Source organism: Scyliorhinus canicula, chromosome 15 (genome assembly GCF_902713615.1).
Source record: "Scyliorhinus canicula chromosome 15, sScyCan1.1, whole genome shotgun sequence".
NCBI lineage: Eukaryota > Metazoa > Chordata > Chondrichthyes > Carcharhiniformes > Scyliorhinidae > Scyliorhinus > Scyliorhinus canicula.
In genome coordinates this window covers 135,576,942-135,639,058 of record NC_052160.1, presented here as the reverse complement: position 1 = coordinate 135,639,058, position 62,117 = coordinate 135,576,942, and the positions used below count along the sequence as shown (strand labels likewise).

General features: G+C 45.5%; 2 protein-coding genes across 2 annotated transcripts in view; both read right to left on the bottom strand.

Annotated features, from left to right (window-relative positions):
• Positions 1-20,111: 20,111 nt before the first annotated feature.
• On the bottom strand, positions 20,112-41,255 carry LOC119979133 (protein phosphatase 1 regulatory subunit 15B). The gene is made up of 2 exons (XM_038821153.1): positions 39,644-41,255; positions 20,112-23,786 (listed from the first exon to the last, which is right to left on the bottom strand). The coding sequence occupies exons 1-2, from the start codon at positions 40,889-40,891 to the stop codon at positions 23,595-23,597; spliced, it is 1,440 nt and encodes a 479-aa protein (XP_038677081.1). The 5' UTR covers positions 40,892-41,255; the 3' UTR covers positions 20,112-23,594.
• A 10,692-nt stretch (positions 41,256-51,947) lies between these two features.
• pik3c2b (phosphatidylinositol-4-phosphate 3-kinase, catalytic subunit type 2 beta) overlaps positions 51,948-62,117 on the bottom strand; it is a 195,552-nt gene continuing 185,382 nt past the window's right edge. Inside the window, exons 30-33 of the mRNA XM_038819586.1 lie at positions 60,056-60,137; positions 57,788-57,894; positions 56,448-56,573; positions 51,948-55,295 (exon numbers count right to left, since the gene is read on the bottom strand). Of these exons, the coding sequence (XP_038675514.1) occupies positions 55,101-55,295; positions 56,448-56,573; positions 57,788-57,894; positions 60,056-60,137 (510 nt within the window). The 3' untranslated portion in view covers positions 51,948-55,100. The remainder of the gene's footprint in view (positions 55,296-56,447; positions 56,574-57,787; positions 57,895-60,055; positions 60,138-62,117) is intronic.

Here is a 62,117-nt window from a genome sequence, read left to right as displayed (position 1 = left end):
ACTTAGGGAGCAGTGATCATAATATGGTAGAATTCAGTCTGCAATTTGAAAGAAAGAAGGTAGAATCAGATGTAAAGGTTTTACAGTTAAATAAAGGTAATTACAGGCGCATGAGGGAGGAACTGACGAAAATCGACTGGAAGCAGAGCCTAGTGGGAAAGACAGTAGAACAGCAATGGCAGGAGTTTCTGGGAGTAATTGAGGACACAGTGCAGAGGTTCATCCCAAAGAAAAGAAAGGTTATCAGAGGGAGGATTAGGCAGCCATGGCTGACAAAGGAAGTCAGGGAATGCATCAAGGCAAAAGAGAGAGCCTATAATGTGGCAAAGAGTAGTGGGAAGTCAGAAGATTGGGAAGGCTACAAAAACAAACAGAGGATAACAAAGAGAGAAATAAGGAAGGAGAGGATCAAATATGAAGGTAGGCTAGCCAGTAACATTAGGAATGATAGTAAAAGTTTCTTTAAATACATTAAAAACAAACGGGAGGCAAAAGTAGACATTGGGCCGCTCCAAAATGACGCTGGTAATCTAGTGATGGGAGACAAGGAAATAGCTGAGGAACTTAATAAGTACTTTGCGTCAGTCTTCACAGTAGAAGACATGAGTAATATCCCAACAATTCAGGAAAGTCAGGGGGCAGAGTTGAATATGGTTGCCATCACAAAGGAGAAGGTGCTAGAGAAACTAAAAGGTCTGAAAATTGATAAATCTCCGGGCCCAGATGGGCTACATCCTAGAGTTCTAAAGGAGATAGCTGAAGAAATAGTGGAGGCGTTAGTTATGATCTTTCAAAAGTCACTGGAATCAGGGAAAGTCCCAGAGGATTGGAAAATCGCTGTTGTAACCCCCCTGTTCAAGAAGGGAACAAGAAAAAAGATGGAAAATTATAGGTCAATTAGACTAACCTCGGTTGTTGGCAAAATTCTAGAATCCATCGTTAAGGATGAGATTTCTAAATTCTTGGAAGTGCAGGGTCGGATTAGGACAAGTCAGCATGGATTTAGTAAGGGGAGGTCGTGCCTGACAAACCTGTTAGAGTTCTTTGAAGAGATAACAAATAGGTTAGACCAAGGAGAGCCAATGGATGTTATCTATCTTGACTTCCAAAAGGCCTTTGACAAGGTGCCTCACGGGAGACTGCTGAGTAAAATAAGGGCCCATGGTATTCGAGGCAAGGTACTAACATGGATTGACGATTGGCTGTCAGACAGAAGGCAGAGAGTTGGGATAAAAGGTTCTTTTTCGGAATGGCAACCGGTGACAAGTGGTGTCCCGCAGGGTTCAGTGTTGGGGCCACAGCTGTTCTCTTTATATATTAACGATCTAGATGACGGGACTGGGGGCATTCTGGCCAAGTTTGCCGATGATACAAAGATAGGTGGAGGGGCAGGTAGTATTGAGGAGGTGGGGAGGCTGCAGAAAGATTTAGACAGTTTAGGAGAATGGTCCAAGAAGTGGCTGATGAAATTCAACGTGGGCAAGTGCGAGGTCTTGCACTTTGGAAAAAAGAATAGAGGCATGGACTATTTTCTAAACGGTGACAAAATTCATAATGCTAAAGTGCAAAGGGACTTGGGAGTCCTAGTCCAGGATTCTCTAAAGGTAAACTTGCAGGTTGAGTCCGTAATTAAGAAAGCAAATGTAATGTTGTCATTTATCTCAAGAGGCTTGGAATATAAAAGCAGGGATGTACTTCTGAGGCTTTATAAAGCACTAGTTAGGCCCCATTTAGAATATTGTGAGCAATTTTGGGCCCCATACCTCAGGAAGGACATACTGGCACTGGAGCCGGTCCAGCGGAGATTCACACGGATGATCCCAGGAATGGTAGGCCTAACATACGATGAACGTCTGAGGATCGTGGGATTATATTCATTGGAGTTTAGGAGGTTGAGGGGAGATCTAATAGAAACGTACAAGATAATGAATGGCTTGGATAGGATGGACGTAGGGAAGTTGTTTCCATTAGCAGGGGAGACTAGGACGCGGGGGCACAGCCTTAGAATAAAAGGGAGTCACTTTAGAACAGAGATGAGGAGAAATTTCTTCAGCCAGAGAGTGGTAGGTCTGTGGAATTCATTGCCACAGAGGGCGGTGGAGGCCGGGACATTGAGTGTCTTTAATACAGAAATTGATAAATTCTTGATTTCTCGAGGAATTAAGGGCTATGGGGAGAGAGCGGGTAAATGGAGTTGAAATCAACCATGATTGAATGGTGGAGTGGACTCGATGGGCCGAATGGCCTTACTTCCACTCCTATGTCTTATGGTCTTATGGAGTCGAGAGCCAATCTTTACTTAGTCTAGCATTTATTTGCAGAGTGAAACATTACAAGCATACACCTCCCAACTCAACCACACCACAGTTTCAGTGTCTCTTTAGTGAAACCCCAATTAATGTCCTCCAATTGTTTAAGTGTTGGTCAGGACACCGGGGCGATCTCTCCAAAATAGAGCTATCGGATCTTTTGTGTTCACCTGAGATGGCAAACAACGACTCCATTTAATGTCTCATCTGAAACACAGCAGCTCCGGCAGTGCAGCACTCCCTCACTACTATACTTGGGAGTGCGAGCCGAGGCATTGTGTTCAATTCTTTGGAGTATTTTTGAACCCACAACATTCTGTCTCACAAAGCCACATCTAGCAGTAGGAATCTATTATCAAGAAAGGATGCAGTGCCTGGGATACAGGACTCAAAATGGAGATCCTATATTCCAAGAGAAGGGTTTGTTCTGCTTATTTATTTAGCAAACCATCGCTTTCCTGGCTCAATGAAAATGCGGAGCTCTGCTGGAGGACCCTCGGCCTGGTTGGAGAAGACCATCTACCCTTTTCTTTTGCTGTTTTGTTTATTTTTTTCTTTTCTCAGTGGATGGGATGCGTCCATTTTGAATCAGAAGGTGATGGACTCAAGATAGGCTCCAGAGACTTCAGCATTAAATCCAGACCGACACTGAGAGTGCGGTGCTGAGGGAGGGCTGCACCATCGGAGATGCCATATCTTATTAAACCAACGTCATGTCTGCTCCCTCAAGTGGCTTTGCAACTTCCCATTGGACTTTCTGACGAGAGGCAGGTGAGTTCAACCGAGATTTATCCGTCAACCGACATTTCTGATGGTGGTCTGCCCATTTATCTCATCACTGTTTATGGAGCACGGTGGCCTAGTGGTTAGCACAACCGCCTCACGGCGCTGAGGTCCCAGGTTCGATCCCGGCTCTGGGTCACTGTCCGTGTGGAGTTTGCACATTCTCCCCGTGTCTGCGTGGGTTTCGCCCCCACAATCCAAAAATGTGCAGAGTAGGTGGATTGGCCACGCTAAATTGCCCCCTTAATTGGAAAAAATAATTGGGTAATCTAAATTTAAAAAAAAAAAAAAAAAAAAAAAAAAAAAAAAAAAAAAAAAAAAAAAAAAAAAAAAAATCACTGTTTATGGGACCTCATTGTCCAGAAATTGTCATCTTCATTTCTCTTCATTGCGACGGGCACTACACTTCACAATGGCTTCATTTACTGTCAAGCTCTGATGTTGTGAAAAGCAGTTCTTTCTTTCCTACCAATTTACTCTGCCTACTTCAATAGGGACAATCTATGGGTACAGTTGGAATTTGTTGGCAGATTTGTACCTGTGGATGTGCCTACAGCAGATGGATTACAGCAGTTCAAGAAGACAGCTCCCCCTCACCTTCTCAAAGACAATTAGAAATGGGCAATAAATGTGACCTAGTCAATGACACCCATATCACGTGAATGAATGAAACAAAAGCAACAGGGTGTTGTGGTAATATCATAGAACTAGTAATCGGGCCCAGGCTCTGAGGACATGGGTTCAAATCCCCCCATGACAACTGGTGGGATTTAAATTCCATTCATAAAATCTGGAATTGAAAGCTAGTCTCAGTAATGTAAGTTAAGGTTAAGTCGCCATAGTCCCTGACGGTCATAGACTCCTTTCCCCTTTGAGGGGGAGAGCTGACTGGTGGCGATTCAACCTGAGGATCACCACACCTCAGGCGAGGGGAAAGGTTGAGAAGGCGAGGCCTTCTAGAATAACCTCATCCGGTCCGAATCGAACCAGCTCTGTGTGGCCTCGCTCTGTATCACGAACCAGCTGTCCAGCCAACTGAGCTAAAGTGGTGGCTCCTTTACGTGGTGATTATGAAACTATCATTGATTATCATAAAAGCCCATCAGATTTACTAATGTGCTTTAGGGAAGGAAATCTGCCATCCTTATCTGGTCTGGCCTACTTGTGATTCCAGGTTCACAGTTGGGTGGTTAACTCGTAAATGGCCTAGCAAGCCAATCCGTTTGGGCTACTGGGAATGGGCAACAAATGTTGGCTTTATCAGCGACACCTACATTTCACGAAATAGTGCATATTTTAAAATCCTATAGGTAAGCAGGATGCAAGGAGAATAAAGAAAATACAAAGAGAAAATGAGCTTTAGAGAAGCCAGGAGACACTTTAACATTTGGACATCTTTTGTTATCTATGGGACTAATACCTTTGACTAGGTTTATGCTTCCAGTACGTGACCTTGGGTGTCTTGTGACTGACAACGCCACACCTAAGCTTTGTCCAACGTTTGCAGCTTTGCTCGGTGACCACTCAGCTCTATTTCTATGTTCATCCATTTGCCTGGACTTGCTCTCCAAACCAGCAATCGACATCAGAAAAAAGTAAATGGAATTGTGCCTTCCAAACAAGTTTAACGGTCAATTTTGGAACCATTCCATTAGAAGCTCTTGCGGTATTGCGATACCGTATTTATATGAACAGACAGTCAATTTGAATACTGAAATATATTTATTTGTAAAGTTACCAACATGAATGCAATGAGGTTTCAACAAGGAAGATGCTAGCTCATCTACTCATGCGATCATCCATAATATTGTTCGACAATTAAACATGGTGAAATGTTGATAAAATTTGGAAAAGAATTTTAAGCCAGCAATTTGGTTTATAATTTTGGTGGTTTGTAATTAGCCTGGGGCAGGTCAATCAAAACCTTCTTGACTGAGAATGATCGTTTTTCATTGGGTAAAGTGTCAAGGGTTAATGAAGGCAGATTAATGAAATTGAGATACAGATCAGCCATGTCCTAATTGAATTGTCAAAGAGGCTTGAGGGGAAGAATGACTCAAGTTCCTTTTGATGCCCGGAGACTACTTCAGGGTGTCTTCTGTATTCACCTACCTGTTCCCACAGCCCAACCTCCGACACTCTCAGAGTGGAGAAATCCTCCCCACCCTCCAGAGAAATGTTTCTGCCCTTTGTGTCTATCTGTACGAACCAGTTGAGCTATCCATTGAGAACATTTTTTCCTTCTTTGCAGAATTGTTTGAGGACATGGCTGTAAAATCTCCCCCATCGTTGACACACTGGGTAATTAAAAGCAACGTAATCCTTTAATTAAGGGGCAGTTCCTCACAATAGCAAGGAATAAATTCCAGAATTAATTACCTTTGGCGTTGAGGCAAAGTTGGAAGTGAACTACAGTCAAGTCCCAATGTGGGTGTTCTCAACAATGCAACATTCCATTAAAATGAGTCTGCCGGTAACATTTGCAGAGGAGCAAGGAGATGAATATATGGCCATGTAGCCCAGGTGTAGTACAACATTACAGAGTGCCTGCAAGTTACTTGTCTTCAAATGAACTTGAGTGAACTTCAAATGAACTCTTGACTGAATTATACTTCCAATCCCAATGGGAGCAAAAATATCACTATCATTTCCAACACAATGCCAAAGCTCTTAAAATAAGACAGGCCCTACGGCGCTGAGGACCTGGGTTTGAATCCCGGCCTTGGGTCACTGCTCCTTAATTGGAAAAAAAAATTGGACACTCTAAAATTTATTTAAAAAACAAAAGAAAATAAGAGCAGGCAACAAAGGAACAGGAAGTGGTCATTCAGCTGTCACGATGTTAGTCACATCCCTGTGACCAAGTTAACAAGTGATGGTTTACCACAATCACGGGTTATAAATGTAATCGTGCCCCCCATGTGCGCGCGGTAGCACAGTGGTTAGCACTGCTGCTTCACAGGGCCCGGAACCTGGGTTTGATTCCCCGCTTGGGTCACTATCTGTGCGGAGTCTGCACGTTCTCCCCGTGTCTGCGTGAGTTTCCTCCGGGTGCTCCATACCTTTGTATCAATCAAAAGTGAATTCTGCAGGATTGGAAGGTCCTGGAGTTTCACTTGTGTTACCTTCCTTGGGGGGCTAGAATGGGCTGCACAGCACTTCATGGGCTTGGCAATCCCATCACAAAATCTCTCCACACTTGGTTACGATGCCCCTCGGAGTCTAACGCTTAGATCAAGCCGTTGATCACCTGCCCTGATATCCCTTTATGTGGCTGAGTGTGGAATTTTGTTGATAATACACGTGTGAAACACCTCGGGGCACTTGACGTTACAGGCGCTACACAAATGCAAGTTGCTGTTGCTGACAATCAGCTCTTTAAAAAGGTCGGGAACTGAATCTCTGATGAATCCTCCAAGAGGACACAGGCACTGGAGTTCTTTCAAAGTTTAAACACGTCAAAAGAATTCTGACGTTTCTTTGATGGATTAGTCCAGTTTAACTGACAGGACAGGGCTGGGCTGGGAGGGGGGGGGGGTCATGGATTTCGAACAATCTCAGAGTAAAGAATTGGCTAGAATTTTGTCAAGCACCCTTCAGCACACCAATCAGAAACTGTTTCTCTGTCTCTCGTTTGCTGCTGATCAGTTCACTAGTCGGTTTGCGGGCCATGGTCGCATAGTGGTTAGCACAGTTGCTTCACAGCTCCAGGGTCCAGGTTTGATTCCCGGCTTGGGTCACTGTCTGTGCGGAGTCTGCACGTTCTCCCCGTGCCTGCGTGGATTTCCTCCGGGTGCTCCAGTTTCCTCCCACAGTCCAAAGATGTGCAGGTTAGGTAGATTGGCCATGCTAAATTGCCCTTAGTGTCCAAAATTGCCCTTAGTGTTGGCTGGGGTTACTGGGTTATGGGGATAGGGTGGAGGTGTGGGCTTGGGTGGGGTGCCGGTGCAGACTTGATGGGCCTAATGGCCTCCTTCTGCACTGTAAATTCTATGATTCTCGGACATAGCTTGCATCGTATACTTGGAGACTTAATACTTTTAAAAGATAACATTTGATCCCGGTGATCTCTTAGATAGGAATGAATTGTGTAAGGGGGTCAGAGAAAAATGATTGGAACTGGGGTTATTCAGTTTTTGTTTAGCCTCTCCCAAGAGTTTATGCGATTGTGGCAGGGGAAGAAGAGAGGCAGGGACATGTTTAGTCCCGAGTACTCAAGCTCCAGCCATCATGCTGTCAGCGAGTCTTCTCCTGCCTACCCACCAACTTCATTTTTACCTACACCAGCAATTAAGCACCTTTGGTAAAGGGATCAGAACAAGGTACGCTAAAATGGTCTCCCTCCCTCTGTAGTTGCCAAACAAGCAAAATACACAACAACATAGAAAAATGGATATTACAAATTACAGCATTGGACAAAAACAGAACCAACTATACAAAACACATCCGGGAAAGGACCACCTTTCCCCCGGCAATGAGAACTAACCCTGTCCCCCCCACCCTCCCAAACAGCTTACAATGTTCTTGAGCTTCTGTAGATGTAGAAATTCCATAAGGTCATCCAACCAGGTGGAGGCACTGAGCGTAGCAGCAGATCTCTATCCCAGCAGAACCCGCCTCTGGGCTATCCCAGCAGAACCCGCCTCTGGGCTGTCCCAGCAGAATCCGCCTCTGGGCTATCCCAGCAGAACCCGCCTCTGGGCTATCCCAGCAGAACCCACCTCTGGGCTATCCCAGCAGAACCCACCTCTGGGCTATCCCAGCAGAACCCGCCTCTGGGTTATCCCAGCAGAACCCACCTCTGGGCTATCAGCGATTATGCAATGCCTTTCAGGTAATGGTGCTTTACAGGAACATTGTATGAAACAAAGTCTGACATCCAGCCACATGAGGAGATTATAGGGCAGATAACCAACCATTTGGTCAAAGAGACAGATTTTAAGGAATGTCTGAAAGAAGGAAAGTGAGATGGAGGCAGGGAGGGAACTGCAGAGCTTGGGGGCCGAGGCAACTGATGCAGGGAAGATGTTACCAATGATGGGTGTGTCCAGAACCAGGGGTCACAGCCTGAGGATTCAGGATAAACCATTTCGGACAGAGATGAGGAGACATTACTTCACCCAAAGAGTGGTGAGCCTGTGGAATTCATTACCACAGGAAGTAGTTGATGCTAAAACATTGAATATATTCAAGAGGCGGCTAGATATAGCACTTGGGGCAAATGGGCTCAAAGGCCATGGAGAGAAAGCAGGATTCGGCTATTGAGTTGGATGATCAGCCATGATGGTGATGAATGGTGGAGCAGGCTCGAAGGGCCTAAAGGCCTCCTCCTGCTCCTATCTTCCATGTATCTACGTAAGGCTCGGCCACCTGCAGTGGAGAGATTATTATTGGGGAGCACAAATGGGCAGAATGAGGAGTGCAGATATCTCGGAGGGATGTGAGGCTGGAGGATGGGAGAGGGGATGATGGAGGGATCTGTTGCTCTTTTATCTTTATTAATAAGAACAACAAGACGCGAGTACGTTCCGTATTTTGGACAAATGACCACAAAAGCAGTATATTAGTTCAATTATTGTTTATTATTAAACATAGGCTTGGTTCTATGGGTAATAATCTACACGCGGCTACACATTAAACTATACCAAACAACTTAAATGACCTTTACTTAACTTTCAAGTGACCGGCTCTGTGCAGGTTAGACAAGGTCTTTGTCGGAATCCCCACGTGTGGCGGCTGGAAGTCATCAGGTACGTCTCGGCTGCGGCTGGTCCTTCAGGTAGTGATCGTGGGTCTTTGAACTTGGCTGGTCGATGTGCTGCAGTTGATGAGGCAGAGGCCGGTCCCAAAAGAGACCGAATACTGGTTGTGCAGTTCTTCTTATCCTCTGATCTTTCGCGCTCTTTTGGGAGGTCCCAACTAGGATCCAATGGGTTTCGATCACCCTAATCGATTCTGGACAATTAGTGGCGGGTTCTTCAATGGCTGGGCGGGTCCTAGCTGCTATTGTCCAAGACACGTATGCACTCCCAGCTTCTTCCCCACTGTCACCAGACTCCTAAATGACCCTCTTATGGACTGACCTCATTAACACTACACCCTGTATGCTTCAACCGATGCCAATGCTTATGTAGTTACATTGTATATCTTGTGTTGCCCTATTATGCATTCTCATGTATTTTCTTGAATTTTGTTTAATTCCCTTTTCTTCCATGTACTGAATGATCTGTTGAGCTGCTTGCAGAAAAATACTTTTCACTGTACCTCGGTACACGTGACAATAAACAAATCCAATCCAATCCAAATAAGATAAATAGGCGCCCCCGAGTCTGTTACTGCTGCTATGTTTCAATCTGTGTCTCATTGTCCTGGGGAAATCGGTGATTGACCTTTAGCAGGTGTGAGTTTCTGTACAGGCCTGGTTTTCCTCTGCACAATACACAGGGGCTGTGTATCGTCTGTGTCCCAACCTGACCACAATTCCCATTATCCTTCACGGGCGGCCATTTTAGATGGACACAGATCTGAAAACAAAGGTGAGAATTTTAAAGCCAAGATGTTGAAAGTCAAGAGAACCAAATTAGGTCACTGCAAGCACAGGTGTGATGGGGGAATGGGATTTTCTGCCAGTTAGGACATGGGCCGCAGACATTTGGATGACTTCAAGTTTATGGATGGTAGAATGTGGAGACCAGATGAAACATTCCTGAAGGGCTTTTCCAGGAGAGAGTACTTGCGTTAGAATTCATATATCTTAGCAGTAAGGGACAGAACACTTGAACCGACTCTTTGTACACTAATAAGTTGTTTGTTTAAATGTGAGACACAGTACACCTCCCAGCCAACACAATTTCTATCTGTTCCTATAGAGGGCAGGTAACAAAGGTCAAAGGGCAGCCTGCGGATCACCCACTCTTGCTCAGTTCTCGCCACTCAGCTTGGGGTTCGCCAGAGATTCAAACACCTTCCTGCAGGTGTTTTCTTACACATGATGAAAGGGGGAAGAGAGAGTGGCAAGGGGGTCAATAAAGGAGAGGTGCAAAACAAAACATGCTGAATTGGGACGAGGCAAAGACATCAGGACGCAGCGCCTTCAATCCTTTTACATCGTGGGAAATGGTGAAGGGTCGGTGATGGTGTAGTGATATTGTCACTGGGCTAGTAATCCAGAGGCCCAGGGTGATGCTCTCTGCACCAGGGCAGATGGCGAGATATAAATTCAACAGAAATCTGGAATTAGAACTCTAACGATGACCGCAAACAACTGTCGATTGTCCGAAAAGAAATCCCCGTCTGGTTCACTCATGGCCTTTAGGGAAGGAAATCTGCCGCCCTCACCTGGTCTGGCCTACATGTAACTCCAAGCCCGCAGCAATGTGGCTGACTCTTAACTGCTCTCTGAAATGGACGAACAAATCACTCAGTTAAAGGGCAATTAGGGGTGGGCAATAAATGCTGGCCCAGCAACGCCCACATCCCATGCAAGAATAAAAAAAATAACTAAAGCCATTCAGTGCAGGAATGATCGATGAAGCGCGCACTTTCTATTAGCCAGCACGCAGAATACGCCAAAGCAGGCATGACCCCTAGATAACCTGGCAGATGGAATTGTTCCGGTCTGTTGACACTGCAGCCTTTAGATTTTGTTCAGAGTGATTTCACATCAGTGCTGTCCTGTAGCTGAAATCCAGAAGGAGTAGAGAGATGTTAGCGTGTTTGCCGTAGTGATGCACAGTAACGTGATTTAGCAAAGTGAAATCATTCAAAAGCATTCGTGGAGAATCCCAATGGCCAATGGACGGAATACTTCCTGTCATTCTCAGCTGGCTACTGAAGATTTGTTTAAAAAGCCTCTGCGGGGCATTCTCAGCAACGTTCCTCTGGGAGAACAATCCACTGATGGGTGACAGCAGTCTCGACCTTCCACTCTCACCGGTTGGCAAGAGGCTGAAGTGAAAGTGACCCGGAGATTCTAATATGGAGCATTATAACTTCAGTTGTTTTCCCAACTTTTATTTTATATTTTCCATCTTCCTGCCATCTCACCAAATACGGTTTAGAAAAAAAAAATTACATTCACATAGCACCTTTCACAGCCTTGAGACCCAGAAGGCTGGGTCCCAGGCTGGCACGGTAGCACAGTGGTTAGCACCACAACTCCAGGGTCCGTGGTTCGATTCCCGGCTTGGGTGACTGTCTTTGCAGAGTCTGCACGTTCTCCCCGTGTCTGCTTGGGTTTCCTCCGGATGCTCCGGATTCCTCCCTGTGTAGGTTAGGGTGATTGGCCATGAAGGGTTGGCACACACTCGATGGGCTAAATGGTCCCCTTCTACACTGTAAATTCTATGTAAGTGATTTACAGTCAATTAAAGTACTGTTGTAATAAACACAGTCGCCAACTTGTGCAAAGCACCAACAGAAATGTGATAATCATCAGACAAATTGGTTTGGCTATGTTAGTTCAGGGGGGAGACACCGGGACAGAACTCTCTTACTCCTCTTGAAAATCCTACCACTGGATCATTCACCACCATCTAGACAGGGCTTTGGTCTTAAGCCTCATCTGAAAGATAGCTTCTCCGACTGTGCAGCATTCCCTCAGCATGGTGCTGAAGAACACCAGCGTACATTTTGTTCTTGAGCTTCTGGAGTGGATTTGAAACCACAGTCTTCTTATTCAGGGAAGAATGCTACCCACTGAGCCGCAACTAACATCTCGTTTAGAAAGCCTTCGCGAAACAGACCTTAAAAGTGAAAATACTGGAAATAGGTTCTTCGCAGTCCCACAAAGCGAGCTGTAATGAAAAATGAAAATCGCTTATTGTCACGAGTAGGCTTCAATTAAGTTACTGTGAAAAGCCCCTAGTCGCCACATTCCAGCACCTGTCCGGGGAGGCTGGTACGGGAATTGAACCCTGCTGCTGGCCTATTTGGTCTGCTTTAAAAGCCAGCGATTTAACCAAATGAGCTAAACCAACCCCTTCACATTATGCCTTCACATTTGTTAATTATTACTTGAAAGATTACCTCCTTCCAATACAGGCTTCTGATTATTTTATTTGTGTTTTGTGAATTTGCAGCATTGCAGATTTGATTGTTTTGCTTTATTCTCACCCTGATATATTTTTTAAACACTCTGTTTTACTTTCAAATGATAAAATGCAGTGGGTAAAAAAAATAGGAACAATGAAAAGGAGAAAAGGCAGCACGGTAGCATTGTGGATAGCACAACTGCTTCACAGTTCCAGGGTCCCAGGTTCGATTCCGGTTTGGGTTACTGTCTGTGCGGAGTCCGCACATCCTCCCCGTGTGTGCGTGGGTTTCCTCCGGGTGCTCCGCTTTCCTCCCACAGTCCAAAGATGTGCAGGTTAGGTGGATTGGCCATGCTAAATTGCCCCTAGTGTCCAAAATTGCCCTTAGTGTTGGGTGGGGTTACTGGGTTATGGGGATAGGGTGGACGTGTTGACCTTGGGTAGGTTGCTCTTTCCAAGAGCTGGTGCAGACTCGATGGGCCGAATGGCCTCCTTCTGCACTGTAAATTCTATGAAATTCTATGAAATAAAGAGCGAAGCGAAACTCTGCAGGTTTGTGTTCCAGCTGTTAAATACAATGACAAGCCAACGTGGCAGGCACTTAGCCACATGTTCAGCTGGTAACTGTTCCAGGGACTTGGTCTGATTCCAAATGTCTGCATTGCTGAAAGTCTCTTTGTGCAGAATCATCTTACAGCAAAGAAGGACATTCAGCTCACCATGCCTCTTTGATAGAACTATCCAATTTGTTCTGGTCTCCCCATACTGTACCCGAAACCTGCAAATAGAACATAGAATCTCTACAGTGCAGGAGGCCATTTGGCCCATCAAGCCTGCACCCTACCAATGACCACTCTTCCACCCGATCCCCATAACCGCAACTAATCTGCACATCCCTCGGCACGAAGGGGTGATTTAACATGGCCTTTCCCTTTTTGTTTGTATCTTCAATCTATTTTTTGACAGTCACTTTCGGATCTGCTTCCACCAGTTTCAAGCACTACGTAACTTGCTGCATAAAATTGTACGTCACATTGTCTTCAAATTCTTTTGCTGTTTTGAATCTGCGTTTCTCAAATTACCAACCCAACCCTCCTGCTGGTGGAAGCATTTCCACTTCAGCTGCTCTATTAGAACCCCCTCATGATTTTGAACACCTCTGGTAAACATCCCCTTAAACTTCTCTGCTGCAAGAACCATCCCAGTCTCTGTAGTCTCTCCACATAACTGAAGTCCCTCATCCCCTGTACCATTTGAGTCAATCTCCTCTGCACCCTCTTGAGGTCGGGACTGAGAGATACTAAGCTTCCTCTTCAGTTCTCCAAGACAGATCCTTTGCGTTGGTTCGCCAGCAAAGTGCGGTGATTTTTACAATGGGAAGGGCAAAGGGACAGCCCCGAAATCTGCCTCAGAAATAACGGGGAGAGGAAAATCCACCTCTGCGCTGTTGGCACGCATTTGACTCACACACTAGCCATCCAGCCAACCAACCTCCCAACTGGGCAGCACGGTAGCATAGTGGTTAGCACTGTGGCTTCACAGCACCAGAGTCCCAGGTTCAATTCCCTTCTGGGTCACTGCCTGTGCGGAGTCTGCACATTCTCCCCGTGTCTGCGTGGGTTTCCTCCGGTTTCCTCCCACAGTCCAAAGACGTGCAGGTTAGGTGGATTAGCCACGCTAAATTGACCTTAGTGTCCAAAAAGGTTCGGAGGGGTTATTGGGTTGGGGGATAGTATGAACGTGAGGGCTAAAGTGGGTCGGTGCAGACTCAATGGGCTTCCTTCTATGTTCTAAACCTTTTCAAACAGTTTCTCCTTATGAACGCACTTTATTCCAGACTATTTTGCAAGCCTTTTTCAAGCCATCTGTGAACAACAGACTGCCCGGGGTGGAGCGACCAGCTTGACAAACTGGGCACTATGCCTTACCCGAAAATCAACAACGCTGCCACAATAGTTCATTATATGTGAAACCTCTTTTGAGATGCAATGTTACATAAAGACAAAGGGCGGAATTCTCCAATCGGGAGACAAACAGCCGATGCCGGAGTGAAACCCAGAGTGTTTCACTCCGGCGTAGAAGGCCGCTCCTCGCCCCCTATTCTCCCCCCCCCCCCCGGGAAAAGATTGCGTCTTTTAGAGACGCCGGCCTGACGATCGGTGGGCACCGATCGCGGGCCAGACATTTGCTGAGCACGCCCGTGGTGCTCGATCCTCCGCCCCCCACAGGCCTCACACTCACCGGTCCCGCGCTGTTCACGCTGGCAGCGACCAGGTGTGGTTGGCGCCGGCGTAAACCGGTCGGGTTCGGCAGGCCGCTCGGCCCATCCGGACTGGAGAATCACCGGTCGCCGTGAGAAACGGCGAGCTGCGATTCACCAAGCGGCCTGTCACAAAATGCGACACGCAATTTGGGGGGGGGGGGGGGGGAAGAGAAGGAATCGCGGGGGGGTGCCAGGGCAGCGTGGCGAGATTTGCCCGGCCCTCCCGCGATTCTCCGCCCTGGCGTGGGGTGCAGAGAATCGCGCCCAAAGTTTGCATTTAATTGGTGTTTGACCTTAAACCACTGGAAGCAGAACAAAAATATTTCACAGATTAATTTTCACCAAATTAACTCTGTTCCCCATTTCCTCGCCAGAGTAGGCGGGTACTTACGAACTTACTTTCAGCCCGATCAGACCAATGTTAAATTGGCAATGATACCCGCCTGAAACCAGTTTAAATTTTCATCTTTGGGCTCCGATGTCATTATCTGGGCCTGATCTGCCGTTTCAACCTGAGCACCAAGCTGGGAGAGATGGGGAACTAGCAGCAGCTCCTACCTGGATCAGCCGAAGACCAGAAAGAGGCACAGGAGGATTTATTCATTTACTTTTAATTTCATAAAATTTTTTGGTTTCTTCACACCTCACGCGAACCTCTTGCTTTTCCAGTTTCCCAGTCCCGGAGGCTTACCTGAGTGACAGCTGCCTGGATTCCCCCTCGCTGTCCAGGCAGCGGGTGCTGCTGGGCCCTGTCCCCTTGCGAATTGAGACTTGGGGTTAATTAAAATAGCAGGAGGTGGCAGCATGTGGGCTCCCATGGAGAGCAAAACAATGGACTCAAATTTCCAGCACCAAATCTTCATCCCGCAGTATTGGCTGAAGCTTATCACAAAGTAAACCAAAAATGTAGCACTCAACATGCCCCACGTTAATGTCCGGCCTATGGAAATGTTAGTTTTGCGCGTTCCAGCATGGACCGTGCACGAGCAGTGCATGCAATAGTTTAGATAAACATGGTAGAGTCCTTTTACATCGATCTTATCGCGGCGAGAAACCAGAATATTCTGCGAAACAAAGATGAAAACAAAATCGCAAGAAAGAACGAAGATAATAAGAAAACTCCAAAAACCTTTACGTCCATAGGGTAGCACAGTGGTTCATAGCTCCAGGGTCCCAGGTTTGATTCCTGGCTTGGGTCACTGTCTGTGCGAAGTCTGCACGTTCTCCCCGTGTCTGCGTGGGTTTCCTCCCACAATCCCAAGATGTGCAGGTTAGGTGGATTGGCCATGCTAAATTGCCCTTGATGCCCAAAAGGGTTAGGTGGGGTTTACGGGGATGGGGTGTGGTTTTAAGTGGCGTGCTGTTTCCCAGGGCCGGTGCAGACTCAATGGGCCGAATGACCTCCTTCTGCACTGTAAATTCTATGACTCGTACTAATAGAGACAACCTAGGAGAGCCTTTAAAAATATTTAGGGTCAATATGGTGGTATTCCAGAAAGGTTGCTGTGTATAATTGCCTGGGAGAATGGAAAGATTAAAAGGAGTAGAAGTCTGAAATGCATACATTTGCAAAGAAGCTTTAATCACAAGTAAATAAGTTAGGTTTAGAAATTTGCATTAAGAGATAAGAGGGTGACTTTGTTTTTTTACAACTGTAAAATTTCAATGGGGAATACTTTCGTAGCTTGTAAAGGTTTCATAACTAAACAAAGGGCAGTCATTAATCTTTTTATCACAAATGTGGGGCAATAGTAAAGACATGAAATAGTTTTACATTTTGGAAAAGTTAAGTTCAAAGAAATGTCAGCAACAATGGAATCAAATACGAAAGGGAAAAAGAGGGTGCTTAAAGAGAAGTGGAACTGATTTGGTGTTGGGTGTGTGGGAAAGATCTTCTGGGAATCTCTCTGAACAGGGAGGTGAAGTTTGAATTAGCCACCCAGTCAAGTCAAAAAACTTTTGACCTGTAAAAAGCTGCCTTGTTATGAAGTTCCTTGGATTTCCACAGCAGAGTGGAAGTAAGTGTGAGAGGTTGTGGGGTATACCCTTTTTTAAAGCAATCGCAGTTTTGCCTTGGGCAAGATTAGTGTGTTTAGTCTCTCCAATGTAGACTACCTTGGGAGCAGCAAATGCAGATTGAAGGGGCTGCACATGCAATGTTGCCTCCCTTGAAAAGAATGTTAATAAAATAATCATCTTTATTGTCACAAGTAGGATTACATTAACACTGCAATGAAGTTGCTGTGAAAAGCCCCTAGTCACCACATTCTGGCACCTGTTTGGGTACACAGACAGAGAATTCAGAATGTCCAAATTACCTAACAGCACGTCTTTCGGGACTTTTGGGTAGAAATGTACTGATAAGAGTTGTGGGATAGGGCCAGATAGGACCTGAACAAGGAATGTTCCACATACTCATAGAGGGCAGCACGGTAGCAGTGGTTAGCACTGTGGCTTTACAGCACCAGCGTCCCAGGTTCAAATCCTGGCAGGGTCACTCTGTGCAGTCTGCTCGTTCTCCCCATGTCTGCATGGGCTTCCTCCCACTAGTCCCGAAAGACATACTGTTAGGTAATTTGGACATTCTGAATTCTCCGTGTACCCGAACAGGCGCCAGAATGTGGCGACTAGGGGCTTTTCACAGTAACTTCATTTCAATGTAAGCCTACTTGTGACAATAAAAATTATTATTCACCCATTTACATGTGGGTCTGACAAAGTAGGGAGTCTTTTGGGAAAATGTTCTGTTAGACGTTTTGAACTGTAACTTTAATCTTGTGCACTTAAATTGTCTTTTGTTCTTAATAAATCTTTTTAAAGTCCCAAACATGTTGCTGGACTTCCTGCTGCTAAGATCAGTATGCTTACAGAATACACAAAAAAAAGCAATGGCCTGAACACCAGGTTTCCCTCTGGGATTTGGTTTGTTCAGCAATTGACATCTAATGTGGTCAAAGTACTAGATGTTTGGCCAGATATGGGCTGTACATTTCTTCCCTATCCAGACCTCAGTCTCATACCAACCCACTGTAACCCTATCAAACACCGCAGATGATCAACATGGTCATCTTCACCTCGAAGGAAGTAGTGAGTGGCAGCATTGAATCACTTCGTGCCCCTACCATCCACCTGGCTGAGATGGTCTAAGTTCTGTGCCCTAATCACCGCCTTTACCTCACAGGGCGAGGTTCCTTTCTCAATCTATATGTCCTTCAAGATGTTAGAAAAATGTGACAAAATTAGACACTGAGGCACAACAAAAAAGTCTTCTGACAAAAGGTCAATGATGTTTCACTCTCCAGATGCTGCTTGACCTGCTGAGCATTTAGAGCATTTTAATTTTACGTTTAATCTGCGGTTTGTGTCATCTCAAGGTGTTAGGATCATTAGGAGTAAGCAATTATTTCATTTCCCAGTATTCATCCTTCACTTTAGTAAGACCAAAAATTCACCTTAAGGTATCACAAAGCACATTTCAGTTTCAGTACTTTTGACGTATAATGAAGGAAATGTGGTCACTCATTTACACACACAGCTCCCACAAACAGCAATGCGATACAGGGACTCAGTGATGTTTCTGTGATGTCAATTCAGGACCATCCAACTTTCCCTCTTAAGCAGTTTCAATGGGATCTTTTCCATCCACCTCAGAATTTCCAGTTTTGTTTAACATCTCACCAAGGACAGTACTTCCCAGTCTAGGCAATGACAGCCTAGATTTTTACGGAGTTCGAAACCACAACCTTCTGACTCTAGAAAGTGTGCTACCAACTGAGCACAATATGTAGGACATGCAGCACGTAATTTTAAAATGTTTTGATACTTCAGTTACATGTATCAATTCTCAAGTGATCACTCCATACTTAATGTTTCCTGTTTTATCAATGCAGAGTACTTTTATTTTAAATAGATTGGGGGAGGGGGGGGGGGGCGGGGGAAAGAGGTTCTTGCACAAATTTGAAAGGGTACCAAAAATATAAGTTTCACAGGGGAAGGAAGGGGTTAATAATACAGCACTAGACTTTTGACCTCAGCTCCAGCAGTGCACAATAGGTCTGTGTTATATTGTATAATTTGACAGAGAACAGAGGGTTTGGTGATTCAGAACACACTCCCCATCTGTCATGTGATTGAGCCGTTGTGCAGCACAGCAAGCTTCAGAATAGTGTCTGTGTGGCTATTGTATTTTGTGTGGGATCATTTCCCAAGCAAAAGCTGCACCAGGCTGGAACATTGGTGGCCTCTATGTGAGAAGTGAAAACTGCAAGCGCACAAGATTAGAAACTTCTAAATGTGTGTCAGATGCAGTCGAGTTGATACCATACAGGCAAATCTGGAAACGGAAGAGCAAAATCTAAGCTGACATTCCGGCGCAGCGCTCCACACAATTGGAGAAGTTAAAGCCCAAGTTCCACCTGACCTCAGGTAGCTATTAAAAATGTTACTCCCAAATTCTAACAAGTAGGGAAGTGCTCCAGAATGCCTTTGCCAGTATTAATTTCAGAACCAACATCACTAAAACAGATATTCTGGTCATTATCACATTGCCATTTATGAGACCTTGCTGTATGCAATTCTAGCTGTAATTTTCCTAATATTACCAAAGCTGTAAAATACTTTGGGATGTGCAAGGGTTTTCACCATTCCTCCCAGTCCCTCTAATAACATTCCTGCTATTAGCATTAGTGGTTAGCACTGCTGCCTACAGCAGAGGACCCGGGTCCGATCCCGGCCCCAGTGTGTGTGTGTGGAGTTTGCACATTCTCCCTGTGTCTGCATAGGTTTCACCTACCACAACCCAAAGATGTGCAGGTTAGGTGGAGTGGCCACGCTAAATTTCCCCTTAATTGGAAAAAAAAATAATTGGGTACTCTAAATTTATGTTTTTTAAGGAAAGAGTACATACCAAGCCCAGCCACTGATTGGAGCAAATCAATTTTCGATGACTCAATAAAAATATTTAATCATGCCCAGTTACGCAACCATTAAATACAGTTCAAGGGGCATATGTCACAGGGGAACAATGCTCGAGATTTATGTGTAAGAAGAGGATAGACTTGACTGAGGTGTGCAATATGCAAGTGGGTAGATTAAAGCATGAATACCGTATATTTACGTTTAACAGAAGGCACTTCCAACATGGAATATTTTGCGTTAATGTGGAAGACATGTCAGATGCATGGAAAATAAAAACACTGGTGTTGCTGGAGATCTGTTTTAGCCATTGCACACTTGTTCACAGTAAAATCACAGCCGAGGGATGGAGTTGGAAATAAAATTGGAAACAAATACATGGCCCTTCCCAGCACAACACAATGGGGAGTACCAATAACATACAAACCACCAACGGGATAAGTCTGGGTAGAGGTGTACGATTGCAGATACAGCAGCAATCAAACTTACATGGGTATTAACCCCAATTCACACCATGACATGGCAGTATGAGTACTTTTAGTTGAGTCGGCGTTCCCCCTCATGAGAAAATGAATCCGTATCATTTTGCGTTCCACAGACGGAATACCATCACTTGGAAGGCATAAAAGGGACCAGCTGACAGGCTGTCCCATTCAGGAGCCTGTAGTCTCAATGCTTGATTGTAAAGGGTGGGGGGGGGGGGGGGGGAAGAGACTATACTTGTTCAAACTTGGATAGATCTGGCTCTCTGGGGCACAATGATTAAACAAACTTAAATTTGCACGAATTTGTCTCACCAGCTGCACAAAATGATGCTTCAGACGAATATTTTATTTAAGTCAGCAGTATTGGATTAATCAGTGCTTAATGCACACTGATGTCTCAAAATTTAGTCATTTATATAAGAAACAATAAGTTGGATGGGGGTTATAAATTACAAACTTTTTATAAACGGCCCCATTTATCCTAATTAGTAAATTTGACGTAAATTATTATAATTTTCTTTACACTTTACAAATCTGCAAAATTATACAAAAATACAATTGGTTGCTTGATAAATAAAAACTATAAATTGAGGGCAAATGGTGCAAAACTAATTCCATCTTTTGCAAACAGGCTCCAAAAAGGCCACATACTCATTTGTTGTACAGAATACAAGGTGGAAATTCAAGGATGCAGCTGCACAAGTGAATGTGAAGAAAAAGCAGACACTAAGCATAGATTTCTCATTTTGACACCCGATTTCCAAATCTGCTCTCAAATTTTCTACTGCCATTTGCTTGCCCTCATTCATCTTCCTTTCATAAGGAGGGATTTGTTAAGTCACACCTCCAATGCTGCGCAAGCAATGTGCTATCAGCAAGGTACAGTGACAGCTTTTGTCAACCTACTACTGTAGTTCACAGTTCAGTTGGAGAATCAATGCCAACTGCTGTCCCAGGTGAGAAACCGGTCCTGCTATACAGGTGTCTGCTACAGAGTAGGACAGCATTAGCATGTCTATCAGCATTTATGAGATAGGATGAGGCTGCGCTCCTTTCAACTTCCAAGTGCTACTGAGCCGGTGAGAAGCAACGAGATTCAGGTTTACCACTGTTAACTGGTAGTCCAATGCTAGCTCTACAGGGAATCTAATACTCCTTTTGTAAAAAGGCTGCCCCTGACATTTAGGCGTGAGCTAAAATGTGGACAAGCTTCAAAAAAAAGCAACCAAGATTAATTGAAAAAATGGATCATTAAATAAACTTTTAAAACCATATTCAGTGTAAACATGGGAATTAAGTAATTGGTCAATAGTGGTTGTTCTTCAGCCCAATTTGAGGAGTGTGTCTGGTTGCTCCGAAGCACAATGCCAGAGCTCCAAAAAACGTGCACAAAGGTCTGAAACTGCACTTCCTTTACAGAAAGCAGCATCACGGTCAGTTCAGGCAGCATTTGCTCCTGAAACAAGAATAATTTGTAGGTTTTATTTCCAAGCGACAATATTAGTCGGAGTTTGGTCACTACCCAACTCCACTGAAATCTAAAGCCATGGTAACCTCAATTCCAGTCCAGGATATATTATACCCACCCAATTCCAACCAAAACTTAGTAACCGCATGCTGATTCAATCCCATTTCCAAGAAAATGGTACAGCCCGGTAACAAATGCACAGTCTCATTAAAAAGAATAATTCCAACTGAGCTTCTCTTAGAGATGTAGGCAGGAATTCAAATTTGCCCAACAGACGCATTTAAAAATAAAATTGCAACAACAGAAAAGCTGAATCAATACATAATAAAAATTTGGAAAGAATCAAAGCAGATGTGAATTTTGAATGTCAATTCCACCTACCAAACAAAAAAATCACTTGCACCAATTCAAAGATCAATTCACTGTAACAAAATTAATTTACATTAAGGAAGCTAAAAGCCATTAAGTATATCTCTATTTATAATAATTTATGCAGAATGCTGAGCAGATAGTGGTATTTTGCAGTTAACAGTTTTGTAATACATTACAATGGGGGTTATTTGCTTCTCTGAGGGAGCTAGGAGGAAGTTTCCACTGTGCTCTGGAATGGATGGGAGTCTTGTTTTTTTTTTGCATAGCTCTTGCATGGAGTCTGCCACACGGGGACAGGATGGCTTACTTGTGACTAGCCCACATGTGGCCGGTTAGCAAGTTAAAAATTTGATGATGCAAAGCAAAATGATGCACGTGCTAAATAAACCAAATTGTTAAATAAGCCAAATTGATCAAGGGAAAAGGAAACTTGGGGAAAACCCATGGGGGTCTTCCCAATTCAATCACCATCTGATTCAGATTGGGAAAAGAACTAAAACAATCTTCCTCTTTCTCCTCCTCCTGGGATTTTGTCAATTTTGAACCAAATTTAAAAATCAATATCTGGTCCATGACTCAAGCTCATGCTGCAAAATATTTGTGAACAGCTGTTGAATAGCTTCTGAAGGCTAATGCAAACTGTGTTTCAGTCCACAGGCCATATACCCCCAAGCTCACTGATGATTAGGCTAGCACCAGGATTCCTTTTATACAAGCACCATTAAAATCACTTATTTGATAGACAGCATTTTCTTTTATAAACTCAGCAAGTCCTCTTTGGAATGCACTGCCTGGGAGGCTGGTGGCGGAAGAAGATTGAATAGTAGTTTTTCCAATTGGGGGAAAAAAAATTGTAGGTTACAAAGAGAGCAGTGAAGTGCGGTTAATTGGATTATTTTTCTAAGGACAGTGCAGGCATGATGAGTTAAATGCCTCCTTCTGTATACCCCTTCAGTGAAATCAAAAAAATATCCCTGAAGCAAACATGTTAAACAGCGATGCATTAATAACCTGCGCATTAATAACCTTGGAGCAACAATTCCTGGTATTCACAAATGGATGACAGAAATAGCTTTAACAAGTCGCGCATCTTTGTAACCAATTTTCTGAATTGACAGTTCCAGTTTCCACTCCCCCAACGCAAAAAAATTGTAAAATTATAGATGAAAGATCCAAACAGCCTTAGAAAACATTAAGAGGCAGGCTGTTGGTACCCAATTTCCTTCATGTGAACAGATCTGAAATTAGGTGACGCACATCGTAATGTAGCTTGTAGAATGTTAAAAGAAGACATTTTCCCAACTTTGAGATGATTCGATTCCCAAAGAAAAACTGGATGCAGGGAGCAAAACTCAGTAGGAATTTGATTCAAATTCTGGAATGGTGGGTGACTACTAACAAGGGAATGTGGGATGAGTTTATTTCTTTTGGCATCAACAATATATAACCCTCATGAGAATTCAGTCCTTTCTGTTCATCGGCAGGAAGGTAAGTAACGTATTACCCAAGTGCTAGACTGCACAAGATTCAAACTGGCAGAACAGATGAACCTCAGTAAACCCCCGAGTACATTACCAGGTGGATCACACAAATTGATCCAACTGTAACTTATATAGAAACCACCTTTTGTATGCCATGGAAATCAAGTCAGAATGAAACCGACATTTTAAAATCATCAGCCCAAATTATGCTTTTAGAATGAAATCTAGGTACAGCAGGCCTTTGCACTATTTTAATTCTCTGGATGTTTCCCTCGAACTGCAAAGAGTGATTTATTTTGATTCCTTAATGTGCTTCTTTTTTCACACAAGCTGGCCTCACTATAGATGCGTAGGATTTCCCACATCCAGCAGCTAATCTGCCAGGCAAAAGGGTTACGCTGCGCAGTTTCAACCAAGTTAAGGGTTAAATTGCAAATAGACCATCAACAATAGTGTAACAAACAAAGCTGTTTGCTCTAGCAAATCACTAGTTGCCCAGCTGCATTTTTGCCAGCACAGTCCATCGGTGCTGAGGGGTAAAACAATAGGCAATAGAGTCCTCGGTCTCTTGAATTCGCTTCTGGAACCGGCAGCGATCTCGTGCATACTCTTCCCAAGGACCTCTACGGATTTCTTCACTGCTCACATAATGCACAGTGACTTCCTCGTCAAAGGCAACCTAAATTCAAGAAGAAAAAAAAAAGTGGTTTTAGCAGTAATAAAACATTGAATACTAAAATAACAGCTGCAGCAGAGATATTGAAAGACCGTTTCTCACCAATAATTCATTAAGCAGCAGCAGCCACAGCCTAAAGGAATTGGTTCATTCAACAAACAGTTCAGACACTTGAGAATCTATGAGGAAATTGCCTCCCTCCACAATGTCTCTGAAATCATTACCAAAAGCAGCCAAGATGTGGTTCAAAGTACCAACCAACAAAAAAAAACTTCAGGATTTAAACTGGCTTCAATTCAACAAATTGCATTTACAAACAGGAACAGGAGGTTATAATGAACCACACCTAGTTGCAAATTATTTGAATAATCCTTGGTTTGTATGCTGGAAAACAAAAATGAAATGAAAATCGTTTATTGTCACGAGTAGGCTACAATGAAGTTACTGTGAAAAGCCCCTAGTCGCCACATTCCGACGCCTGTTCGGGGAGGCGATTACGGGAATTGAACCGTGCTGCTGGCCTGCTTTCAAAGCCAGCGATTTAGCCCTGTGCTAAACAGCCCCTGGCAGTATTGATACAGTATCTGACAACCCTATTACAATGAAAAGACAGCTGAACTGGAATCTCTCACTAGTAAGGTAACCATTACACCTATTTCCTAAACTACTCCTGAAAGAATGAGCACTCTACTGCTAGCAAAGAAATTCTTATCCTTAAGCAGCATTCCATTTGAAAGCAATTTTCTTCACTTTACACTTGAATCAATTCAAACAAAGGCTCCACTGTATTGTATAAGAGGAGTCAGTACAATAGTGCTTTCAATACTGATTATAATTAAATTGGTTGCTTGGCTACAACACTCCACAGATAAAACTGTCTCAAAGAACAATAGAATGAAATCTGTTTATCGGGCACGACCATGAGTGTAATATTTTGAGAACAGAGAATGTGGTTTGTATCTAAACCAGATGAAGTTTTGCACACCAGTTGCCCCATGTAATTTAGGTTAGTAATGATGGCAGATACCAGATTCCCCACCAACAATACAATCCCAAATATAAAGAGGTTGCAGCCTCTGGGGCTCCAGGGTATTGACCCACATTTTTGTGGTTGTGTTTGGTTGCTTGCTGCCATATATAGATATTACGCCAGCACCAATTACAGGAAACTCACTGTTTTACAATGGTCTGTGAAATCACACTAGGATGTTGGGTCTCCGCCCTGCATCATGAAAATTTCCAGGGAATCCAAGAAGTTAGAATGTGGGTTGAATATATACTGTGGGTTGAACAGGTTTAGAACAGGTTTCTGCTTGCAGAAAAATACTTTTCACTGTACCTCGGTACACGTGACTATAAACAAATCCAATCCAATCATAGAATTTACAGTGCAGAAGGCCATTAGAGTCTACACCGACCCTTGGAAAGAGCACCCTACCCAAGCCCATGCCTCTACTCAAGCCCATACCTCCACTCTATCCCCACATCACCACCCTATCCCCATAACCCCACCTAACCATTTTTGGTTACTAAAGGCAATTTAGCATAGCCAATCCATCTAATCTGCACATCTTTGGACCGTGGGAGGAAACCGGAGCAAACTCACACAAACACGGGGAGAACGTGCAGACTCCGCACAGACAGTGACCCAAGCCGGGAATTGAACCTGAAGCTGCGAAGGAACTGTGCTAACCACTGTTACTGTGCTGCTGCCCCAACCGTGCTGTTTGGGAGAGTTAACTCTGTTAAGATTGTTTGGAAATATTTAAGGCAGTGTTACTTTGTAAACTCATTGTCTTAGTTAAGTGTACTTCAATTTGACTTGATTGTTTTTTTCCTTCTAAAATATTTACTTTATTAAAATCAGGGAGTGGGGAACATCGCTTTGGGATTTTAAACCTTTCTTCGTACTGCACAAATTTTAACCACAGTTGAGGGTAGTTGTTTCAAGTTTCCCCATGGGATTCGAATAACACGACATTTACCATCAGCCGTGCCTGCAAGTCCACCCCAGTGAATGGAGTTACGGATCCTGTAACATTGACAGCAAACCAAATAAAATTAATGGAAAGTAATGCAAATCAGCAGCCCCACAGTAGCAACGTGAGGAACGTGTTTCAATCTGGTGGGTTAGACAAAAATATATAAGCAGGCTGATCAACAACAGATGCAAATTTTATATGGAATGTGCAAAGAACTGCATGTGCAGAATGGTTATATAAGCATTCCATGATTAGATAGATAGAGATAGAGAAATACAGCACAGAACAGGCCCTTCGGCCCACGATGTTGCGCCGAGCTTTTGTCCTAGGTTAATCATAGAATTTTGGACAATTTTTCATGGCCAATCCACCCAACCTGCACATCTTTGGACTGTGGGAGGAAACCGGAGTACCCGGAGGAAACCCACGCAGTCACGGGGAGGATGTGCAGACTCCACACAGACAGCGACACAAGTCAAAATCGAACTTGGGACCCTGGAGCTGTGAAGCAATTGTGCTATCCACAATGCTACCATGCTGCCCTTAAGAAGTTAACCTACACTCCATTATTCTACCCTAATCCATGTACCTATCCAATAGCCGCTTGAAGGTCCCTAACTTTTCCGACTCAACTACTTCCACAGGCAGTGCATTCCATGCCCCCACTACTCTCTGGGTAAAGAACCTACCTCTGACATCCCCTCTATATCTTCCACCATTTATCTTAAATTTATGTCCCCTTGTAATGGTGTGTTCCACCCGGGGAAAAAGTCTCTGACTGTCTACTCATTAGTGAGCAACTAATAAAAGTCAAAACGATCTTAATCATTTAGCAAGTTCAATGAAAATGCAAATTTAGTCAATGAAGGTGCTAGCTTCCAAACTTGAATTGAACAAACGACAGGCTACGATATTCTTGAAAACGGGTGTCCCGCAATAGAGGGAACTCAAAGTGGAGAACTCAGCATCTCATGCAATAAAGTCATCTAGGAGGGAAGCATTTTATTAAAAAATGAACATAGACTTAAAGTTTAGACAAGAAGGTGGTGGTCGCTATTTGACAACAGGTCGAAGCTGTTGCAACAATCCTCAGTGACAGTGCGTACATAGCGTAACAGCCTCCCCGAACAGGCGCCGGAATGTGGCGACTAGGGGCTTTTCACAGTAACTTCATTTGAACCTACTCGTGACAATAAGCGATTTTCATTTCAAGTGAGAAAATCCTCCAATGTTGTGGCTGTACTTGGAATACTGAGTGTAGTTCTGGTAGCTAGTGAAAAGGATGCAGAGGGCGGCACAGTGGTTAGCATTACTGCCTACGCCGCTGAGGACCCAGGTTCGAATCCTGGCCCTGGGTCACTGTCCATGTGGAGTTTGCACATTCTCCCCGTGTCTGCGTGGGTTTCGCCCCCACAATCTAAAGATGTGCAGGTTAGGTGAATTGGCCGCGCTAAATTGCCCCTTAATTGGAAAAAATAATTGGGTACTCTAAATTTATTTATTTTTTTTTAAAGAAAAGAAAAGGATGCAGAAGAGAACTAGCGAATGATTGAGTGGATAGTGGGACTTGCATATTTTGTTTGTTCTCCCTGGGAAAGGCTGAGGCGCCCACGATTTTACAATTCTAAAGGAGTTAGATCAGTTTGTCCAATATTTTCATGAGGGGTGGAATTTCAATTTTTTTCTAACCCAAGTGGTCAACGAGCAAAATTTCAGGAAGGCAAGGCTTGGCACAAAATTAAACATGAATTTCAAAAAATTGACTGATCTATGGACAAATACAACTGGCTGAGCAATAGAAATGTCAAGAAATTGATCATTAAAAAATACTATTTTAACAATAATAATATTCTTATTGTCACAAGTAGGCATTCATTAACACTGCAATGAAGTTACTGTGAAAGGCCCCTAGTCGCCACATATCGACATCTGTTCAAGTACAAAGAGGGAGAATTTAAAATGTCCAGATTACCCAACAGCACGTCTTTCGGGACTTGTGAAAGGAAAATGGAGCACCCGGAGGAAACCCATGCAGACACGGGAGAACTCAGGCTCCACAGAGACAATTACATGGAACAAATACACAAGCCGAGAATTGAACCTGGGACCCTGGAACTGTGAAGCAACAGTGCTACCCACTGTGCTACCGTGCTGCCCACGCAGCAATATGATTAATAATGACTCTGCATGCATGCATGTGCTTCTGGCTCACTCACTCAAACCAGCTGAGTGGATGAGACTGCATATTGGTGTGTGGTAGGAGGTGAAACTGGGAGTAAGCCAGACACACATGCATAATTAACATTATATGGATGGTCAATCTTGAATGTAGATGGGCAAAACGATAAACATTAGGTCAGTCAGGTATCGGGATTGAACATTTACAGTACAATTGCAGTAATACTTATGGACGGTGTCCAAAGCTCCAGCCTTGCAAGACAAATTGGATCGTGGTGCAACAGGGAATCATGGGTGGCACGGTGGCACAGTTGCTTCACAGCACCAGTGACCTGGGTTCGATTCCCGGCTTGGGTCACTGTCTGTGTGGAGTCTGCACGACTCCCTGTGAATGCGTGGGTTTCCTCTGGTGTTCTGGTTTCCTCCCACACGTCCTGAAAGACATGCTTGTTAGGTGAATTGGGCATTCTGAATTCTCCCTCAGTGTACCCGAACAGGTGCTGTAGTGTAGCGACTAGGGGATTTTCGCAGTAACTTAATTGCAGTGTTAATGTAAGCCTACTTGTGACACTAATAAAAGATTATTAGTTGAAAATCCACCTACTGCTGGTGTGTAAACCACTAAGACAACAATAGCTGGGGGGGGAGGGGGTCCACAGAGGGGCTTTGCGGGCGACAACTCTGCCTGGGCTGGACAAGGCTGAGCCAGATAATGTGGAGCCAGGTAAATAGGCTTATTAACCTTAACCAAAGAGAGTAGAATCTGAAGACAGGACACTTTTTCTAAAAGCTATATACAGGAATGTTACTTGAGTGAGCGAAGAGTCAACCTATGGAACAGCATCCCGAGAAGACGGTAGACACAGATGAAGTATTAACTCAAATGAAAATTGGTTAAGATTTTTTCAGAAAGTTCAACATTTAAAAAATATTCTATATCCTCAATTTGAAACGCGAGATTACAGTAGAATGGATGGGAAAAACTAATGACAAGGCTTTCCAAATTGAGAATTTTCTCACCTCATGTATGGGTTGCAGAATAATTAATATTAATTGCTGTTAGTTAACTTCACTATTGTCACATTGTGGCAGACAGCAAACCAGATGCATCTTGGTCTTTATTCCTCTAACGATTCTAATGTACCCATGGAACATGTCCAATCACTGGAGCAATAATGCAAATAGATTTTGTTTTGTCCTCCTAGGTCAAGGTGACACTGGCAATGCAATTCCTATCAACTCAGTTTCTCTGAGCCAAGTGGTTGCCACAATGGTGGAGGAAATATTTGACTGGGTGATAACTGAATAGCTATTTGGCAAAGAGTAGATTCAAAATGAAAGAGTCATGATTAAACCGTATACTGTCCTGGCCAAACCACATGGAGTCAACTGCTAACAGCCACACGAGTCTTAAGATTCTTACCCAGCATTAGAAGAATATGAAAATGAATAACCTTGGACCTTTCGAAGTTGAAAAGTAAAGCCAAGCGGTCACATTCAAAGGGTAGTTCGTAAAAAAAAAAAGGGTGCTCAGAAAGATTACTTGAAACTAGGAAGCTGCAATAGGTCAACGGATTCTAATTGATTTATGGAGAAGGCAAACAGTTTTACATGGCACGGCAAGGTAAAGAGGAGGAAACCTAGAACAAATTAAGCAGTTGGATGCCACAATCGGACTGCAACTTGAACCAGATAAATTGAATGACCTTCCTCATCTGAAAACTGCACTACAAATTTTGCTGTGGCAAACATATAGGACACCGAGGGCAGGGATGGTCATAGATTCACAGAATTGGACATACATTCACAGAATGTTACAGCACAGAAAGTTGCCCTCGGTGTCTTTGCCGCCATCAAGTAAAGTCCCAGGTCAGCTGATATCAGCTAGTTGTAGCAGTTAGGACATGATTGTTCCAAGGCGTTTAGGGAGATGTGGAGAGAAAAACTGGACTTCAATTACTATTCAACTCACCCTCCCACAAGCCAAGGAATGCAGCACCAAGATAGATGGACATTCCTTGTACGGTCTTAGAAAGAGTATTTGGACAAAGTAACAAGGTGTGTCACTGCCATCTATGATACCATACCCCAGAATGAATGATCAATTTCCAGGCAGACAAGCCGCAGAGGAAATAGCTGAGTAATTTGAAGTATTTTGCTTACGCCAGTAATTTAATAAGCAAACAGAAGAGCAGGTAAAATAGGGTGAGTAGCTTCTTACACTCCTACATTAGTCACACTCCTACATTAGTCACAGCACAGTTGCAAATTCTATACAACAGCCGCTTCCCAACTAAGTCACACTGTATAAACATGACGTGGCTCTGACTGTGGTCACTGCAATCACTCCAGTTAAAATAAACAAAGTAGCAGTAAGTTTAATAATGATGACCGCTTAAAATTAAAAAGATACAGAATTTTGTTTCTTAATCACTGTAGTCATACAATTTTATGTTCTAGTCATAACCAACTGGTCTTAAACATTTGCACCATTACAGCATGTAAAGCATCTACTGAAATATCCAGTGCCAGGCACTGGAAAACCAAGTCAGTGCAAGATTGGTTGCAATGCAGTTATCCCAGACCAGACCCAACAGTGGTTAGGATACTGGACCAAAACCCCAATATTTTAGTTTATTTTGTAAGACTTTGCTCCAGGAGAGATTGCACGAAGAAATAGGGATTTAGCATTTTAAAAACAAAACTATTAACTCAATATTAAACTCTTTTACTATCACACCCGAAAATAGCTTACAATTATCCCTTCGACAATACTACTCAATACAGTGAATATAATTACTATCTCTATTCCCAATTACACAACAAGAAATAAACATACACCTCTCAATCCATCCCAAATCGCAATGGCACAGAGTAATACTTCCTTTCCAGAAATGCAGACTCTGGCTGGATATCTTCAAGATGCTGTTTCACCTGGATTGTTTCAGCCTCCCCCTTGTTCTCAGACAAGCTTGCACTACTTTAAATGCTATTAATCTTTTTAAACTATCCTACTGTGATGGGTTAAAGGTAGCCAGATCAGAACTCAACTCAAATGCTTTCTCAAAATGTCCGAATGCTTTAGCTCCACTCAGCAATGACCATCTCCCCCAAGCTGAAAACGCCAACTCCCCAGGGGCTCCCCTAGTCGAACAGCAATGCATTAACCCAGACTTTTACGATGGTCAACTTCACTTCTGGCTCCTAAAAGCTTTCTGGTCACGCAGAACAAGATTCTTTTAAAAACATGACTACTGAAGTCAAACACACCAACCCCGGCTTTTAACCCTTAAAATTGCCAAATGTTTATAATCCAATTTAACTGAAAGCCTGCCTTCATCTCTCACAACATTTCAGTATTGCTAGAAGTTGCAATGTAGTTGTCAATACTGCCCATTCAGTCGTTGCTGTCTGGACAACTGACAACTATAAATTCCACAAACAAATCAGACTGTCCAATTCACATGATTAAATTGAAATTTCTCGAGGTTGACAGCTTAAAAAATCCAGTGGCGCTCTCCGAATGCCAAGCAGATTAATACATTAAGACTACGTAGGTTGATGACTAACAAGACATGCTGCAACATCAATGCAAGCAACAATCACAAATGCAATCAACTGAAAGATCATTACAGAGCACAAGCTTGAGCGACAAATCTGACTAATCAAATGGAATTGTGGTGAGAAAAAACAATATCCTTTCAGCTGGAGCTTGGGAATCAAATTCCAGTCTGGATCTGTCCCATGAAGTAATTATTTGGTTTTGAAAATTACAGGATAAACATCAAAACATGCATTAAAGGAGAACTAGTCTGAAACCCTTCCGGATTCTAGTTATTCACACTTCATCGCATTCCTGTTAATAAACTATTTCACACTATAATAATATTTATTAGTGTCACATGTAGGCTTACATTAACACTGCAATGAAGTGAAAATCACCTGGTCGCGACATTCCGGTGAATGTTCGGGTATATGGAGGGAGAATCCAGGATGTCTAATTCACCCACCAAGCACGTCTTTCAGGACTTGTGGGAAGAAACCAGAGCACCTGGAGGAAACCCACACCCGCATGGCGAGAACATGCAGACTTCGTAAGACAGTGGCCCAAGCGGGAAATCGAACCCAGGTCCCTGGCGCTGTGAAGCAATAGTGCTAACCACTGTGCTACTGTGCCGCACTATGGTCATATGAGTATTTATGGAATAAAGCATCCCATTATCTACAGTACATCCCAAGAAGCACAGCATTTTTCATCTTTTCATTGATCTAAGACGTGCTTTTCAGGTTCTGTAATCATGAATTTAACAAAATTAGAAGCCAAGACCCTGTGAATGACAGCCTCAAATGTGAGTATCTTTTAAAATGGATGGGATGTACAAGTTAGAAACTCGCCTAATCTGTTCACAACACATGGCATAAAACAAACGAAAGCACAAACCAGTTTCCCGGAATCCTGACTGCTTTTAGTTTCATAATGTAGGAACCATTCAAAAGGAATATGATTATCAGTTACAGTTTCATAAGTGGCAACATTCTTGCAAATTCCATGGCCATACTGAGTTTTATGATCACATCCTACACTCGGAAGGAATGTAAATTCTTACATTCCCAAAAGGGATCTAGAATTCTCTACCCATTTGCCTTAGATTTGCATCAGGTGCGAAGTAGAGACAAAACTAGCCTTTGTTTTAAAAATAATTGCTGCCTCACGGCGCCGGGGTCCCAGGTTCAATCCCGGCTCTGGGTCACTGTCTGTGGGGAGTTTGCACATTCTCCCCATGTCTGTGTGGGTTTCACCCCCGCAACCCAAAGATGTGCAGGGTAGGTGGATTGGCCACACTAAATTGCCCCTTAATTGGAAAAAAATAATTGGGTACTCTAAATTTATTTTTAAAATATTAGTGACTGCCAACTTCCTCTTTCCCAGTTATTATAAAAAGATGGTTTGAAAGGGGTGCACTGGAATGAATTTTAAATAGGGTACTGACAGCTACATTAGAACTAACCACCAAATGAGCTAATGTGCATTCCTCTAACCTTCAAAAGTCTAGAAACTGATGGTGAGTCTATTTTGTCAAAATCATGCTAGAATTCTAACCAGAAAACACCAATCTAGATCAAACGTCCCCAAAAGATCACATGAAGCATTGAAGCTGGATAATGTCAAGCTGACTATTGCCTGATTATACCACTGCTTTCCAAATGCTGTGCTATGAAATCCTTGATAATGGGCCCTCGCAACTTCCCTACTATTGACATTAAGGTCACTTGGTCTATAGTTCCCTGTTTTCTCTCTACCTCCCTTTTTGAACCGCAGGCTTATATTAGTTACCCTCCAAATATCAAGGAACCATTCCAGAGCCTAAAGAATTTTGGAAAATCACCACCAATGGATCTATTATTTCTAGGGCCTCTTCCTTAAGTATTCTGGGATGAAGATCAGGTCCTGGAGATTTATCTTCCTTTAATTACATTAATTTCCCCAAACCATTTCTCTACTAATACTAATTTCCTTCAGCTCCTCGCTAAAACTTGTTTTTCCTCAGAACTTCCAGTACATTCAGGTCTTCCTTTGTGAAGACAAAAGCAAAGTACAAATTTAGTTCCTCGGTCATTTCTTTGTTCCCAATTATGAATTCCCCCATTGCTTACTGTAAGGGGCTACATTAGTTATCAATCTTTTCCTCTTTACATACCTATATGTTTTTATGTTCCTTGATAGCTTACTTGCATGTCGTATTTTTCCCTTCTTAATCAATCCCTTGGTCTGCCTTCGCTGAATTTTAAACTGTTCGCAATTCTCAAGTCTATTGCTTTTCCTTCCTAATTTGTATGCCTCTTCTTTGAATCTAATACTATCTCCAATTCCCCTTGTATGCCACAGTTCCCTTTCTACTCTTGCGGCAAATAGGAATAAACAACTTTTGGAGTTCACTTATTTGTTCCTCAAATGCCTGCCATTGCCTGTTCACTGTCCTTCCTTTCAGTAGATTCCCAGTTTGTCGTGCTTCATACCATCATAGTTACTTTCGTTGAGGTTCAGGACCCTGGTCTTAGAATAAACTATCTAACCCACTATCCACCTTGATAAAGAATTCTATTATATTATGGTCACTCGCCCCCAAGGGTCTGCTCACAACTAGATTACCAACTAATTTTCCCATTGAACAACACCCAGTCCAAGAAGGTCTGTTCCTTTGTTGGTTCCTCAAAGTATTGGTCCAGAAAATCATCCCATGTACACTCCAGAAATTCCTCCTCTCTTGTACGGTGACTGATTTGAGTCCCCCAATCTATATGCAGATTAAAGTTACCCATAATCACAGATGTCCCTTGATCACTGCATCTTGGATTTCCTGGCTAATGCTATTCCCAACATTACCACTGCGGATTGGTGGTCTGTATACCACCCCACAAATGCTTTCTGGCCCTTGATATTTCTTAACTTACCTATTCAGATTCCACAATGTCTGTGCGAATAACTTTTCTCTATTGCATCAATATTTTCTTTTATCAACAATGCAACTCCACTATCTTTTCCTTTCTGTCTGCCCTCCCTAAAAACTGAATATCCCTCAATGTTTAGTTCCCATCCTTAGTTATCTTGAAGCCAAGTCTCTATAATCCCAACTATATCATACCCCTTTACATCTATCTTTTATATAATTTAGAATCTCATTCCTTTTTCTTTTACCCATGTTATTTGTACCAATGTGCACCACAACAACCAAGTTCACCCTGCACCTCCAGTGTCCTGTAACCACTCAGACATTCTTGACCCTAGCACCAGGGATGTAACATAGTTTTGTTTGCAGTCACAAAAATGTCTGTCCATTCCCATTCATAGAATGTAGTGCAGAAGAAGGAGGCCATTCAGACCAGCGAGTCTGCATCGGCTCTTGGAAATAGCACCCCATTTAAGATCATGCCTCCACCTTTATCCCCATAACCCATTATTCTTGGCCCCTACATCACAATTTCTTTTTTAAAAAATAAATAAATTTAGAGTATCCAATTCTTTTTTCCAATTGAGGGGCAATTTAACATGACCAATCCACCAACCCTGCACATCTTTTTCGGTTGTGGGGGTGAGACCCACGCAGACACGGGGAGAATATGTAAACTTCATACGGATAGTAACTCGGGCTGTGAGCTAACCCGGGTCCTCAGCGCTGCGAGGCAGCAATGCTAACCACTGTGCCACCGTGCTGCCCTGCATCACAATTTTGAAACTGTTTCCAAAGGCAACGTTGCCACCAATCCAGGGTGCTTTCAGCTTTGCAAATAACCACTTTTGTGTGCCTTCTGGAAGTTCACATGAATAACACCCATGCAACACATTATAACTTTCATGAAGACCATGGGGGAAAATTGCTGATTGATCTCTCCGTCGGCTTCGTAGGATAGGAGTTCCCTTCTTGAGCGAGCAGAGGCCCCCATTAGGTGCTCCCCAGCGGGGCTTAAATATAGATCCCCAGACACTGACTAGGACCTCGCAGTAGTCCCGGGTTCTTGGATTTCAACCAGTTGAGGTCGAAAGGTTTTCCGTCCATCCTGCAGATGATGCCCACTCCAGTGGGAAGCATGTTCGTGTCAAGGATGGTGTCAAAGAAGGGGGAGCGGGGGCGATGATACATCCCTGCTTGACTCCAATCTCGACCTCCCAGTTTTGGTCTTATTTCCTTAAGCGAGGACAGATACTGACATCATGGCGTGGATTCGTCAGATGTTGGTGAATTTCTCTGGACAGCTAGATTTTGACAGGGTCTTCCATAGCACTTCCTGATTGACTGTTGCTCCTAGCATTTCTCAAAGTTGCCATGGAGTGAAAATCATTTTTGCTGTTTCAGTTTGGTTGGCTTTCCGGAAGAGTTTCTTCAGAGATTGGGAGTAGATGGATAGCGAGGATTTGGGCATAGGGAGATCCAGTCCACTTGGTTTCCTTTCTTCAAGATGGTGGCAATTATGCCATCCCCGAATTCGGCAGGAATTTCTTCTCTGTTCCAGACCTTCAGGAACAGCTCATGGAGATGGGTGATCTTGTTGTCTCCAAAATTTCTGCTGGAACCCCATCCACTCCTGCAGATCTTCCATTCTCTGTGTTCAATGGCGGCTTTGACTTTTGTCCACATTTGGAAGTTGAGGGATTTCCTCAAATATGTCCTCATCTATGATCGTACCAAGGATTAGGAAGTCTTTGAAGGCTGCTGACTTTCAAGAGGGTTCCGTCCTTAATCCACACCGGTTTGAGGCATGGGTGTTGGGTGCATATACTGCCGTGGCAGCACTGAAGCAGCCCCAGATGTTTTGGTCGGTGAGGAGTTGCAGCTCCTTAGATTTCTCAGTCCACCATTGGTTCTTGATTTCCCACTTCTTCCTTGTACCTCTGCCATGGCTGATTGATGAGCTCTCCTCTTTTTGTTGACAAGGTCTTGGATGGTGCAGTCACTCTCATCGAACCAGTCTCGGTATTTCTTAGTCTTGTAGCTGATGGTTTTTCACAACTGGAGATGATTGATGGCTGTCTTTAGCTCTTTCCAGTTTTCCTCCACTCCATTAACATGAACACTTTGAAGATTTTGAAAAAAAGACATTGTTGGACGGTCACTAACACGCTTGGCTTTTGAAGCCCAAGCGCACTGATCTCTTTCGGAGCTGTTTCTTCATCTTCTGCTGCTGTGTCTGGTGGGAGTTTGAAGGACATAGAGGAGCGAATGGGTCTGTCCAGCAGTCATCTGCACTGTCATTGCTTTGATGATGAAGACATCCTTTTGATCTCAGATTGGACGATGACGACGTTGATCATGTGCCAGTGCTTAGCTCGTGGATGTCTCCCTGCTTAGTATGCAAAGTGCTTGTCTATTTGTTTTTCCCTTCTTGGTACTATTTGGCTAGTCATAAATTAGAAACAAATTTGGGCTTTATTCTCTTTCACATTTCCCATAGTCCCACAAGTTGGGCTTTATTCTCTTTCACATTTCCCATAGTCCCACAAGTGGCGAGTAAAATGTGTGTCCAATTGACAGGCAACAACCATCTCCAGCAAGGGAGCATAATCGCCTGCCCTTGATATTCAATGACATTACAATCTTCGAATCCCCTGCACCACATAGCTATTTATGGCTGCTTACGGTCAGATGGGCATTCTGTGGTGCATGGATCACTTCCCAACTCCCTAGAATACATCCACTTGTCTACGAGGGTGTAGATGCAACACTCCAGGACAAGAAGGCCTGCTTGATGTGTACCTCAGACTAGCTTAAACTTCCACCAGTACTGAATTACCTACAGGATGCAAGTCATCAAGGCTTCTTCACAACACCTCCCCATATCTTTAAACTCTACTGCCAAAAGTCAGAATGACACTGGGGCAGCACAGTAGCATTGTTGTTAGCACTATGGCTTCACAGCACCAGGGTCCCAGGTTTGATTCCCAGCTTGGGTCACCGTCTGTGCAGAGTCTGCACATTCTGCCAGTGTCTGCGTCGGATTCCTCCGAGTGCTCCGGTTTCCTCCCACATGTCCTGAAAGACATGCTTATTAGGTAATTTGGATGTGTGGGGACTAGGGGTTTTTCACAGTAACTTCATTGCTGTGTAAGCCAACTTGTGACAATAAAGATTATTAAAAGCCAACCATTCGGTCCATCAAGTCGATAATGATTCAAAGATCAACTCAAGTTAGTCCCGCTCCCCTATGACATGTTCCCTCACTTCAGGTTGGGCAAGGGGAGCAATTACAGGGCAACACCATTATCTCAAAGGTCACACAGCAACCCAACTTGGACGTGCATTGCCAGTATCTCCAAGATCACTGGCTCAAAGTGCCAGAAATTTCTACGCTTCTGGAAGCACAATCGCCAGACAAGACTGCCAATGAATGCAGTCCACCACCAGTATGTCAAGGACAACTAAGGATGGCAACTAAATGCCAGCCTGGTCAGTGAATGGATTTTTTAAAATTCTTACTCTTATCCTCCCTCACACAGACTGCCACTACGATAGATGGACAGTGAAACTACTCTATAATTATGGAATGAAAATACACTGCAGACAGAACCCAAGTTTCTGAAGACTCCGATGTATTGTTTGAGCTTTTCAGTCAAACGGAATGCAGCACAAATATTTCACACACCCTCCCGTGACAATTGCTGAACAATGTAGATCAAAGGAAAGGTGGAAAACTTGACCGATTGTGTGTTTTGTGGTAGCTGTTACAGGATTTGCAGGCTAAATACTTGAAACTATGTCTCATTACCCAGAGGAAGAATCCAGACAATTAAATCTTTAGTAAAGGTAACATTTCACCAGCAAATAATTTTCATGTAATGTGAATAGAAGCATTCAAATGCCAACATAAAAATCTATTTTGACTGTATTTATTTAAAATAAGTTGTACAGCTGACTATAAAAGTTAATACACATTATAATACACAAATATTCTATTGATTTGGCAGAGCTATTAGGTATTTCCTTTACCTTGCAGGATTCCATCAATTTGTAACTGAAACCTGACCTGCAACCTGACAGTAGCAGGGGCTATAGGGCTTGAAATTACATGGGTTACCCATGGAATAATGGACAGTGCATAAATCTTGTCACAGCAATACGAAGCTGTCTAATATGCCAAAGAATTTATTTAAAAGGGACAAATTCCCCAGTGTTTATGGGAGTGCAATAAAGGAAAATAACATCCAGCGTAAAGGCAGCCTACAAATATTTTCTGTAGATTGCTTTTAACAGCAGCAAATTTGTCGTTATCTCCTCCCCCTTCAGGTCTACTCCACCACATTTTCTCTTGGATAGATAGGCACTCAGGCAGAGATACCATGCTTGTTCAGAGGCAGACAGCTGTCACATACAGATATGCAATGACCAAACCCAATACGGTCTCCCAGCCTCTTCTGTAAACTACCCAGCACAGCTAGCAATTTCCAACAATTTTTTCTCTCTTACCAGGGATGCAGAGACTGACTGTAGAGCTTCACCCAACTGCTAGATCTAGGATCCTGCTTGGGACTGAACGGTTTAGTAATTGCCACGTGTTTAACTTACTCAGCAAACCACCAGGGGTCTTGCGCGCCTTTTTAAATAAATTGCACATCACATGCAACAATACTGTCAGAAGAATTTTCTCCAAGGCACAACTAAAATATATACTTGGAACTTAAAAATACTTTAGATAAGTCACATTGAATAATATTTTTCAACAAATAACGGAAAAACAGACTTGTGAGCGCTAGAAACTTTCAGCACCAAAGCACCGCGTCATTGTCTGTAGAGATAAATTTGAATTAGTCAGACAAGCACATTAACTTTACAGCATACATTACCAATACCAAAAGTCAATTCTACTGCTTCGCCCGGAATAACATGTCAGAGATTTACACAATGTTGAAATAATGTGGTCAATTAAGAAATTTCAGAAAATTTTGCGTTATCAATCTACAGTATTGCATATTATTTGAATACTGTCTAGCCTCACTCGGCTAAATCGTTGGCTTTTAAAGCAGACCAAGGCAGGCCAGCAGCACGGTTCGATTCCCGTACCAGCCTCCCCGAACAGGCGCCAGAATGTGGCGACTAGGGGCTTTTCACAGTAACTTCATTGAAGCCTACTCGTGACAATAAGCGATTTTCATCATCATATATCTCAAATTACACTGGTGCTTTGCATAAGAAAATTAAAACTAATTACCTTTTTGGAGCACTTTTTTCCAGAAGCCAACTGGGCAAGCGTTTTCTGCAGTTCTCCTTGAACTTCATCAGAAAACCCACTATCCAGCCTGTCCGAATCATCATCGTCTAGTACAAGGGTGCACAACACAGATTGCTGGGGGCAACTGGACTCGAATGCTGTTCTGGTGTCCACATTTTGCTGTGTCTTAACGCAGGCTTGGAAATTCATAAGGTTGTAAGGATCAGAGGTCCTCGCTAAAGAATTCAACAGTTCTTCATCAGTGTCAGAGAGCTCAGAACTGCCATCGCTGTCAAATCCATCATCATCCGAGTCGCTATCCTCATCCGAGTCACTGTCATCACTACTGCTGGGGTTGCTTCCTAAAATATAAGCTATTGTTTTATTGGAGCACTGAGGTCTGGGCAAGGAATAGTAGTCGTCTTCTTCCTCCGCATCATCCTCAGATTCATCACTGTTACCCTCACTGCTACTCCACTCATCGTCTCTCAAGGATGTACTCCCATCTTCAATATCAAGGTCAGGCATGGCTGGGTCAACAGAAAGGTGCAGCAAAACTGCTTCTACATTTTGAACGCAGGTATCCGCGTTGTCATTGGGGTCAACACCTTGGGGGACGCGGTCTATGCTGGGCATAGGTTGAGGAGGTAGCTTGTTGCCCCAATGCCCAAGGTGTTGGCAGTGGGAGCCGATGTGCTCTTCCTCCAGGCTGGAATAGCCATAGTCCTGGTCCAGGGTGATGAGGCCCATCTCTCCAAAGCAATAGGAAGGTTCTCTGGCCTTCTCCATTGTGTGGGTGGCCGAGAGGGGCAGGTTGGGCAGAATGCTGCCCAGGCCACACTGCAGCGAGGCCAGCTTCTGGTGCAGGGCGGCTCCCGGGCGGCCGGAGGTCCACCCAGGCCGCTCCAGTAACTGGAGGGCTGGGCCCAGCAGGCTCTTCGGGGGCGCCTCCCCGCTGGCTCCCGCCCAGGGCCAGGCGGCCCAGAGCGGCTGTCCGGCCGGCTCGCTGGCCGGCTCGCCCCGCATTTTATCCAGGAGCGGCGCCAGGAGGCCGGAGGTGCGGCCCAGGCCCCGGGCCGGCTCGCCCTCCTCGCGGGGGTTGGTGAGCGGCGCCGGCCGGTAGAAAGCGGACAGCAGCCTCGTCCAGAGGCTCGGGTAGAGGGTAGGCCTCTCCACCGGGCCGCCGTCACTGCAGGAACCGGCGGCCCCGGGGCCTCGACTCGGAGGGAACAGGAGATCCCAATTCATATTTTAAAAAATAAAACTAATTAAATTTGGACAGTGGAAGAGAGAAAAAATACCCCCCGACTTCTCGCCGTTCAACTGCCCCGCTAATTGATCAAGGCTCCGCCGCCATTTTGTGGGTGAAGGGGCTTCGGCGCCCAAACCGCGAAGCGAGAGGCGGCCCAAGAGCAGGAGCCCACCCGGAGCCGTTGAGTGAGGAGCAGGAGATGGGGGAGGTGAACGCGGTGGTGTAGTTGCTGTCGCCGCTGCCAAGTCTGGCGGCCGCCCTGCGCCATCGCCAAACACAAACCCACCCGTCCTCTCTCCGCCATCTCCCGAGGCGGACTGAAGGGCGGCCAGCGAACGGGCGGGGTGTCATCGGAAGCCGAGGAGCCTTCCCTGCGCAGCCGCAAGCAGCTTCAGCAGCCGCCTGGCCCCGCCCGCTGCTGCCACCTAGCTCGGAGGGCAGCCACCAGGGGGGAACTGCAAGGCAACTCCAAAGGAAGCAAAGAGAAGTGGCTGTGAACTTGCCTCCCCCCCCCCCCCGACCCCCCTCTCCCCCCCCGACCCCCCTCTCCCCCCCATCGCCCCCCCCAACCCCCTCTCCCCCCCCACTCCCCCTCCACCCCCCCCCACCCCCCTCTCTCTCCCACCCCCCTCTCTCTCCCCCCCCCCCCAACTAGGGGCTTTTCACAGTAACTTCATTGAAGCCTACTCGTGACAATAAGCGATTTTCGTTTTCAATTGACGGAAGGTGAAAATACTATACTGGGAATGTCAGCTATTGTGTTCAGTGGAGTACTTAACACTGTGTGTTAAACCTGGAATTTCAGGGGTCGGAGTTAGGGCGGGAGCTGCCGGGGTCAGCAGAAGTCAGCTGGCTCACGGGTGTACTATGGAGGGAGCGTCGCGGCTAGGAGGGGTCCTAGCCTGTGGCGAGGGGGGGGGGGGGGGATACCGGGTTGCTGCTGGATTGGCCAGGGAGGAGCTGGTATGGGTCGGGGGGGGGGGGGGGGGGGTGGGGGGTCGGGGTGAGGTTCTATCACCGTGGGAAACGGGCCGAGTGGGGGGTGCTGGCCAGGAGCGAGCAGTCGATGGGCTATGGCTAGTCGACGGGGGGCGGGGGGCGGGGTGCCCCCTGATCCGGCTGATCACGTGGAACGTGAGGGGTTTGAATGGGCCGGTTAAGCGGGCCCGGGTGTTTTCACATCTGAAGGGGCTGAAGGCGGACGTGGCCATGCTTCAGGAGCCTCACCTGAAGGTGGCGGTCCAGGTCCGTCTGAGGAAGGGGTGGGTGGGGCAGGTTTTCCATTCAGGGCTCGACTCGAAGAACCGGGTGGCGGCGATCCTGGTGGGAAAGAGAGTGGCGTTTGAGGCGTCTGAGGTGGTGGCTGATAGTGGCGGCAGATATGTGATGGTGAGCGGTAAGCTGCAAGGGGAGAGGGTGGTGTTGGTAAATGTGTATGCCCCAAATTGGGATGATGCTGGTTTCATGAGGCGTATGTTGGGCCGCATTCCTGGCCTGGAGGTGGGGGGCTTGATCATGGGGGGGGACTTCAATACGGTGCTGAATCCCCCACTGGATCGTTCTAGTTCTAGGACAGGCAGGAGGCCGGCGGCGGCCAAGGTGTTGAGGGGGTTTATGGACCAGATGGGAGGGGTGGATCCCTGGAGGTTTGGGAGGCCGAGGGCTCGGGAGTACTCTTTTTTTCTCCCACGTGCACAGGGTTTATTCCCATATTGATTTTTTTGTCCTGAGTAGGGGGCTGGTCCCGAGAGTGGAGGATGCCGAATATTCGGCTATAGCGATTTCGGACCATGCTCCACATTGGGTGGATCTGGAGATGGGGGAGGTGCGGGACCAGCGCCCGCTTTGGCGTCTGGACGTGGGGTTGTTGGCTGATGAGGAGGTGTGCAGGAGGGTCCAGGGATGTATCGCGAGGTACCTCGAGGCCAATGATACTGGGGAGGTCCGGGTGGGGATGGTGTGGGAGGCTCTGAAGGCAGTGATTAGGGGGGAGCTGATCTCCATCCGAGCCCATAGGGAGAGGGGGGAGAGGAGGGAGAGACTGGTGGGGGAGCTGCTGAGTGTAGATAGGAGGTACGCGGAGGCCCCGGAGGAGGGATTGCTGGGGAGCGGCGGAGCCTGCAGGCCAAGTTTGATTTATTGACCACCAGAAAGGCGGAGACACAGTGGAGGAAGGCACAGGGAGCGGTCTACGAATATGGAGAGAACAAGGGTTCTTTAGGCGGTGGCAGCCTTTCCTCGACTTTCTGGCTCAACGATAGGGAACAAGGTCAGCAGCAGCAGCAACCCGGGGGGGGGGGGGGGGGGGGGAAGGGGGGCATTGTTTCTGTTAATTTAATTTATCGTTAATTTATTTTGTTGTTTATTGGGTCGGGGGGGGGGGTCGTTATATGCGTTGTTACCAGTACCGGGGGGTGTTTATTATTGTTATTGTTCTGTTATACATTTTTCAAAAAAATTTCAATAAAAATTATTTTTTTTAAAAAAACCTGGAATTTCCTCCCACAAAGACTGTGAATGCTGAAGGGCAACTGGAGCTTCCCGATCTGACGTGGAAAGATTTTTGTTGGGGGTTTGCAGCAAAGTTGGCAAATGGAGTTGAGGCCCAGAGCACAGGGCCGGGATTCTTCCCTGGGAGGTCCCGGCATGTCAGAGTAACGTGAACCACTCCGGCGTCAGGCCGCCCCAAAGGTGCGGAATTCTCCGCACCTTTAGGGGCAAGCCCTCACATTGAGGGGCTAGGCCTGCGCCGCAGTGGTTCCCACTCCACCGGCTGGCGTTAACGGCCTTTAGCGCCACACCAGCCGGGGCCGAAAGAACTTCACCGGCCGGCGTAAGTCCGCGCATGCGCCGGAGCGTCAGCATGCGCAGGGGAGGAGGTCTCTTCCGCCTCCAACATGGTGAAGACCATGGCGAAGGCGGAAGAAAAAGAGTGCCCCCACGGCACAGGCCCACCCGCTGATCGGTCGGCCCCGATCGTGGGCCAGGCCACCGTGGGGGCACCACCCGGGGTTAGATTGCCCCGTGCCCCCCCCCCAGGACCCCGGCGCCCGCCCGCACCACCAATCCCGCCGGTCAGGTAGGTGTTTTGATTCCCGCCGGAGGGAGAGGCTTGTCAGCGGCGGGACTTCGGCCCATCGATGGCTGGAGAATCACCGCGGAGGGCCCGCCAACCGGCGCAGCGCGATTCCCGCCCCGCCGAATCTCGTGTGGTGGAGAATTCGGGACACGGCGGGGGCAGGATTGACGCCGGCCCCAGGCGATTGTCTGACCCGGCGGAGGGGGTCGGAGAATCCCACCCCAGAGCTGCCATGCTTTATTCAAATGGTAGACCAGGTCTAAGGAGCTGAATGTTATTAATATTCCTATGCATAGACATAGACATAGAACAGTACAGAACAGGCCCTTCGGCCCTCGATGTTGTGCCGAACAATGATCACCCTACTTAAACCCACGTAACCCGTATACCCATAACCCAACAATCCCCCCATTAACCTTACACTACGGGCAATTTAGCATGGCCAATCCACCTAACCTGCACATCTTTGGACTGTGGGAGGAAACCGGAGCACCCGGAGGAAACCCACGCACACACGGGGAGGACGTGCAGACTCCACACAGACAGTGACCCAGCCGGGAATCGAACCTGGGACCCTGGAGCTGTGAAGCATTGATGCTAACCACCATGCTACCGTGAGGCCCATGATATGAGGCAGCAACATGCCATGATATGAGGCAGCAACAGAAGGGGGCAGAAATAAACACATAACATGATAGAAGTAACCAACGGGTTATTTAGTATCTGAGAGGAAAAAAAATCTTAATGTTTTTCAGAGCATGAACCTTCATTCGAAATATCATAGAATTTACAGTGCAGAAGGAGGCCATTCATCCCATCGAGTCTGCTCCAGCCCTTGGAAAGAGCACCTCCACCCTATCCCCGTAATCCACAACCCACCTAGGGGCAATTTATTATGGCCAATCCACCTAACCTGCACATCTTTGGACTGTGGGAGGAAACCGGGGCACCCGGAGGGAACCCGTGCAGACACGGGGAGAAACGCACAGACGATCATCCGAGGCCAGAATTGAACCTGGGACCGTGGAGCTGTGAGGCAGCAGTGCTAATCACTGTGCTACCATCCTATGTTCTGTCACTGGATGCCACTAGCTTAACTTTTATTTTCAGATGGAATTTGGTTTATATTCCTCTAACAACAAGCAGCTGTGTTTTAGGAGTCTGATTGTTTCGTTGTGTGACAGTACTATTTCGAAAGCAAGATTGAAATGAATTAATTGAGTTAAAGTACAGCTTTATTTACAATTAACTGCAACTGGGGCACTTTTTTCTTTTATAGGAGGAGACTGGTTTGCCCTACTAAAAGCAAACAATATAATAATCTTTATTATTGTCACCAGTAGGCTTATAATAACATTGCAATGAAGTCACAAAGAAAAGCCCCGAGTTGCCACACTCTGGCGCCTGTTCGGGTACACAGAGGGAGAATTCAGAATGTCCAACTCACCTAACAAGCGCATCTGTCAGGACTTGTGGGAGGAAACGGGAGGAAACCCACGCAGACACGGGGAGAACGTGCAGACTCCACACAGACAGTGACCCAAGCAGGAATCAAACCTGGGACCCTGGCGCTGTGAAGCAACTGTGCTAACCGCCGTGCCGCCCACATTCATGCTCCAAACTCCTTTTGGAGGAGTAGCACTATTAGAAATTGAAGTTATAAAACAAAGGAAATCTAGAAAATTAAATATTGCCACCTGTCTCCACTCCATACTGCATTCCCTGCAGTGACCGCTGTTCACAGAAGCTCACTCAGGGTACTGGCAGACACCATGTGCTCTAACACTACATACAGCCACCTCAACATGATCAGGCCGTGGATGAGATGCAGACAGCAAACTGATCTGTCTCCCCACCAACGCGGGCTACCTCCAACCTTGGCCAGGCCCCACAAATGATTGCATTGCGGTTTTAAACAATGAAGACAGGGGGCAGTGTTCTCAGATCCTGAGGCTAAGTGTTGACGCCGTCGGAAAGGCCGTCGCGTTTCTCGACGGCGTCAACACAGCCTCAGGATCAGCAATTCTGGCCCCTACAGGGGGCCAGCACGGCACTGTAGTGGCCCACGTCACTGCAGCTGCTGATCCCGGGCGTCAATTGGGCGCCGCAGGGTCCGCGCACTCTAAGTGGCACTGGCGCCAACTCGTGCATGTGCAGTGGCACCGACGTCAACTCGCGCATGCGCAGTGGCTCCCATCTCCGCGCCGGCCCCGACACAACATGGCACAGGCCTACAGTGGCCGGCGTGGAAGAAAGGAGGCCCCCAGCCCGAGAGGCCGGCCTGCCGATCGGTGGGATCTGATCGCGGGCCAGGCCACAACGGAGCCCCCCCCCCCCCCCCCCCCCCCCCCCCGGGCTAGGCCACAACGGAGCACAAGTCTTCAAAGTCCACAGCCGTTCTGATAGGATGATGAAATATTTGTGTGTCAGTCTATAGTCACTCCTTACTGGAACACAGAGATGCTGGTGTTTCTAATTATAACATAACATCAGTTTTCACAGAGTAACTTAACTTGGGTTGGGCAGGTTGACAATTGTAAATGAGGTCACAAGATATATACAGATGCGGAAGGCCATTTGGCCCATTTGAATAAACTACCCCTTATCTAATTGTATCATAAATGAGCCCAAGGTTTTTGTCTTCACCACTCCACATGAGAAACTTGCTGAAATCTAATGTGTTGCACCTTTACTCGTTTAAACTTGTGTCTCCTTGTCTTCCCCCACACTGTATTCAAGACTACAGACTAGTATTGTGTACCTCACCCCTCTCACAGGTTGAAAAGTCCAAGGGGGGCTATTTTAGCCAAAGGCTGAAAACAGGTGCCAAACAGGCGCCAATAAGGCATGTCTGCTCCAATGATTGGATTAGTACTTAATTTTGTCCCTAATTGCCAATTACCATAATTTGAATTTTCATTGAGGTGCTGGACATAACGAAAAGACACATTATACAGAATATTCATGGCACTGTGGGATCCTTGTACCCAATTCCTTCCCCGAAGGACATTAATGAACCAAATGGATTTTTACAACACTAATGGTCTCATGATCATCATTCACCTGAGGAAGGAGCAGTGCTCCGAAAGCTAGTGTTTGAAACAAACATGTTGGACTTTAACCTGGTGTTGTCAGACTTCTTACTGTGCTCACCCCAGTCCAACGCCGGCATCTCCACATCATCATTACTGAGAGTAGAGACTTCTGCTGGCTGCATGTCGGGGAATGTTCTATGAAGTTGGCTCCCGCCAGCGCCCTTGGGCGGAATTCTCCGTCCCACCGCAACAGCGTGCCCCGGCATTCTCCGTCTCGCCAGCTGGCCAATGGGGCTTCCCATTGTGGGCAGCCCCACACCGTCGGGAAATCCCCAGGCTGCTGGCGCAACGGAGAATCCCGACAGTGGACAATCCAGCCTCCTGTCTTTTTGTTCCTTTTTGCCCGGTTCCTGAGGGAAATTGGTTGGCAAACCTGACCCATCTACCTGTATTTGACGAAAGGGTGCTGAAAGCCCCGAAAAAATCAGTTGGAAAGGAGGATACAGGTGGTAGTCCTTTGACGGGGCCAGAGGGAGTGGGACGCTCACTGGGAGAAAAGATGGCGGAGGCGACTTTAATGGGTAGAGCCACTCTGAGCACAGTGGAAACGCTGACTGGGGTAAAGGCACTCCAATTTGAGAAACAATTCGGTCAACACTTTGAAAGGCCAGGGAGGGAGATGATGGAGACCCACAAAAAGAGACGTTGGGAATGACCTCAAAGGCCGTGAGAGAGCATGGAGAGTTACCGAAGGGGGTGAAAGAGATCTTGTCGTGGCATAGCAACCAAATAGCCTCCCTGGAAGATGAGATGCTGGTGGTGGAGGAGAGGAATAGGGCCCTGGGAGCGAAGGTCGAGGATCCGGAGAACAGGTCCTGGACGTAGAACCTCGGTATCGTGGGGTTGACGGAGGGGGTGGAGGGCCCGAGGTCAACCAAATACTTTGCTCAGATGGTTGCAAAGTTGTTGGGGGGGTAGGGGCAGATGTCCCTCCCTGAGCTGGATAGGGCCCATTGAAGACTCTGGTAGAGGCCTAGAGCGGATGAGCCACCAAGGGTAGTGATAGTTTGTTTCCATAACTACCAGAAAGAGTGGATCCTGAAATAGGCCAAAGGGGACCGGGATGTTAGATAGGAAGGGAGCACCTTCGAAGTTTATCAAGATGTCGGGGCAGAGCTAGCAGAGACATGCGGCATTAAATAGGAAGAGGTTGGCGCTATTTAAAAGTGGAGTGTCTTTTGGTGTGGTGCACCCACCGAGGTTGAAAGTTACACATAACTCAAAAGATTATTTTTTTGAAACGGCGGACGAGATGGAGGCTTTTGTCAAGTATCAAGGACTTGGACTGAATTGAAAGGGTTTGAATGGGACTTTAATGGGTGTTGAAGGGAAGGGCTTGTTTGGGGATGTTTCAGTTTTTGTATCTATGTTTGGTTAACTGGGGTCTATTGTTCTGTATCGGAGTGTATATGTTGTTGGCAAAATGATGGGGAAGCCAAAGTAATGGTTAAGGCAGTAATGTGAACAATATATGGCCCAAGTTGGGATATTGAAGCTTGTAAATGCTTTGGTTTTGGTTATTTTTTTGCAGTGGTGCTGGGGAATTTCTGGCTTTTTCTTTGTTGTGCGGGTGTGTGCGATGTCTGGGGGGGGTGGTTACCATGTCACCCCAACTCCGTGCCACTGACAACATAGATTTATGGAACTGTCTATTTAATCACCCTGTTGGCAGGGGGCTAGCGAGCATGGTGCCGGCGAATCGGCTGGCGAGCCTTCGGTTACGGTGAGAAGCCAGTGGGGCCCCGTTAAGTGGACCAATTGACGTTGAATAGTGTTGCTGGCCTCGCTGTGCCGAACGCCGGGGACCTCGCGGCAGTTCCCGCTCGCTACCGCACTTAGAAACCTTCCCGGAGAATCGCACCCATTATCTCATTACTGTTTTTGTGAATGTGCTGTGACCGAAATTAGCAGTGACATTTCTTACATTCCAGCAGTGACTACATCTCAAAAGTATTTAATTGCCTGTAAAGAACCTTGGGACATCGTAAAAGCTGTGTAAAGTACTAGAAGTTTCTTGTTTCTGATTGCCCTTTCTGCTATTTTGCAGTGAAGCATGTTTTTTTCTAATACTAATTTTGCCTCTAACTGTTTAACTTTGTGAGACTCCCCTTGCTCTGTGCAGTTGTGATGATTTTCCACTTTATTTTATTTGTAATTGGCTGACTCATCCGTTTAGATCTTCTCAACTCTTCTTTGGCTGAAATGTTGATATCGTCCTCCCGGAATCTATTTATTTCAGTTCTTCCTTCATCCCTTTAAAGACGAAATGTGACTCATAGCCTTGAGTATAGTTAGGTTCCAAGTCATGTGAACTTTGATCAATCTGTGGTGTGAGTTTACATATTGGTACCACATCTTCCATTTCCTGTACACCAGGGTTTTCCAAACATTTCCAGCCACGGAACCCCTCATGACTTCCCAAGAGCTTCAGGAAACCCCAAACATTCTTACGTTGGTAACACATTTTAGCCCCCTCCCATGAATCCCATCCCATGGCCCCCCTCACATCAGCCTCTCCCATGGTCCCCCTCACATCAGCCTCTCCCATGGCCCCCCTCATATAAATTCCCCGCCAAAGCCACCCTCCCATGAATCCCCTGCCAAACCCCCCCCCGTTAAATCAACTGCCAAAGTCGCCCCCCCACCATGAATCCCTACCAAAGTCCCCATGATATAGCATTTAGTTTATTTGCCAGTATTTACTATTTTTTTTAATGTGTTCTCAGGATTTTTGACACTGCCAAGATAATAATTTCTCTTACTTAGTAAGAGTAATAATAATAATCTTTACTAGAGTCACAAATAGGCTTACATTCCCATACCAGCCTCCCCGAACAGGCGCAGAATGTGGCAACTAGGGGCTTTTCACAGTAACTTCATTGGAGCCCACTTGTGACAATAAGCGATTATCATTATCATTAACACTGCAATAAAGTTACTGTGAAAATCCCCTAGTCGCCACACTCTGGTGCCTGTTCGGGTACACGGAGGGAGTGTTCAGAATGTCCAATTCATCTAACAAGCAGGTCTTTCGGGACTTGTGGGAGGAAACCGGAACGCCCGGAGAAAACCCACGCAGACACAGGGAGAACGTGCAGATTCTGCAGAGACAGTGACCCAAGATGGGAATCGAACCTGGGATCCTGGCACTATGAAGCAACAGTGCTAACCCCGGTGCTACCGTGCCGCCCGTACTTACCTCTCGACTGCTCGCTCAGCCGCTTTACTCCCCAGCAATAGAAAAAAAAACAAGAAATCGTGGCCAATCAGAGCTCTGCCCCTCTTGAGCCTTGGCTACTGATAGCCTCAGTCAGCCTAATCTGAAGTCAATGCAATGATCTGAAGTCAATGCTCAGAGAGGGCAGGCTCCGATAGGTCAATTTGATCTTTTGTTTTTCTTTGATTTGTGGCCACTAGTCTTTCTTGAATCTTTGCTTCTTCAGCTGACCTTCGCCCCCATTCAAGTTCACACACTTTAAAAAAATCAATTGCTGCCTTTTTGTCACGTGGCTGCCTGAGCTTCTGCAGAATCCCTGGAGGCCTCTGGCAGAACCCAGGGGTTCCGTGGAACCCAGTTTGAGAACCCCTGCTATACACTATCTAGGCTGTCTTACCAATTTAAAATGAGCACTGCCTCTCGTGACATTCCGAGTGCACTGAATCATAAAGCTGACACGTACTACATTTCCAAACTATTTTGACTCTTCCCTATTTATACTAGTCCCTATTAACATTCCTCATCTTACACTTCCTTCCCTCTTCAGTAAGCAAACTGTCCTCACTGAGGTCCAGACCTGATGATTTGGAGCCAACCCACAGCCTTATCTTCTTCATTAATTTGCATTAGAGATTTCCAACAAGAATGGTTTACTCCTCCCAACTGTTTCAACCTCATTTACCTCCCAATTCTCCCTAACATACAAGGATACGCCATTTCTTTCCTGCGTTTTATACCTCGAATATTAAATCTATTCCTGATGGGCTTGACCACATTTCTGATAGTCCCACTACCTCAGCTACCTCAAATTCTGCCTTTCCTTCTGTTGGTTGCCCTATTTCATATCCCTTCCTGTCATGTTTCTGTCATTGCTGCTCACAAAAGAAGTGCCTCTCAACTTAACCAACAAAGTTATTTTGTTAAAGCCAAAATGCTCTGGCGATTGCAGAGAACTATACGATGTCTTTCCTCGGATATGGTAAGAAGTCTTAGAGCACCAGGTTAAAGTCCAACAGGTTTGTTTCAAACACGAGCTTTCGGAGCACTGCTCCTTCCTCCGGTGACTCCTCGGTTATGAGTCGTGCAAGGTCACCCGACTTGCAGCATATCCTGTTCATCGCTCACCTTTATTGCTTGCTGACTTTCACATTGCTTTCAGCCTGCAAGGTCCCAATTTTAAAATTCTCCTCCTTGTTTAAAATCCTGTTTTAGTCTCTCACCTCTCCGTTACCATTCTCCATCCTTTGAGAACTCTGCTCTCCTCCGATCTGCAGCCCTTCATGCTCATCCTCCACTTTCTTCACTGCGCCATCTTCTCGTTTTGACCACAGGCTCCGGGATTGCCTCAAGATATTCCCTAAAATCTACCCTTTTGGCCAACACTTGCCTTAATTTCCCTTGACTCAGTGTTGAATTTTGTTTGATAATCAGACACTTTACCTTAAAAGGTGCTATGCAAATACAAGCTTTGTACCTTAAAGGCACAATATCAATGCAAGTTTTTGTTGTTAGACAGAGTTTCTTTGTGTCAACTCGGGTGGATCCTGTGAGACCTTACCATACACTGACCTTAACTAGAGAATATTCCAGTGTGTAATCTAGTGAAAGAGAGATGAACGCTTCTTAAACAGGATAGATGGAATGAAAACCAAGACAAGACGTGCAGTTTTAAAGTGTTTTTTTTTAATATACAACAACAGGATTGTGTATCAATCAAAAAAAAGTACATTACTTACAGGCAACAAAGATTTGCAAATAAATCTTACAGAATAATTTCCACCAGGGTTAATTAAAAACGACATCCAAGTAGGGGGCAGTGGTGCTTTTCCTTATGTACACAGGTAAATCGAAACAAAGCATGGGAATTTCACAAAGTTCCTTTTGTAGCTGTGTAGCAAAAAAGGTAATGGAAAGTGAGGTGGGAAGTGAGGTGGGCAGCTGGTTCAAATATCCTTAACAGAAACAAAGCCGAGCTCAATATCTAGGACTGTCCTGTCCCTTGTGGAGAGGGGTTCACCAACAGTCTCAGCATAGTTCAATTGGGAATTAAATCCCCAAGGGAGAATCGGGCAAGACAAGTGCTACCTCATCTCTAAATCAGATATTCATGTATTGTATCTAACAGCGAATCTAGCTTACTCACAGTACATTCTACCAAACCGAGAGGGGCCACCTTTACAAGAGGCATGGCACGGTCACGTGGCTTCAGCAGTGTTCTTATCAATGAAACATTAGGTAATTTACATAACCTTCACCATCAAAGTGGGATGGAGCGAGAGAAGGTCTATGCGCTAGATAAGAAAGTTCATGTGTTGTTGATGCTTACCCTGCACACAACGTAGCATCTGGTTCAATAGTTACTCCCCCCACTGTTACACACTAGATATTGTGCACACAAAGAGTAGCGCAAGTCTAGAACTCTGTACCCCCCCAAAAAAAAGTGCTGCTGAGGCTGGTTGCCACTTTCAAACCGAGATGGATAGGTTTTGGTCCATAAAAGTATTGAGGAATATGGAAGTAACATGGGTACAAGGAATTGAAGTACAGAACAACTATGATTTTTCCGAGTGATGGAACAGGCTTGAGTAGCTGAATGTGCCCCTTCCCCATTCCTTAGCCATTTTCAGGTTTGCCACATGACACGTGTGCCTCCAATGGGATGGAAGTACCTCTTTGAGATAGTGGCCCCTGTACAACACCGAGGTAGAGAAGGAAAGTATAAGACACGAGGAACAGTATTTCTGTCAGTGGACGTCTACTTTAGGAAAGGAAGACTTTCCAAATAATTATTTAAAACCATGATCCCCCCCGTCCCCCAAGTCATACAGACTTCAACGCTCAGACGGTGTAGGTCCAGGTCACATGGTGCAATCAACGCTACACCCAGTTTCCCAGAGTTTAATCTGGTGTGAAAATCCAGTGGCCAGAGCAATAATGCCAACAAAATGAGTGCTCCTTCCATTGTGGTAATGATAAAATCTAATCTGATTGATTAATCATGACAGTGGCCTGCCGCAACCTCCTCAAATAACTCTTTATTGATCAGAGGTAAAGACTGTATTGGATGCTCATGTCCTCCAATTCTTCACCCATGCAATTATAGAAGCCCAACAGTGCAGGAGGAGGTCATTCAGCCTATTGAGTCTGCAGCGACCCTGTAAAAGAGCACGCTGCCTAAGCCCAATCCCCCGCCATATCCCCTTAACCTTTTGGACACTTAAGGGCAATTTAGCATGGTCCATCCACCTAAACTGCACATCTTTAGACTGTGGGAAACCAGAGCACCCAGAGGAACCCTCGCAGACAAGGGGAGAACGTGCACACTCCACGCAGTCACCCGAGGTCGGAATTGAACCCGGGTCTCTGGTGCTGTGAGGCAGCGGTGTTAACCACTGTGCCACCGTGCCGTACAAATCTAGTCAGTGAGTGTTGGCAGTCATTCACAAGAAAGTGTGTTGGCAGGTTTATTGAGCGTGGATGTAGCAGCCAAAACCGATCCTACCTTCACCAGAGTACACATGCATTTACCTTCAAATAAGGGTCATTGACCAGAAATCAGCAAGAACTTTAGCTAAAAACCCAGCTCCGCTTTCATCCCCATTCCAAGGCCAATTATATCGCTGCCCTAGGTGAAATCAACGAACTCAGCATCAACCATGGACCGAAGGTAGGATATTCTTGCTGCCTCAGCTTTTTGACCACCTGACTGAAATCAGGTAACACTGCATCAACCTTTTAATGCAAGAAATATATTAATAACTCCCTCAGCTGCACCACTTGCAGCATAACTGAACATGCTCCCAAAACTAATTTGATGGCTTTAAGATTTTTGGGTTAACAGCATTCATTCTCTACCAGACACAATCCTGCCTGATTGAAGTTTTCCTTTCTCTTACATTCAATTGAAAAGAGAGAGACAATGGGGTAAAAATGCATCTCATGCGACATTGCATGGGTTGCCCATTATATAGCCCACTCGATAGTCCGTTCCATTGCCTTCAACAGAACTGAATGCGGGACAGGTATACAACGGTGGGTGTGATTCGCCCATTTAGCATATACTTCCCAAGACCAATTACTACCCCCAATAGATACATGGCAGGACGTCAGTGAGACGGAATGGGACTGATGAGGCGGAACGGTCAACCCGTGCTCACATGTTGCTAGATGCTGCAAAACGCAAGGCGAGCTATTTGGCCATACATTGCTTCTCTCACATTACAAGGTTCCATTTACACCCCAAAGCCACCAAGATATGAACTACACACTTCCCAGCTGGGCACACAAGAGAGACCTGAGGGGCAGTGAGAATACTTTTTATGAGTGGACTGCGGCCTGAACGTTGGACACTCTCGTTTATGTTGTGCCACAGTCCTGGACTTTGATCAATCCCTTACTCCTTCCTCTTGTTTGTGTTTAGTGCAAAAAAAAAATTGGAGTCAGTCCTTCATTACGACATGGTCGCCCACAGCACAGTTTAAAAGCATATAAACAGTTCAAATATTTACCTTCATTTTCATAGTGTAATAATACACAACTTGGGAGCAAATAGTTTGCATCTCTTGACGCATGCAACATCATGCCCATTAATCCTCGGGTCTGAGGGTGGTGTCTCTTCAACACATTCCAAAATGAAGAGGCTCAAAAACAATGTTTGAATACCTTAACCTCCTCATTGAGTCAGTTCACGAATAAAAATGAAACAAAGGAAACGCAATTGATCATTCCTTGTTATTTTTTTCTCCCCTTGCCCCCTCCAAACCCGCACCTCAGTTGAGGTCCAATGGAGAGCCTTTAGTGACGTCACTAAATACTTAGAACAAAGTGCCTTGTGGGGTCGTTGATCCCAGGTGATACCAGCCAACAATTTTCTGGTTTAAGTTGAAGTCCTTGAGGTTAATATACACCTCCCCGAGCATAATGTTTTCCCGGAATGCTTCCTCACTCAGCACACGCAAGTGGATAACTCGCTGCTGCACATCGCCTTTGGGAATACCATCATACACCAACTGGAAAACAAATGGGAATTGTTTTCAACTTTAATATTGTAATTCACGAAAGACAACAATTGAATTTTTGTGCAAGGTATGTCCTCCACATTTCCCCCTTCATCCCTCTGTGTCACATAGATAGGCCACTACACCATCCCACACCAAACACCCGACCTCCCCGTTGAGATCGCTGCACTACTGGGTTTGGGCTGTTTAGCACAGGGCTAAATCGCTGGCTTTGAAAGCAGAGCAAGCAGGCCAGCAGCACGGTTCGATTCCCGTACCAGCCTCCCCGGACAGGCGCCGGAATGTGGCGACTAGGGGCTTTTCACAGTAACTTCATTTGAAGCCTACTCGTGACAATAAGCGATTTTCATTTCATTTCAAGAACTTCCTCAGATGGTGCCCTTTTCGCTGAGGGAATACGTGACCTTTGCTTCATGCTTTGCTTCATGCTTTCCCAACAAGGCGACAGAAGCAAGAACCACTTGAGTGCGACATTAATCTGCATCTGATCCATCTAGCTCACTGATGCCCTGTCCCACCAAGGGCAGCATTCCTCTTCACGTTAGCCAGCCAACATGAATGCCCATCACCAGAATAGATGTCAGGATGTCTGGAGATAAGGATCGAGTTGTCAAGTGACATTGATCTTTCAGATCTCGGCTCTGTTTTCAGTAGAGGATAAAAATACTTTGAGGAGACAACGGGTGATAACTTGGTCAGCAGAGAGCACAGTATTTTTTTATAGTTAGCTTCAAGATTCCATGAAGAGACAGTTAAAACCAAAGATTATAGGTCAGGGACACATTAGTGGTGGGACCTGCTAAAGACACATCCTGGCAATTCTACTTGTGTTTTTTTTTCAAAACAGAGGATTCATTTTATTGTTTTAGCTTTAATACAAATTCAATGAAGCATCAAAATTGTGTAAAGCAATACTTAGAAGAACAAACTAAATAAAATTGGTTTCTTATTCTTATAGGCGTAAATTGCTCCATGGGACTTGGAAATATTCTTTAAAATGTAGACAGTTCTCAATCTCCTTTCAACTTTGTGAACGTGCGATTCTAAAGTTTGTGCACAAACTAGCCCTTTAGCATCCCAGAACTAGCTTCATCCCAGGAACTCAACCTCCACCACGTGGTGGAACGTCCGTAGCAGACCTACCATTTCATTATACGTTGGGTTACAAGTCTTTCGAGCTACTTTAGTTTTTCGCTTGCTGGTTTTCTGAGGGTCTGGCAGTAAGTAGATTTTCACATATGGATCTGGATCAGTCCCATCTTGCAAAACCTGAAGGAAGAGAGATGATGCAGTTGGCTTCAACGCAGTCAGATCAGATTTGTTTTTGACTAAGATGCAGAGATGCCTAACACAACGTGACAAATACCAATCTGGACTCCACTCTAAAGAAATATAGCAGCTTAACCCACAAAGATCCGGCAACTGGAGGAATTGCCAAAGAGAATCTTAGGGTGCGATCTACCGGCTGCGTCCCACCAGAATTGGAGCAGGACGCAGATTCCCGATGGCCGTTATGCCTCGCAAGATCTAACCAGGGCTCACAAACTCAATTTTGGGCGGGACCCAGTCTCACACGGTTAAGTGAGTTCAGAAACCCACTTAGCTGTGCTGCCGCCAGGTCAAACATCCGCCCGGCATCTACCAGTCTCGCCGAGGAGACCCCAGCCAAGCACCGATTAGTACTGGGCCCCAATAACGGGGACTAGGCATACCGGCACTTGGGGGGGTAATCAGAGACCACCAATCTGTTCAGCCTCTGGGCAGGGTGGCATCCTGGCACTGCTGGTGGGCAGGGGCACTGCCAAGATGCCAGGCTAGCATTTTCCCCATGTTGGGCCCGGGTGTGCCTTGCCCATTGTGGTTGGGTGTGGGGGTCCCCCCTAAGGACCCCCTTTTCGGTGAGTTTTGACGGGGATTGCGTCGGCAGGTCGAGAGATCGGGGCACCATTTAAAAATGGCGTCTCCATCTCGTCGTGCACTGAGGAGTAACACTCCTTGGGGGTAGGGGCCAGGAATAGCCACAGAGTGCCGTTGGATAGCGTGGTCGTTCCCGGGGTCCGCTAATCCTGCCCAGACTGGAATCTGAATTTTGTTTTGGTTATTCCACATATATTCAGACAACAATGTGCAAGGCTGAAACTGAGGTTTGCAATGCTTTGCAATGAGCATTTCCTGCACAAAGAATTAAAAATTATTGAACTGGCTTGTCCCGATTCACATGAGGTGGCTGGAGAACATGGGCGCACAGGCGATTCATTGGGGGAAATGACATCCAGGTCAAATTCTTCAGTAACCTGGAATGATTAGAAATGCTGATCGGCACAGAGAATACCAACAGACTTCAGAACACCAAACTCTGCGTCGATCAACTGATCCTCATCTTTTTTTTTTAAGGTTTTCAACTCATCTATATTTACTAAATCAAATGGTGACTTGGGAGTGCTCCTTCATCTGAAAAATAATCTGTAACCACAGACACTTACCAGGCCTCGAATGTGCATCACCATGATAAACAATTTGTCATTCTTGTACGAGATGGACAGCTTCACCTCTCCGCCAACCTTCCCCATTGGTGGTGTTGGAGGGATGTCTTTGGAGCGATAGAAAAGAAGATTAGGAAGATGAGAGTATGAATATGGAATACACTGTCCTTAAAACATGTAGTGACCAGGAACCTCCATTGACTGTTCAACTCCCAGTGTGGAAGGAGCTATTTAAAGCTGATGCGACTCCATCTTTTTTCTGTACTTTGCTAAGCGAAGCATGTTGGGAGACTTAGGAACATCATAATAGGGACTGGTGCTGAAATTGGCTAAAGGGCTTTGGCATTCCTATGGGGGCTAATGCAGCTAGAAACAGCATAAATGGGATAAAACCATAGCCACCAGCCTACTCGACAACAGTAGAGGCACCGTGTGGGTAGCACGTTGGTTAGCACTGTTGATTCACAATTCCAGGGCCCTAGGTTCGATTCCCTGCTTGGGTCACTGTCTGTGCAGAGTCTGCACGTTCTCCCCGTGTCTGTGTGGGTTTCCTCCGGGTGCTCCGGTTTCCTCCCACAGTCCAAAGATGTGCAGGTTAGGTGGATTGGCCATGATAAATTGCCCTTAGTGTCCAAAATAAAAGGTTAGCTGGGGTTACTGGGTTACGGGGAAAGGGTGGAGGCGTGGGTTTATGTAGGGTGCCCTTTCCAAGAGCCGGTGCAGACTCAATGGGCCGAATGGCCTCCTTCTACACTGTAAATTCTATGATTCTATTCTACGATCGGGAGGGGTAAATGGAGTTCAGCTGGTTGTGACCAGCGATTTCTCGAAAACAGCAGTATCTATGTAATCTTGCTATTGGCCATGAGTGTGTCTCACACCTAATGCACAATAAATGAAAGAGCAAGTTTGAGGAGCCATATGGTCTACTACTGCCCTTCCTCCTTATCAGCATTATTAACTGTGTGTTTAGGCTAATTAGCATAGGCACTGGCCTGCAACCTTTGCTTATGAATGGAAACAAAAACATATTCCCAACACCTGTAAGCTCGCACCAATTCAATATTGGGCAGGATTCCCCGGTCAGCGGGCAGGCGCGGCCGAGGTCAATGGATTTTTCCATTGTCCGCCTGGCGATCTTGCGGGGCGGGGTGGACGAATCCAGCCCATCGTCTCATCAATGAGCATTATTCTTTCATAATGTCATGTTTTGAGAAAACGTGACTAACATCTCTGGTTTGGTTTATCGAGAAGTTGGTGAGTTTGAAGAAAACAGAAAGAAGGACATTGAGTTAATAACTAAGGTAGGGCACAAACAAGCCGTTGTGTTAGACAGCTTCCACTGTCAATTGGTGAATTAAGTCTGAAGGAAGGGATGGGTTGACGAGGCCGTGCATTAGAGAATAACGCACAACAGGACAGAGTGGTTAGCAATGGTTTTGTGCCTCTCGTGCTTCGAATGAAGAGTTTGTAGTCACTGCTTGTTCTGAGAAGCAGGACAGGGTTTGTCCCTCACGAGGGGTGAAAGCCATCACAGAACATTGAAAGCGAACAAGGGTCTGTCTCCTCGTCCTATCCACCCATTCTCATAACCCTATCTATGTGATCCCCTCTAGTCCCACAACCTTCTGAGATCTCTGTGCTCCTCGAATTCTGGCCTCTTGAGTTTCCCTCATTCCACCATTGATGGCCAAGCCATACCTTCAGCTGCCTGGATCCTAAGCTCTGTCATGTTCCAATTTCCACTCAAATATATACTGACCAAATAAATGTACTACTCCATCTTTCAGAAGGAAGTTTATTGTTGGAACTTTTGGTTCATGAGAAGGTTCATGAGCACCTGGGAAAAGGTAGGAATGATGAGAGTTATCACATCAATAATGACTGTGGGTTTCTAGCGTTTGGTGTGATTGTTATCGCTAAAAAATGAAATGAATATATCTGTATGGGATAGAAAATTCACATTCTAATTGTACCATCCAGATCGCTGGAGAAGATGGCAACCTGATCCAGACCTGGCAGTGACTCAGACAATCTGTCCTTCCCTTTCTGTGGGGAACTACCTCTCTACACTCAGGATTTACATTCTGTCAGGTTGGAGACAAACCCTTAACCATGCTCTGTAAGGTAGTGCTTCAGAGAGTCAGCTTGCTATGTCACACTGGAACTACTTCAGTGGCTTTGCTTGACTATATGTTAGAGAGGAAAATTAAAAGCCAAACAATGAGCTGTACAGAGACACTGCTGAGATAGGAGTCAGGAACACACCTGTTGGCTTTGGCACTGCGTTTCCAGCTAAGGACTTGTCATCCTTTGGAAGTGGGTGAAAGAAAGTGTAGACGAGATCACACTGGGGACACAAAAGAAGAACGGTTACTGCCATTACAGTACTGTGCAATCAATGGGTCCAAGAGCATCTTTTATGGCCTGACAAGGCTGAAATGGTGAGGAGAAGGTAAGTGTGTTCGGAATCTGCATCTCCCTTACCACCATAATCCTACTGTCCCCAGTCTGCATCTCCCTCTCCATCATAATCCTACTGTCCCCAGTCTGCATCTCCCTCTCCATCATAATCCTACTGTCCCCAGTCTGCATCTCCCTCCCCATCATAATCCTACTGTCCCCAGTCTGCATCTCCCTCCCCATCATAATCCTACTGTCCCCAGTCTGCATCTCCCTCCCCATCATAATCCTACTGTCCCCAGTCTGCATCTCCCTCTCTATCATAATCCTACTGTCCCCAGTCTGCATCTCCCTCTCCATCATAATCCTACTGTCCCCAGTCTGCATCTCCCTCTCCATCATAATCCTACTGTCCCCAGTCTGCATCTCCCTCTCCATCATAATCCTACTGTCCCCAGTCTGCATCTCCCTCCCCATCATAATCCTACTGTCCCCAGTCTGCATCTCCCTCTCCATCATAATCCTACTGTCCCCAGTCTGCATCTCCCTCCCCATCATAATCCTACTGTCCCCAGTCTGCATCTCCCTCCCCATCATAATCCTACTGTCCCCAGTCTGCATCTCCCTCCCCATCATAATCCTACTGTCCCCAGTCTGCATCTCCCTCCCCATCATAATCCTACTGTCCCCAGTCTGCATCTCCCTCTCCATCATAATCCTACTGTCCCCAGTCTGCATCTCCCTCTCCATCATAATCCTACTGTCCCCAGTCTGCATCTCCCTCCCCATCATAATCATGCTATCCCAATTTTTAAAACACTCATATTTCACTGCTCCCCTTGTTGGTAGTTTCAAAATAAATAGTTTTTAGTTTGACAATCATTTTGTAGTCTGAACCAATATGTTATTCAGTACAATAAACCTAACATGATCAGAAGCCATTTTGTGCTAACACTGAGATAAGAAGCCATTTCAAGAACAAAACCAACTGCTACATTATTATAACCAGCCAGATCAGTTAAAAAGATTGCCTTAATGGCGAGACAATTAAAGAATCAGAAAGTAATCAGTAGATGGATTAGTAGGCTGGTAATAAATATAATCTGCAACACAAAAGTTTATAAATGTTTTATAATTAACACTTGATTTCAAGACTATTAGTATTAAACCATGAGAATTGTAAAAGGCAGGCTGGAAAGAAAACATGACCTTTGAGACCTTTGTTGGCCTTGACTGGATAAATGAATAGGGCTTTATGTAAGCTGTCTCAATTATAAAAATTTTTTTTTAAATAATTTTTATTGAAAGAGTTTTTCCATACAGACATTTACCCCTACTAATTTTTAAATTATTTACAACACAATCCCTCTAGGCAAATGTCCCTCCCTCGCCCGCCCTCTCGCGCGCACCAGTCCTCCCCCCCCACCCCCCCACCCCCCCCCCAGGCAACCTTAACAAACAAGGCAGCCTACAGTTGCTGCTGCCACAACCCCGAACGTCTATCTCTGATCTAAAAAGTCAAGGAAAGGTTGCCACCGCCTGGCGAATCCCTGTACCGACCCTCTCAGGGCAAATTTGATCCTTTCTAGCTGAATATAGCTAGCCATATCGTTAATCCAAGTTTCAACGCTTGGAGGCCTCGCGTCCTTCCATTGAATTAATATCCTTCGTCGAGCCACTAGGGACGCAAAGGCCAGTATTCCGGCCTCCCTAGCCTCCTGTACCCCCGGTTCTACCCCGACCCCAAAGATCGCAAGCCCCCATCCTGGTTTGACCCTGGACCCCACCACCTTCGACACCGTCCTTGCCACCCCCTTCCAGAACCCTTCCAGCACCGGACATGCCCAGAACATATGCACATGGTTCGCTGGGCTTCCCAGACATCTGACACACCTGTCCTCACCCCCAAAGAACCGGCTCATCCTTG

What these genes read in the sequence shown, in the direction of transcription:
- LOC119979133 (XM_038821153.1), bottom strand. Translation starts at nt 40,891, where the DNA reads ATGAATTGGGATCTCCTGTTCCCTCCGAGTCGAGGCCCCGGGGCCGCC. An exon ending in GAAAAAAGTGCTCCAAAAAG is followed by an intron (nt 23,787 to 39,643) that starts GTAATTAGTTTT and finishes TCTTGAATTTAG; the next exon opens with GTTGCCTTTGACGAGGAAGT.